The sequence below is a fragment of the Cryptomeria japonica genome, chromosome 10 (genome assembly GCF_030272615.1).
Source record: "Cryptomeria japonica chromosome 10, Sugi_1.0, whole genome shotgun sequence".
Lineage (NCBI taxonomy): Eukaryota > Viridiplantae > Streptophyta > Pinopsida > Cupressales > Cupressaceae > Cryptomeria > Cryptomeria japonica.
Window position 1 is genome coordinate 501,049,828 of NC_081414.1, and position 72,089 is coordinate 501,121,916.

The window sequence follows — 72,089 nt, forward strand, 5'->3', positions numbered from 1 at the left end:
TTTTTAAAGATAAGATTATAAATGATTTTTTTTGCTTTAGAATATTTTAAATATTATCTTAAATATATTTAATTTCAATATAGATAATGATTTTTTTTTGCTCAGTAATAATTGTGATTTTATTGCTCAAAATAAAGTAAGTACATAAGTCTAAATCTCAAGAACCACCAACCACCAAATTAAAATTGCCTGTACGACATACACCCAAACCACCCCGACCACAAAACAAGTTCATCTATAGTAACAGTCATGTTCATCTACAAAAGTAACCATACCCCAAAAAACCCCATCACCCATTCATCTACAAGATTAGCCATACCCAAAACAACCATCACCTCCCATGAACAACAAAAACCAAAGAGATGCGGGTTAAACTGCAGAGTTCAAAAGTAATAAAAACCATATGTAGAACTAGACATTTCACATCTCAAAATGTTTGTTATCAAAAAAGGAAATTGGCAATTGTTTCTTCCCCTACGAGAGGACCTCGCAACACTGTCGGAACTGAAGCCAACCTTTGCCTTCTATGGACGAAGAACATGCCTTCCAGCTTTCGCCTCCTTTGCCTTCGCTTGTTCAATCACCACTTGCAGCTCTTTGATCTCAATCAACAGCTTCAGAGCTTCCCAGCCTCGTTGAGCCTCCAACCTATGGTGGTATTTACATCACCCTCATGCCCATTTTAGAAACGGTATGATGACCTCCTTTATACCTTCGCCTTCATGCTTTACTCCTTCCCCAATGTCGAAGCCAACTCTCAGGACTGCCCATTCGAGCAATGAGTCCAATTCACCCAGAAAATCAGTAGGAACCAGGGCCTCCATCACACATTTCACCATCCCAGTATTGTCACCACTCTCCAAACCCCAAGCCATCACTAACAAATAAACATCCATTTTGGTCTTATAATAGTGCTTTATTCCCTCAAAAGTGCTACCCATAATCAAATAAATATAGGGTACCAAATATTCATCCCAGAAGTTAAAAAAAACTCTTCACCCTATGGGCAATCAGCGCCCCATGAAACAGACATAGTTGTTTCTGTGTCATGAGAGTGAAATTTGCTTCCATCTCTCACCCCAACATTAAAAAACACCACCGCCACCTCTCTGAAACTCCACAACCACACTCGAAATACTCTTCAAACCTTTCACTCTTGTTTCCTGCTTTGTTTGCACATTAATTGGAATGAAGCAAGTGGATGTAACTCCCTTTAGCCTCGTCTCAAACTCCCTCTTAAAGACAGTGAGCATCATTAAAACAGTGTTGCCTTCCATACCATCCATCAACCACTTTCGTACTCTTCAAATACTCGGGGATCTCAAAGTTGCTTTCAACTGACATCACCACCTTTTCAGTTATTCTTCGAAATTTAAATGTCTCGCCTTCAATTCTTACTTCACCAATTTCATTAAAACTCAACGCCCATTTTGATAAGACGTTCGCTTCTCTATTGCCCATCCTTTTAATATGGCTAATTCTAAAATCTTCGAATTTATTTAAATATTCCACAATATTGAGTATAGAGTTTTGTAGATGCCACAAATCAATTGATCCCTTCATAATTGCCCGTATGATCACCAACGAATCTCCTTCAAGATGTAATTTCTTCACCCCCATCTGCCGACAAAATCTTATTGCCATCAACGCTGCAATTACTTCTGCTACATTATTTGTCCCTGATTCAAGTTTTTTCGCCCCTAGAAATAAAACCTCTCCATTCTAATCCCTTACAATGAATCCTGCCTCTGACGGTCCTGGATTACCCTTTGAGGCACCATCAAAATTTGCTTTCACCCAACCTTCCAAAGGTTTTTCCCACACCACCTTAGGATGCAAAAAGGAACTGGATTGAACCCAACCAAGCCCATTAACGAGGAATATAGATAATGATTCTTAATTTAATACCAAATTTAATATTTTTTGTGTTGTGTACAAGTATTATATGTTTCATTTTATCATATATATTTAAAGAAGATTATAATTTTATTTTTTTATTATGTTTGCAATAGGTGGAGAGGGAGATAGATATATAAAAATAGGTAGAGAGGAAGGGATAGGAAAGGAGAGAGGAGAGAGAAGTAGAGAGATATAAAAGAAGGGAGTGATAGAGAGAGAGGGAGAAAGGGAGAAATAGGGATAAAGAGAGGGAGAGATACAGATAGAAAGGAGAGATAGAGAAATAAATTATTGGAAAATATGAAAGGTGATAGAGAGAGAGGGGGGGATGGAGACATAAAAAGATAAAGATACGAGAAGTGATATATAGAAAGAGGTAGAAGGATATATAGAGAGTGTGGGAGTGAATAAAAGTGATATAGAGATAATGCAAGAGAGAGAGATGGGAAAATAGATCTAGAGGGAGCAAGAGAGAGATAAAGGAGGTAATAGAGAAAAAAAAGAGAGAGGGGGTAGAGATAGAGATAGAGATAGGGGGGGAGAAACAAGGAGCATTTGTGAAAGAGAGTGTGTGAGTTAGAAATAGAGATAAGACATTGAGATATCTATTAAAGTTATAGAAATACAACATCACAAAGCCCAATGAACACCTGTATGCAAATAACTTGTCACAACAATGGAAGATTCACAAAACACAAAGATTGCTTTGAAAACCCAGAGCAAAAGAATGCAATAATAATAATTAGATGATTTTGGATTACAAAGGGATCAATCCTTATAAAAGAAGATCAAAACTTAAAAAAAGAAACCCTAAAAGCAATTAATAATTAATAATAATTAATTATTAATATTCCTAAGTTTAGATTCCTAAATTTAGCTTAAGTGAAATAGAGAAAAGGTGACTTAATAATTAAATCAACATAATTTAATTAATTAAGTAAACTAATACCTTCTACTCTAACACCCCCCCTTAAGATGAAGTTAGGGAGAAACTAAAAAAACTAAGGACTAGATGCTAGAAAGCTAAAAATGAGTCTCGATGTACCCAAGTACAATGAAATCTCTGTAAAGTGGAGAAAAGGAGAAAACCCTTTGGGAACAAAACTCCTCTCCAAGAAGAGATGAAAGCTCAAGTGAAGGACTAAGAAGCCTCCAAACAATAATGTTCCAAAAGATAGGAACAAAAGATGAGCATGAAGAATTACTAAAGCATGAAGAAGCTGCAAACTCTATTGTATAAAGACTGCTAAGATGCTATAATAAGAACCTCCTCTGAAACAAAAGATGATCAGGATCAAGAAGACATGAATCTGCACGAGTGCCCTCAATGACACTACTCGAATCCGAATTAGATGGCAAACACAGGCAAAACATCTGGAATTCGAAGATACAAATGGCACAAGTACCAATAGCCTAAAGAACTGATCAAATGAAAAAATGGAAGGTCTCCTCCAAAAATAGGAATGCAAGAGTGTCCATATGGTAAGTATTCCATCTCATTGAAATGCATGGGTAACTAGTCGCTGCATCCGCTTAGTACATAGGAACAAATACTGAATACATAGCTCACTCCAATGTAAAACCAAGGAAGCATTAGCACCAATAGTAGAAACCCCTCCATAATGCTGACAAGGGAGAAATATGACAGGTACACTAAATCTGAAAGCCATAATGTAGTGCATGAAGAAGAACCAAGAACATCTGACCATGTAGACATGAAAGCACAAGCAAATACAAAGGGTGTGAAAACCAATGCACACACACATGAGAAAGGTATGAAGGAAAACAAAGGCAAACATCAAACCCCCATGACACTTTATATAATAGTGCGAGTACAATAAGACACAAAACTGATGTGCAAGATCCCATAATACATGTGCAATACAGAGGCACTTTATCTCAGTGCGATTATAAAACCATAAGTGCTTACAATGAAAGCTCAAAATATCAATAAAAGACATAAGACTAGAAATACATGAAGAACATCAAAAAATGAGTCATCCCACGCAAACTAGAATTTTCCACGAGCTCAAAAGTCCAAGTAATCCATCAGAGTGTGAAAACACAAAAAACTGAATAAAATGTACATGGAGTAAATCTGGAAAAAGTGCATGGATGGTTGTGAAGAGCTCTGAAACACCATTCCAACGCCGCTAGAATCGCGAAAAACAGAGAAATTGGTGAAAAGTTATGAGCGCGAGACTGAAAAAAACACCATTGATTTCAAATGGATGTAAAATGCACAATAATAAAAACAAGTGATGAAACCCACAAATCTGGAAAGTAGACGAAACCAGCTTTCCAACGATATCTCGTTTGCCAAAAAACGATATCGTATGCCCAAGTTATGGCCAAATGAAAAAAACACCTCTTTTAGGGCACAAAGAGGGTCATAGGGGGCCATGCAATGCTGTCGTATCGCTGACATCAACAGAATATGTCAAAAAGATTCCCCCACTAGCCAAAAAAGATCTCCCTGCTAGAAAAAAGTTCGCCGGAAAAAACTCGCTTGACCGGAAAAAATTCCCCTAGAAAATAGTTGCTTGAAATTTGGCGACGATCGGCAAGGGCAGAAAAATCCATGGGCATCGGAAATAGGGAAGGTTGTCGGAATGGAAAACTGATGACGGAAATGGCCATGGCGGCGACAAGAGAGGAAGGTTGGAGGAGTGGAGGCGACAGACTGTTGCAATAGCTTGGGCATCTAGGTGGGGAAAAACTGTCGGCAGGTAAAAAACGAAAGGTGGGGGCCGTGGAGGCCATCGGGGGTGGGACCACCGACGGTACTGCCCATGGTACCCGATGACTTGCGCAGGGTCTGTCAACCCTGTGCGGACCCCAAAAAATTTGCCCCTCTTTTTAAAAAAAACAAAAACTTTTAACATAGTTTTTGTTGTTTTAACAATTTCTTTTTTTTGAAAAAAAATTAAAAAAATCGAATTTATTTTTTTCTCGAAATGTGTGCACAGTTGGCGGTACGATCATACGACCAAGGAGAAGAATGAACCCTAGATGCCTCTGTCACCGAAAAATAGTTGAATTATATATCAAAATTCATGGAATCGACCTCCTGAACCTAACCATGAGGTCCTTTTGGACCCAAAATGCTCCAAAAAATAGGTGCCCCCTGGTTCACAGAAGAAAAAAAAAGCTGAATTTTCAAACCCCCACAGATCTGGCCTCGTGAATAAAAAATTGACAAACAAAAGATCAGTATTGACTATTTGACACGTGCTAGATTCAATGGTGAGGTCCAAATCAACCCAAATTGCACATAAGACCTGATTTAGGTAAAATCTCCCAATCTGAAGAACAAGAAAGCCTCAGGTCTGAAGCTTTGATACCATGTTAAAGTTGTAGAAATACAACCTCACAGAACCCAGTGAACACCTGTACGCAAATAACCTGCCAAAACAATGAAAGATTCACAAAACACAAAGATTGCTTTGAAAACTCAGAGCAAAAGAATGCAATAACAATAATTAGATGATTTTGGAGTACAAAGGGATCAATCCTTGTAAAAGGAGATCAAAACCTAAAAACATAAACCCTAAAAGCAATTATTAATGAATTAATTATAAATATTCCTAAGTTTAGCTTCCTAAATTTAGCTTAAGTGAAATAGAGAAAAGGTGACTTAATTATTAAAACAATATGATTTAATTAATAAAGTAAACTAATACCTTTTACTCTAACAATATCTATATGGGTAGGAGTAACAAGGAGTGTGTGAGTGAGAAAGAGAGATAGATAAATAGGGGATAGAGAAATAAAGATACATAGAAAGAGAGAGTGACACACATAGAGAGGGAGATATAAGGATATATAGGGATAGAAAGAGGTAGTAATAAAGATAGGCATAGAGAGACAGATATAGAGAGATGTATGGAGAGGTAAGGAGATAGAGATAGGGGAGAGAGATAGATAGGAATATGGAGATGGAGATGGAGACATAGGAAGAGGGAGAGGGGAAGATAGAGAGAGATGATGAGGTAAATTAAATGTATTAAATAAATCAAAATCAAAATTCAAAATATAAAGATTATACAATAAATTAAAATTTTAAAAAGTTAAATAATTATAAATTAAATCATTCTATTAATTTTTAATTTTCATTTGTATTTTCATAAAAAGACATAAATAATTTAAAAACAAAGTTCAAACTTGAATCTTAATAAAAAATTAAAATTGAATAAACCAAATGCAAAGTCAAAATATATGAAAATCCAAATATTAATAAAAATAATATTTAAAAAAATAAAAAATATTTTAAATTGAAAAATAATTAAATAAAAATAAAACTAATTTTATAAATTATTAGAATTGAAATATTAATTAAATATGTACCTAAAAAATATAATTAATAGATTACAAACAACATTAACATTAATTGAATCACAATCCAAATGCTTACCCTAAGATTTATCATATCTTGAATGATGTATTATGGAGTTAATTAGGGTATGTTCTAACATTATTTAAATCAAATATTTGGATATTGTATTGTGTCTAATAACTTAACTATAAATTTGTCATTAATAATACATATTTTTTAAAAAGATAAGTGTTTTTATGTACAACTCTATTTCTATGTGCGATTAAGTATTATTAGATTTAAAATTATTAATAAAATCACCAAAATTTTTCTAAAATCATAATAAATTGTAAAATTATTAATCAAATCACCAAAAATTCTAAAATTCTAATACATTGTAAGTTTTAAAATTCATAAAATAGATATATTTTTTTGATCGATAACAGGTTTAATATTTGTATTGATTGAAAGGAGAAAATTACATGCCTTCAGCTGCTCTGCAACTTTTCCACTATCATAAGACTATATGGGGTCTCGCCCCTACAAAACTCAAAATGAAACTCGAGACAGAAAAACAACACCAGTTATGCCAACCACTAAGGTTACATTCCTTACATTAGTGAAAAACCACCAAAAAAACCAACGACCTACTAACAGAAAATTCCTCACGAAACCATCCTACCGGAGCCAGCCAAGGGCCTCCTTCTTGGAGAAATTGGGGATGGCATGACTGGATCCTACATTAGACTGCACCATCCCATCACTGGTCATGGTTCTCGGCCATCCTCCTTGCAACTTGCTGCATTTCACGATCTTCGCAATCTTCCGTGGGATTTGATGTCGCACCATCGGCCACCCATCCTCACCAATCGGAGCTTGCAACTTCATTAGGGTTTGCTTGCCGCATAGTTTCGCCCGCTCCATCGGACCCATCTTCTGCAAAAAGTCCAACAAATCCCGCCACCCTTTCCTTGCATCCTCCAACTGGGTTTCAACTGAGCGAGAGGCCGACCACACCAACAGAGGCTGCATTGCATCATTTTGCCCACCTAAGTGCCTCCACGACCCTTGCTCCATTCGCAAACCCACACCAATCTCCGCATGTTCCACCAACTCCGCCAGACCAACTAACCATTTTGGTCTTAGAATGAGAGACACCACCCGCGTCACCTCCTCCCTTGAACTTCCCACCATCAACGCCAGTGCCACAAATAGGGACGATACGACCAAATTAGTTTTTGGGCGATAGTCAGTGTTCAGGAATTCATCTCCAAACATCAAACGAACAACCTTCCAAAATTTTTCCTCGTCCACCCTAAATACATGCTTCAGACGATGGATTGAAATAGGGCCTCAAAAGGCAAGCATTTGGCCCAGAGTGAACAACAAGAAATTCGCTTCCATCGTTCCCCTGCCACACAGCCTAGAAACAACACTCGCAAAGAAAATTGCAATCCCTCTTCGAAATGCCAAAAACTGAGGACCATAATGTCACAAAACGCTGCCACCCCTTCCATTTATTACTCCGCACGCACCACCTCACAACGTACATCACTAGCAAAACCAAAGTACCATTCACTGTCATAATTGCACCTACACCGCCATTTTATCTACTTGTTGCCATTATAGTGTACTCAATCCACATAAGCCTTCCCCACCACTCAAGATGCATATCTAAAATGGATTCACACATAGCTTTTCACAACTTTTTGGGTTCACCTTTCATACTCAACGCTTCTTCATACAAATTCTAAGGGATCCAAATCCCTTAAGTCTTCAAAGAAATTAAAATGTTCAGCCAAGGAACCATTTGCACCTACGTTCGAGAGCACATCAACTTTTGCATTCACTTCCCTTAGAACATGCAATACTTTAAAGTCCTTGAACCTAATAAGAAGGTCATGCATTTTTTTGATATGTTTATCCAGGTGCCAAGCATCCATCCTACCCCTAGTGATGTTATTCACCACTATCTAGGAGTCCCCTTCAAGGTGTAGTTTTTTCACCTCTAATTTTTTCGCCATAAGAATTGCTTCAATTGTCGCCTGACACTTAGCTTCATTGTTAGTGCCATCCACTAATCTCTTTGCTCCAAATGCTAAAATACTACCTTTCTCATCTCGAGCAATGACCCCTGCACCAGAGGTCTCGAGATTCCCCTTGGATGCCCCGTCAAAGTTGATTTTGATCCATCCCCTGTCTGGCAACATCCACACATGACTTTTTTCAACAACCCTAGGAGGATAAGCCCTCAAAATCCCATTAGTAGGGTTGAACTTGATCAAAGGCCAGCCCACAAGGATACCAGCATCAAACTGAGTGAATGGGGTCTTCGCTAGATTTACTTGGGAAGCAACATTAGAGACTAATTCTGAAATTGCCCTCTCCAATCTGATCAGAAATCACTCCATGGGTTATGTTTTATCCTCAAAGAGTCCTCGATTTCGTTCTTTCCAAACTTCCCACATTACTGTTGATGGCATGACCTTCCAAATTGCAGCGAAGGTTAATGAATTGTTCAAAACCTGCCACGATTCCAGCCAATCTCTCGGGTTCCCTGCCAATGACCCCTTCCAACTTAGCCTCTGCAACTCGAATCGCCATGCTTCTTGGGCAAACTCGCATCCCAGAAGAAGATGGTCCACATCTTCCTCCTCCTTCTTACATAGGACAAAACAAAAGGGACCCGCAAACCCCATTCTTTTAAGTCTGTCCACTATCAAAATATGACTGTTACCCACCAGCCATGAGAACGCACTTGCTTTAGGCAGACAAGCATTGTTCCAACATATCTTTGCTTCCCAATCGACCTTCCTAACATCTTCCTCCAACAAGGCATACCCCATCTTAACATAATAAATTCCACTCCTTGCACCACACCAAATGATTTCATCTTGCTCCCTAGAACCCGTCACCTCTCTACTTGCTAGGATATTCCTCAACGTCCTTTGATCATCCTCCCCCAAATCTAGATCTCTAGGATCCTTCCAAGTCATTCTCTGTCCTAGATCGAATGATTCTGGGATCAGAAAATCGCTTACTTTGTCTCCCCATTGTTAGATGGTCTTTTGAACAATCCACGGAGGAACCCCGACATCCAAGGCTGGGCGACCATCCCAAGAATCCTACCAAAAACTAGCCTTATGGCCATCTCCTATTCGCCATGTCAGGTGATTGGTAACCAGGCTTCTACAATTCATTAGAAAGTTCCAAAGGCCAGATCCTCTAGTGGGATTTTCAACCGTGAGTATTCTCTCCCTATCCTCATTGTCCAGGTACTTGTCCTGAAGAATTTGTACCCATCTATGCTCTAACTTACTATACATCTGCCACACCAACTTCGCCCCCTAGCTTCATTGATTAATTTCCAGTCACGGAGCCCTACACCACCACCCTCTTTCGATTTGCAAACTCTATCCCAAGCCATTAAAGGAATTCAGTCCTGATCTTGGTTACCATTCCACAAGAATTTCCTCATTTTTTGTTGAACGTTCTTGATGATCATACCTGGAGGTTTGAAGAAAGCCATGGAAAAATTTGGCATTGCCGAGATTACCGATTTCAACATTAAAATGCGACCGACCAACGTGAGCCATTTGCTTTTCCAACCCTCCATTTTTGCTTTACAACCATCAATTGTCCCTTTCCAAATCTCCATCTTACCAGCTCCCTCAAAGAGTGGTGTACCAAAAAACTTCCCTGGGAGATGTCCAATTCTGATGCCAAAGAGTCTGGCAATGACCCTTTGAGTGCCTACCTCAGTGTGAAAAAACAATATCTCCGACTTTTGCCAATTGACCTCCTGTCCAGTGGACTAGCTAACTCTGTCAAGAACTTGTTTCATCGCCATTGCTTCTTGCATGGAAGCCACTCCGAAAAGGCAAGTATCATCACCAAACTGAGAATGTGTAGTCGGTTCCACCCCTCTAGCAATCTCAATGCCTTTCCACATCCCTTGAGATCGCTTTCTTACAATTGATCGGCCTAATACTTCCGCCAACAAGATGAATAGAAAGGGGGAGATGGGATCCCCCTGGCAAATACCTCGCGAGGTAGGAAAAAAACCTTGGGGGCTGCCATTGACTAATACCGAAACATTGAACTGCATAATCATACTAGAAATCCACTTAATCCAACCATTACTGAAACCAAACTTAGCAAGCACAACCAATAGAAAAGACCTGTCAACTCTATCATAGGCTTCTAGATGTTGAGCTTCAGTATCATTCTTCTCTGTCTGCTCTTCATGACCGTGTGTATCACCTCATGAGCCACAATAATCCCATCAACAATGTTCCTCCCAGGGGTGAAGCCACTCTGTTAGCAGGATATAAGTTTTTCCAGGATCAATTTGAGTCTATTGGCAGCAACTTTTGAAATGATTTTGTAAATACTATTGCACAACGAGATCAGTCAAAATTCCTCAAAGCACACCGGTTTATCTTTCTTTGGGATAAGCACCACCATAGTACTATTGAATTCTTTCAGGATAAATCCCATAGTCCTGGACTCTTCAACCACCGCCAACAACTCACCTCCTAACAAATCCCAAAAATGCTGGTAAAAGAAAGCTTGAAAGTCGTCCGGGCCTGACACTTTCTCCCCACCAAGACCAAAAACAACTACTTTCAATTCCTTCAGAGAAACTGGCTCCTCAAGCATCTGATTCTCCTCCCCAGTAACTAATTGTGGGATCACAGCCAAAAACTCCTCTTTCAATCTGACCTGGTCAATCCCGCTCTTGTTCCATAATTTTCCAAAAAAATCAACAGCCTCCTGGTTAATCCGATCAGAATCATCCGTCAAAGTCCATCCTTCAGACGCAGAGATAAAATTCTATTAAGGCTTCTCTTCACCTTCACAAAACTGTGGAAGAATTTTGTATTTCCGTCTCGTGCTCTAAGCCAATTCTCAAGCGATTTTTGCCTCCAAAAACTCTCTTCCCTCTGCAATACTTCCCCATATCTACTGAGCAGGTCTTTCTCTGTGAGGTATTCCACCTTGTCCATTCCCTCTACTAAGACTTTCGAATTTAGAGCCCCCATCTCTCCTTCAATCTTTCGTTTCTCTTCGAAGATATTTCCAAATACAGTCATGTTCCAGCTTTTTAGTTTCTATTTGACATAGCCTAACTTCTCAAAGAGCTGAAAGGACAAGAATTTATCAACCACAGGGGCCTCCTTCCACCATTGAACAACCCGATCGCTGAAGCCCTGCTCCCTTAACCACATCTTTTCCACCTTAAAAGGGCATGTGAGCGGAACTCCATCGTTCTGCAAAACTAGTGAGACCGGGAAATGATCCGAGCCAGAGATTGCCAAAACTTCTGCTTCAAAAACAAGGGGATCCAAGTTCCATTCCCCTGCCAAAAAGAACCTATCTAGTTTCTCTGCTATGTTAGAGAAACCCAGACGCCTATTAGTCCATGTGAAGTTCCCACCTTTAGTAGCCACTTCAAACACAACATTAAAATCCACAAAGGTCTGAAAATCTGCTTGGATCCTGCACATCCTTCTCACCCCTCCTCGCTTGTCCGAGTGGGAAAGGGTGGCATTGAAATCCCTGCTACAATTGTTACGACCGACTTAATTTCCTCTAGAGTCTTGGTAATTTCCTCCTAGAGCTGGCACTTATCTGCTGTTTTAATAGGGTCATAAACATTGATTAAGAAACCTGAGAAATTAATAGTCTGTGAGCTTACCTTTGCCATCTGCAGGTATCTAGAGCTTAAGATTGCTTCCACTTTCACTAATTGGGGGTTCCACAAGATTCCCAGGCCACTTCTCCATCAACAAAAAAACCAGACCACCTTTGTCTAACACCAAGTATCCTAGCCACCTCTTCACTACCTAACTTTGTTTCCTGAATGCAAATTACCTCTGGTTTGGCCTGATCAAATCCTCTTTTGATCATGCGAAGCTTGTCAGGGGCATTGCAGCCCCTGACATTCCACGTTAGGAACTTCATTTCTTCCCAGGAGAGAACAAGTCTCTCCCGGATCTAAGAAGTTTGGTCTGTCCCTTCATGTTGCCTGCTTCCTCCAACAACTTCTGTCTGTTTTTCCTTCCCCTCATACTCCCTTTAGTCGCCTTATTGGGCTTTGATTTGGTTTGTTTGATGGTCCTTGTGTCCGTCTCCCCTAACTCCACAAATATCCCCAACGAATCATCACTCAAGTCATCTTCATCTCCAGATTCCATATCTATGGATTTCTCATTGTTCTCCTTGGTCGGGGAGAGATGAATATCTTTGAACCTGTCCGCCTTTAACTCTTTAAACTCTACAACAGTGTTAGAATTTAGGGTTGCCGGTAGCCTCCCCATGATTCCAGCTAAAGGTACCTCCCTTCCAGTCCTAAGGGGAGGAGGCAACGGGGGAGGAAAAGGAAATCCCACACCGCCTACCCCAGCTCGAGGTTTAAAATCTAGGTCCGACATCGAGATTGATCCAATCGTTGGAGTGAGACAACCCCTAAGCACTTCACCACTTGCTGAAACCGCGTGGTTCTCCCCGTCATATCCTGCTAGGAGAGATCCACGTGCTGATGCAACCTCCCCTTCAATGCCTTTCAGATTTGCAACATCTAAACCTACTGCAGAAACAATGATCGAAGATTGGTTAATCAACTTAGTCTCCATTGCATCTTTGGTGACTTCTGTGGACACTACCAGCTGATCCTTTCTAGCATCACATTGTAGGCTTGCTGCGCCCGGACAAACAACAAAATCGGTGGCAGGAGCTAATTCTGTGAGCGTGACATCCAACACGTCCTTTGTAGATTTCATTGATGCTACCAACTAGTCTTCCAGTGCTATGTCAACCCTGCCTTTGCCTTTCCTGACCTGCCATACATTCAGATTCCTCATGCCCCCACTCTTTACAGGACTTACATTTCACCACGATCTCTTCAACTTCTAACTCTTGCCACCAAAAGCCCTCAGGGGAGCAGATTTCAATGGCCTTGGGGAGCAAGGGATGAGGTTTCCTTATTATGCAGATTCGAGCATACATGCATGAGTCCAGTTTATCAATGGCTTCATTCGGTTTGATGAATCTCCCTAGCTTGTCACCGATTGTCTTGAAAACTTCCTCCTTCCAATACTCATGCGGTAAGTTGTACAACCTAATCCATACTGGGATTTCCTTAATGGAGGCTTGCCGGGGATCAAAGTTGGGGATCCAATCTTTAATGTAGAACCCTACTCCCTTCATCATAAAAGGCCCATTATACATGATTCTGGTTTTTTCCACTTCTAACCCAGAAATGATTAAGAAAAAGCCGTTAGTTAGGGTTTTGATCTCGAAATGGCTCCCCCATTCCTCATCAACCCATTTTCTTATCTTTGAAAAAGCAGGCCAATCTCTTCCCCACTTCATGAAGAAGGCTCTAGTGCGCAAAACTTGAACCGATTCCTTCCAAGCCGGTGAATCAATACAGATGCTAATGGTTCTCTTCTCCGTCGTCGCTGATGCCTTCACAGTGATGGGTTTCTTGGTAGCTGCTGGTTTTTTCTTCTTAAACTGCTCCTCAGTCTGCTTTTTACTCCACTCATGGAAGTTCAGGATCCTAGAATGGCCCCATTTATTCTTGTCCGACTCAAAGGAAATGCAGGCATCGCCAAAACTACCCCTATCCCCCCTTCTTTGATCTGAAACATAACGCTGGAACTGGTTAGCACGAGGTGGAAACCAACGCCGATGGTTGTCAAGACGCCGTGAGCCATTCTCCAGCTCTCGCGTTCGAAATCCGCCGCCACCTGCAAATCCTAACCTCCTCCTGCTCTCCATAGTATAATATTAATTTGAAATATTAATAATCAAATTCATAAAATAGATATTATCTAACATAATTAAATTAAATTAAATCTAAAAATAAATCAACAATGACTAATTATAATTATAGAATAAGTTAAAACTAAAATCTAGATTTAAAAGCAACTTTCTATTTTATTTTATTCCTTTTTGAATGCAAATAATTTTATATTATAATTTTTAAATGATTAATAAATTAAATAAAATTAAATATTTATTAGAGAAATACATACTAATTTAAAACTATGTTTTTTGTCCTTTTACGATATTTTAAATATTAGATCATGAATATGTTTTAATATCAATTTAGAAACTTACTTTTAAAATGATCCAACTTTAAATGAATATATAATTTTTATTTAATTTAATAGTAAATTAAGATTTTTATTTTGTGTGCAAGTTTTTTATATCATTTTATAATATTTATTAGAAAAATACATACTAAATTACAATATATTAAAAATAAGATTACAATATTTTTTAATATTTTAAAGATGAGATCTTGGATATTTTTTAATATCAATTTAGAAACTTATTGAAATGATCCAATGGCTCTAAACATTGCAATCGTCTTGCAAGTCTCTCCATAGATATGGACCATTGATCATAGAAGTTAAAAGATTTAATTCATATAAAAAATACCTTCGACATAATGAACAAAAAACATTAATCTCCACCTATAAATAAAGAAAAAAAAAAGGAGCAACCTCTCAAGAGTGCCACATCTCCTATTAATATTTCCACAATTAAAACAATTGAGAAATTGAGAAATTGGTGGTGCCACAAACCGTTTAATCTTTGTGAACATAATAATAATTAAATACATTTTATTTCATTTTAATTGTCTCTATACCTTTTTGGGCCAAAACGATAACCCTGTTTGTAGGGTTTTGGCTTTAGAGATTTACGTAGTGTATTTGTTCTGCTTGTTCTTGCCATTGAACTGCACAGTTTACTGTATTTATTCTGTACTCCTCGTAATCTAAGCTGTAAGTAATGCAAACCAGAATATTATTTTTAAAGAAAAAATGTTCTTGTGTATACAGCGTTAGGTTTATGTCTTCTGCCGAGACATCATATCTCATTTGATGCAGATTTTGATTTGAGCTATCCAGGTTGAGTGCAGTGTAAAATGACGGCGGTAGTAGAGACTTCGGAGGATGATGCCACTCTTGCCGTGGCTCGTTTCACTGCAGAAATGGCGTGGGCTGATGCAGGACCTGAAGTAAGCATTCAACCTTTGCACCGAAAATCTAGTAGATGAAATTGTTAAGGTCTTCCCATATTTTAAAGCTGGTTATTGTATGCCTAAAGATTTATGCCAACATTTAGACGGAATGTGACATGTGTAGTTCTGATGCCATGTTTACTTCGCTTGGATCTAATGGTACTCGAACCTAGGACCTCTAACTTACATGCTTGAGTGTGTAACTATGTATTTCAATATTCTTACATGAGTTGTGCTTGGGGCTTCTAGCCGTTATCCATCGAGGACCTCCCATTTTGCATTCCAGCGTGCTATTGGCCCTCTGTGATTAGAATTTTTTTTTCTCGGTAATAATGTTATATTTATTAAGTATCAAAAAGAGATATACAATGTCTGAGGACCAATGTCATCTTTCCAAAAAAACCAACCACAGAGGCCAAAAATAGGTATCCCCATCAGATCTAACTGAAACGTAATCGAAATGTTCGAAAACACAAACTACATCATGCATACGAAAACCTACCCCCCCCACCGAACAGTATAACGACCATAACAGAATTACAGAAAAAACGGACGACACCACCATATACAAAACTTACCATATATCAAAAACTGCAATAGACCCAAAGCTGCATCAATGCTTCCTTGAGGAACTTGCTTCACTACCCGGCCCTGTACTCGCTCTCGGCTTCTTTGGATGCAGAACTCTCCTCCCCGCACCTCTGCCTCGGCCTTGGCTCTTTCTATGATTGCATCCAGCTCTTTAATCTGTACCAAGAGCTTCAGGGCTTCCCATCCATGTCTCGCCTCTGCCCTGCGATGGAACTTGCACTGTCCTCATGACCATCTCTCAAAGGGGATTATTACTGCCTATATCCCCTGCCCATCATTCTCCACACCTTCTCCAATATCAAACCCCTCCCCAGGTACCGCCCACTCCAGAAAAGACTCCATTTCGCCCTGAAAATCTTTTGGAACCAGAGCCTCCATTACCACCTCACTGTTCTAGTTTCTTTGCCAACTTCCAGGCCTCACGCCATAATCAAGGAGTAAACATCCATCCTTGTCTTATATCTATGCTTTACCCCATCAAATGCCTTGCCCACAATGAGAAAGATGCACGACGCTAAATGTTCATCCCAAAAATTGAATAAACCCTGCAACCTCCTCACTGTTAAATCCCCATAGAAGGGGCATAATAGTTTTCGTGTTCGCAAGGTGAAATTTGTTGGTGTTGAAAATAAGCCACACTCGGAACGACGATGGACTTGTCCAAGAGGGGCCAGTAGCTCAGTGGTAGAGCACTCCAGTAGCGTATGGAAGGTCCTAGGTTCGAGTCCTAGCTGGTCCATGTCTCAACATGGTATCAGAGCTAGGTCCAGGCGAGGAGCCCCAAGCACACTAGAGGTTCGGCTTAAGGGGGGGTGTTGGTGTTGGAAATAAGCCACACCTGGACCGATGATGGACTGTTCCAAGAGGGGCTAGTAGCTCAGTGGTAGAGCACTCCAGTAGTGTATGGAAGGTCCTAGGTTCGAGTCCCAGCTGGTCCATGTCTCAACAAAATTTGCTTCCATTTCACCACCTTGCAAATCATGACCACCTTCAACCCTCCTCAAAATCACCACTTCTGCAAAAAGCTTCCACCACGTTTCTACACCTCCGCTTCACACTTACCATCGAACAATGAAAAATGAACATGACCAGCAAATAAATTTGACTCCTCTCGGCTCAAGCTCTTTCATTAATGAGCCTGCACTTCATAATTACCGGCCGTCAAAAAACACTACACTTCTTCACTATTTGTACTTGAAGTGTACAAGACAGATATTGCACAATCTTCGGTTGTTTCCAAAACAATTAAATCTCCTCATTGCTTATACTGAAAATTGAATTTTGTAGATGCCATGCCTCAATACTACCGTTCATTAGTGCCTGAATGATGATCAACGAATCCCCTTCCAAGTGCAGCCTTCTAACACCTATCCTCCTACAAAATCTGACTGCAATCCATGCAGCTGAAGCTTCAGCAATATTATTAGTTCCTGGGTCAAGTTTTTGTGCTCCTAAAGACACCACATCCCCCTTCCAATCCCGAACAAAGAATCTCGCACCAGATGGCCCAGGATTACCTTTAGAAGCACCATCAAAGTTAATCTTCCACCATCCTTCCAAAGGTCGCTTCCAAATCTCCTTAGGTTGAGAAGAAGAGCTAGATTGAACCCAGCCAAGCCCCTTAACGGGCTCTGTGATTAGTATTTATTCCTAGGCTTTTTGTTACAATTATGGGGCTGACTAATTTTTTTCTAACATCTGTGATGTGGAATATTGTCATACTGGCAATCTTTGGGTTTTTTGGGGCCAACTGGCTAATACTTTTTTGGTTATTTGGACGTACCTAAAACTGTTATATCACAATAATCTCACCATTTTTTTATTGGAGTTATTCATTGCTTTGCTGTGGTGGAAGGGATTTGGAATGACTACAGGTCATGACTCACATATCTTTGAGTTTGCGCATTACCGTTACACCATAACAACTTAGACTACTGACTAATATCTTTAACATTTCTTAAAGTTTATAAGCAGTAAAAGGGAGTTCTAATTTATTGCCTCAAAGCTGACTTGAAATCAATACTACAATTATTTCAAATGAGGTACCCCTCGAGGATAAAGTAACTATTAAAAGAGATACCAGATGGAGTAGGTACTGAAGGTTTTTCTTGCAATATGCAAGAAACTAGTTCTTTACAATGCTGTGCGTTTAGTGTATGAACTATGAAGTAATCGATAGTTATATTTCTTGTTTGCAAAGTGGAAAGATTTGTTAATTATGCTAGATTTATGATTATTATTTCTGTTTCATATGTTTTTTTTTCTTTGCCTAAGGCCTGTGGAAATGCTCTTCATGAGAAAAAATCAGATTCCTTATATTCTCAGCAACAGTCCTTTTACTTTTGTTGGTTAGGACATCACTTCCATTTTTTAGTGATCTATGATTAGGAGTTATTATTCTGCTTTTAATGTGAAAATACTATATTGGATGGTGTTTAGTGAATAACAGTTGCCAACCAATTGTAGTTTTGTTTTAGATCAGGCAATGGAGATTTATTACTTGTACAGATATTTGCACGTTATTGGGGATATTGATTCCTTCAATGCCTCTTCCTTTCATAATTTGTTTGAGCAGGTTGCAGAACCTCAAGTGATGCGTTGTTGTGATGAGGCCCAAACCTTCATGGTGGAAGGCAGATGGTCGGATTTGGCATCACTTTTGCTCACTTCAGCTGACCTGATATTTTCCAGCTCCTCAGAGAAAGGTTTGTGAATCAAACTTTTTAATCCAAGTTTTTGTGACAGTTCTCAAAGCCCCGTTAACAGAACCTCTTGGCTTGGAATACATAATTAGTAAGTGCTTTGTGTGGGAAACTACTGCATGCTAGGGATGTATGTTTGCACAACTATTACATGTTAGGAATATGATATACTCAGCAGCTATTTGAGTTCCTGAACCATTGCTCGAATTTTTACTACAATTCTAATTTTGGCATTTTATTTTCTTTAATGGGGGAGAAAGCACAGGGGTTAGGCTATTAGAAGTGCAGACTAATCTTTTTCTATTATTTTGTTCGTGTAACAATTTTTTGTTTTCCAAATCTTAGTAACTGTAGATGGTATTTACTGCTTCGATTTAATTTGATAAAAATGATGAAAGTGGTTAAAAAATGCACAGGTGGTTAAAGAGTGAATGTGTTCCTTAGACTTGTTAAATATGGTTAATGTTAGGCTAGAGGAAGGTAAAGTAAATGCTGTCAACATAATTGCATGGATTGTCAATGCTTGAAGAATAACCATAAAAGCAAAAGATTCAAAGCTAATCTGTTCCTTCTTTCATATTATTTTGTTTCTTTTTGAGGAATCTAGAACTCCTTTGGGTCTTGGCCTTTGTTGAGGTCTAGTTTGTTCGTGTTCTCCGATGAGCTTGTTTTTGGCAGAGTTGCCCTTTCCAGTGCAATTAATGTCACAGTGCATGGGACATGCATTTGGTTGGGTAAAGTTAGTTTCTGTTGGAGAACAGTATTTCTAACTTCAATGTCAGAATTCTAGATGAGATTATTTCAATGGTGCCATTGAGGCACACACCTGTCCAGTTGAGAAGGTATTAATAAGAAATGCTCTAAATGACATAAACTGTCATGGTGCTCGACTTGCTTTTCAAATGATTCGTAAGGGTATAAAAGAGCTGGGGAAATGTTACACATTTAGGTAATCATAGATATGAATTTACTCCAGAAAGAATTCTTTGCATTAAGAAACCCTGAGAGCTAAGTTTGTACAGAAAATTCATTGGCGTTTCTATAGTACATTTTGTGTTCAGGGATCTAAAAAATGCATCAAAGATAAGATTTTATCTGGTCAATCTGGGTGGGTAGCATAAAAACATTTCAAAAGCTTCCATTTGTTGAAAAAAAAATTGTATGACTGCTACAATAGCTGTGGCTTCTCCTTAGCATTTTATCTTGTAGAAACTCCTAGTAAAGCTGTAACTTGGGTGATATAAATTTAATTTCTAAGTGTTACTGTTGTGGCAGAATGAAGTTGGGATAAGCTTAAGCATTATTGTAAGATCCAAAGATATGTTAATTGACCAAAAAATGGTCAAAAGTTAGTTTGATTGATTGATTGCAAATCACAAAATTGTCATCAAGGCCAAGCTATAGTTAATTGGAATACATGGTGGTTTTTAAAAGATTTATGCAACTATGGTTTCCCTGATCTATAGAGCAGCCCCTTCTTGAGATAGAACTCCTATTGACTTTGGCAACTCCTTGAGTTTGCAAGTCCACGAACCTCACCCAAATTCTGCATCTTGGGCATATTCCTCCTCATAAATCTCTTTTGTGAAATGGTTTAATTGGGTTACCATATCCATTACAGAATTTGTTTTTGGGATTGGTGGCCTAGATAACCAATCCACCACCATACGAGTGCTCTTTTTCTTGTGTTTGATCACCAAATGAAATTGTCATAAAAATCCCATCTATCCATAATGTTTTGCTACTTGCAACTTGCTTTGAGCTTGCAAATATTGTAGAGGTTGGTGGTTAGTATGCAATAATGCTTCCATTTGATTATAGCTTGAGCTAGTGCATATAATTCCCTATCGTATACTAGATATCCCTTAACATCTGTAAGTAAAAACTTTCATATGATAACAAATGGGCTAACCTTTTACCTCAAAAGTATTAAATTGCATAGAGGTTGGTCCTTAGTATGCAATAATGCCTCCATTTCATTATAGCTTGAATAGTGCATATAATTCCCTATCGTATACGAGACATCCTTTAACATCTGAAGTAAAAACTTATAAATGATATCAAATGGGCTTACTTGTACACAATAATAAAGCAAGATGGCACACATAGCATATTCACTCACACTTGTTTCTACCTCGCACATAGCATGACTAATCTTATAGTTCGACAATTCAAATGCTTCATTATGTCCTCTTCCCCAATGAAATCTTCTCTTCCATGGCTACAACTTTGTGTAGAGGTGAGGTTATAGAATAGAAGGCTGGAGCAAATTTCAGCGTGTATTGGACAAACGAACAAAAGTCCTAATTTCTGTGGCAATCTTTGGTTTAAGCCAATTTGTGATAACCTCCTCCTTTGCAGGATCTGCCCTCAACTTTCCCACTAGATCCATTTCTTATTTATAACAGTAATTCTTTTTCAAACGCATGCAAAGTTGTTCATCTTTCAAGATTCACAAGAGTTGTTTGATAAGGATGAGATGTTCTTCCCATGTTGCATTTAAAATCAAGATATCATTGAGATATGCTATAAGACATGAATCTGTGAAATTTCTATTATCCATTCTTCCCTATGTGTGCACAACCTAAGGCTAAACACTTAAAGACTTAATGCATACTGATTTCCCTTACAGTCTCAGTGGAGTCACATGGAGTCCTTTGCCCATTGTTCTGAACAGCACACTACATGGTGCAAAGAACTACTATTCCTTATGCACGCATGATCTAAGGCTAAACACTTTAAGGGAATGCAAATTGACATCTCTTAGTCTCACCCGAAATGTTAGTTTTAGGATCAGAAATGTAAGCAATCAGAAAATACAACACATAAGACAATGAACACGATGTTTACCCTGGGAATACCCTCCTACTTGAGGGAGAAAAACCCAGCAAATAATCTCTTTTATATCAGATAAAGAAGTGCAGAATTCTGAATACAACAATCAGGCCTTATACAGGGCCAAGTCTCATACAACAATATATATGTCTCCTCTTGAATGAATGATTATACTTCTTGAAGAATTCGATCTGCTACGAGAGGATGTGAACTTCTGCTTCTGCTTAGGAGAGGTGAACTTGAGAGGATGAATTGTGATACACAAATGAGAGGACTCGATCTTCCTTAAATACATAACTAGGCAACCTCTTCTCTAGGTCGCCCCCCTAGAGAAAATACAAGATATAAAATATTAATTGCCCATCAAGGCCGACCTGTCTTGGAAAACATTTCATTTAATTTTATTTAGAACATGAAGGTCGACCTGCCTTTAATTAAGGGAAAATAGCTCCCGAAGCTATAAAACACTAACACTCCCTCTTAGCTACGGAGGTATTTTCCTGATATCCTCGTCATGGAGTCTCTCAACATGACGCCCATAATGGCTACACCCATTTGTAAAAAAACACATCTCAATCTCAAATATGTATAAGAGTTCATCGCGGAGTCTCTCAACGTGATGTTGCCATGGAGTCTCTCAACATGACGTCCACAATGGCTACTCCCATGTGTGGAAGGAAACACATGTACAAGTGTCCATCACGGAGTCTCTCAATGTGATGTCGTCATGGTGTCTCTCAACATGACGTCCACCATGGCTATTCCCATGTGTGGAAAGAAACACAAGTACAATGGTTCATCACGGAGTCTCTCAATGTGATGTCGTCATGGAGTCTCTCAACATGACGTCTTATCTAAGTCTCAGAGATGAACAAGGGCTTGCACCTCATATTTCTCCGTCTCAAAGAAATATACACTTCAAGGGCTTTCACCTCATATTTCTCTTTCTCAAAGAAATATACACTACAAGGAATCTTCATGATGATGTGACTCCCTTTGAAGCTCCAAGGACTTGCATCGACTCTTTGACCTCCTTGTTCAAGATTGCCTGCAATGCTTGCCTTAGAGGAACATTTTCCAATGCACACCTCTGGCATTACTGTCTTGCGAGAGTTCAGGACTGTCCTTCATCCCAGATCATCCTATTCTGAACAGGTTTGCAGAGCTGCCAATGTTAAATCCCAATTGACTGTCTTGTGCAATTCTGTTCTCTGCAGCTGAAAAATAAAATAAAAAAATCAACCCACTTAGCTGACACCTTCTCTTTTTCTTAGTAAGTCACATAACTCCCTCTTGATCCCTGCCTCAGAGATTGCAAAGAAATCCTTTGGAAGTGAACTCCCCTCCTTTGACTGATCTCAGAACCTTAATCCTTTTCCTGGACATGCTCTCAACTTGTCTTGAATTCTCGGAATTTAACTCCCTCTGAATGACATTTCCTCCTCTTCAAAGAAACTGATCGCAATGACAATTTGTTGAGGTTCTTCCTCTTCAAGAGATGTCTCCAATGAAGTTATGTGCCACCAACTCAGTCCCATGCCTGCAAGCAGTGTCTCCATGTTTGTTCATTTCTTCAGCCTGCGTGACTTCCTTATAAGATGCATCAAGGGCTTTCTCCCTTGAATTCCTTATGTAATCTCTCATCATCCTTTTGCTCCTCAAACCGTCTTACCTCTTTGTTGTTGATACACCAATGAGCTAGACCTGTAACTGTGTGTTGCCATCCCATGCAACCGACCTCATATTTTCCAGATCAAACACAATTCAGCTGCTTTAGCTCTTCTTTCCAACTCTTCATCTGAATCTTGCATCTTGTCATAGTAGTCAAGCCACATTTGAAGTCGGCATCTGTTTTAAGGTCTGCTGTCCAATGTTGCAGGGCTGAATGACAAAGAAAATCTCTTTCCAACACCTTCAGACTCACCAAGAATAGCTCCCAAGATTGTTCAATAACATTGAACTCACCCAGCAGCATTCCAACACTCCCAAAAGTTAAGGATATAACAGCTATAAGTCTGATAATGACTCCCAATGACACGGATCATCACCAGACTAACCCAGCAATCTTCAAATATCCTCTATCTACCAAGGATGGACAAGGAACAGGTCTGTCATAAGTTTTCAGTCAAACACAGGTCTGTATGGCACCCCTTAAGGCATCCAAATCCTCCAAGAAACAACTCCAATCAGCTATCAAAGATTTCCCATGCCCCGCTCCACTTAGAAAACCATGCCAGCTACAAACAATGCAGCAAACCCTTTACAGCTGAGTCACTCAGCCACAAAGATCATGATGAAAAACGAGTTCAAATGATTTCAAACCCCTCATCACAGTGTATGACACACTCCTTGATCCATCGTTTGCATTGCATCTTCAAAATGCTAATGCACTTTATGATTAGCAAAATTGACATAGGAAGCATTGCCAATCGAATGACAACAGTTGAAGCAACTATTGACAGCCACCTGGTAATAACTTTGTTTAAGCCTGAAAATACATGAACTTCCACCAGAACCGCCCAGAATGTTGAAATAACAGCAAACTCCAGGTCTGATGCAATCTCTTTTCCTGTAGAATGAAACGCCTGGAATCTCAGAGCCTATGAAGCTTTCACCAGAGACTGAGAAGTGTCAGGATATTCATGCTCAGCCACCACTTATTATCTTTTGCCAATCACAGTAGTGATGCACAGATCCCTGCGACCTCTTCAACAGCAAATAATGGCAGGTCTATGCATGGCGTAGGTTTTATATGGTCCTGCAACCTTCTGAGTGCCCACGACCTCCAGCAAAGGTTTATGGGGGAATGTCTAACTGAAATGCTGCCTTAATATCAACCAGTTCTCTGCACCAAAGTAAACCAGGTTGCCACATGCACCATTACAACTTTGTCTCATGAGTGGCGATAGCAAACAACAAACCCACAACCCTTCTGAAAGCTGCTGAGGATTATATATAATCTGTAAACTAGTTGCACCAGTTTGTATGCAGAATTTATCCTCTCTAGACTCTTACGCCAGTCCGAGGATTGGGGTATGCAATAGCTCCAGCACTATTGTCGTCTTCTTATGAACAATATTCACATTCAAACATAACTATGGCACCCATACATTGTGATAGATAACAATATGCTAATAATAATTACTAACCTGAATGCCTTCCTTAAATTGGTACGCCAAACTCAGCTTCAAACTAGTTGTGGAGGACATAAATTGCATTATATGGCCGTAACTTGCATCGCCTAGCCAATCATTATTTAATTCCAGAGTCAGGCGGCTAACAGAAAGAGAGTTTACTCGCCGTGCTTATGGCATTCGCATTGCCCAATCAAACTAGCATTTAATTGGAGTCTTAACCTGTAATATGCTCACGCCTAGCAAGGTAAAATTTCACACCCAGCTCAGATAAGACTGCGCCAGCAGATAGAAACAATAACGCCCAGCATATAATTTAGTTGCGCCAGCCATACTTATGCACTTCGCTGGAAAACTACATTTTTGTATTAGGACAAAATTCGAACCCCACATGGCGCCCAATCTTCCCTGAAAATTCTTTCAACTCCAAAATTCATTAATTTGTTTTGTTCACAACAGAATTTGTTCCTGCAAACCCTTCTGAGCAATTCTGTAAACCACCAACATTGATACACCAGCATAGTCTCTGTTGAAACTATCAGCAATCAACCAGACAAGATCTACACCACCGTGGTTGATATTTTCGGTGAGGTTTTTCATCCCGAGGAAGTTCTTCCTGATCTTAAGTTCCTGATTTTTCTTTCACCTTTGATCCTTTTGTTCTTAGCCTCCTTCAGCAATTGATCTCCCACAATATTCACATAGGATTAAATTTGCAAACCCTTGCAAACCCTAACCCTAGATCTCACCCGCTCTGATACCATGTTAGTTTTAGGATCAGAAATGTAAGCAATCAGAAAATGCAACACATAAGACAATGAACACGATGTTTACACTGGGAAAACCCTCCTACTCGAGGGAGAAAAACTCAGCAAATAATCTCTTATATATCAGATAAAGAAGTGCAGAATTCTGCATGCAACAATCAGGCCTTATACAGGGCCAAGTCTCATACAACAATATACATGTCTCTTCTCTTGAATGAATGATTATTATTCTTGAAGAATTCGATCTGCTGCTAGAAGGATGCAAACTTCTTCTGCTGCTTAGGAGAGGTGAACTTGAGAGGATGAATTGTGATACACAAATGAGAGGACTTGATCTTCCTTAAATACATAACTAGGCAACCTCTTGCCTAGGTCGGCCCCCTAGAGAAAATACAAGATATAAAATATTAATTGCCCATCAAGGCCGACCTGCCTTGGAAAACATTTCATTTAATTTTATTTAGAACATGAAGGCTTCCCTGCCTTTAATTAAGAGAAAATAGCTCCTGAAGCTATAAAACATATACGAAACACATTGAACCCATTGCCCTCTGCTATGACTTTCTTACTACAACCTGCAAACATATACTAGAACTAACCTGTACACAGATTGATAATGAGCAAAGCATGAGCACTTCTATATTCATTTGAATTTGAATTGTCTTTCAAAACGTTATTGTCATGGGTATATATAGGTGTGCTGCCTTAGTTATTCATGCATATTACAAGAAACCATGGACATATTGACAATTAACTACAAGTACACATATATGCACATACGTCATGAATACCTAAATATTGACAATTAACTTGCATGTGGAGGGAACAGAGAAGAGCCTTTGATCAGGTTAAAAATGCAACTACTCCAGGAATTTGAATTTGAGCCTTTGGCTGGCATAATTTGCATGTAGAGGGGCAACATAAAACAGAGTGAAATGTCTCAGACTATGTTTGCATGTATAAATATGATCTGAATGGCTAACAAGTAAATATGAACCCTAAAATCCACAGTTATAGCATGCTAATCGAATGGGATACTCTTAATTTTATCTGATTTCCCAATGAATCTGAATTTTTTCAAACAACCATATGCTCAAAATTATTCAGGCAAATCACTGAATAGAGCAGTAAACTGAATCTTGAAATAATGCTTCTTTATTATAATGCAGATGAGAATTTATAAACAAACATATGCATTTTGAAGTCACCACAAGGGACTCTAGTCTGAAATTCTGAATATATTGTCTAATAAAAAAGGAGATTTTCAGAACTTCGATTACAATTTACTCACTGTATCACAAAGTCCTTCCGTCCTTAAGTCACGGATAGGTAGTGGCTGGAATGACCAAATTATGTCTTGAAATGAATGATGAAGACTTGGGCGCAGCAGCAATTATTGGGGAGTTTCTTCAATGGTGGCTTACTCCAGATCTGCAATCAAAGCCCTGTTATTTCTGCTGTAAACCTCTGCTATGAATGTCAGATAACAAGATTTATGCTGGGTGGTTGATCTCTCAATATGATCTATTAATGGGAAGTATCTATGCATTCACACTCCAAGAATGATGAGACTTGAAAGTTAATAGTAATACCCAAAGAACAGCAATTTTGTCTGATATATCAGCAGCCAAACTTAAGTCAAACGATGGTGGAATTATGTGATGAAATATGCAGGTCTCAGCTCCCAGCATACCCTAAGAATAGCTCTTGAACTCAATATAACTCAGCTTCCACTCAGAAAACAATGATGCCTGAGGATTTACTTGGAATATCCAAATCGTCCAATCTGCAATTTTCACAAAATCTCAAATTCAGTTCAACTGGCAACCTGGAAATGGTGCACAAGACAAGAGGTAAAGGTATTTGTCCTAACCTCAAGGTAGGTGAACAAGGGGTTTCATCCTGGATGCATCGACACTCCAAACTTGGAAATGAACTAAATGAATATGAAAATCAGATGATCATAAATGTCCAAATGTTCTGTCTTTTATACCTGTTGGCTCTTTGATAAACCAAAACTTTAGTTGGCCTCAAACTTGAAATAATTTGGCACACCCTAAAAACAAAATGAGTTGCCTCCAAGGAGATTTATTATTATTAATATTATTTTAATATAATTATTTATAATAGTATATTATTTCTTCTTATAATACAGTATTCTAAAGGTAACACTTTAAGTTAATTAAATTAATATTTTATTCTCCCAGAGGAGGGGACATGACACAGAGAAGAGCTTTGATCAGGCCAAAAATGCAACTGCTTGAGAACTTTGAACTAGGGTGTTCTCTTTCGACCACATACAGATATTCTTTCTGGATGGGTTGTACCAAGGAGAAAGGTCATCAATGTGTTGTCTGCACTTGCAGTGTTAAATACTTAATAATCATCATAAAGCTTTTTTTCATAATGTAGACTTTTGAAGAAGGGGTTGATGTTATGGAAACCTTTAGAGTAAACTTTCCTTCTTTCCTACAATTTCCACCATTTATGCTTGCACAGCATAAATGAATGGGCAGGAAATCAATAGCCTCTATATTAAGGGTCAATAAAGTCTCAGATTCGTCCTAAATTGTAACAAGAAAAGTCATCTTTGCGCATGACCAATTGCTTTGTGCAAGGAAAATGATAAATCGTCTTATTGGTTCACTCAATTTTAGCTTATCTGCTCAATGGCAATTAACCTTGACAGGATTCAAAGAGACTTCATTTTTGTGCTCTTAATGAAACTATTATTACAAACTTGGTTTAAAGTTGGTATATGTTTTAGGCAGGAACGTAACAGCTGAAATAGCAATATATGTTGTGCATGTATTATTAATTAAGGAAATGATAAATCTGGTTTGTGTTCGTGCAGATCTGGACTGTATTTTTACAGTCATATGCAACCTTGTAACAAAAGCGCAAACTCCAGATGAAGCACTGGCTATGGCAGAACAGATAGCAACAAAAGTCACCCAACAACCCAATGATAAACCTGCCTTGCGCTTGAGAATGTAAAGGCTTCAACTTGTGTTTGTCTGAAGAAACTATTCTGCGATGCATTAATTTTTTGAGAATATTAATCATAGATTGCTTTTTGTTGATCTCTCAGATTATTCAACCTGTACAACATGCTTGACAATCGATATAGCAAATTCCTGGTTTATAAAAGAGCACTTAAACTGGCGGCTAATGGGAAAATTGCAGATCTCATTATTCCTTCTTTCAAAAAGATGGATATTTTCTTGAAAGAGTGGAATATAGCAAAAAGTGATCAGCGAGAGCTTTTTATAACAATTTCTAATATCCTCAAGGACAATAAAGGGTAATTTTCCCCTGCTATTTGTAGATTTTAAATTTCATTTGCGAGTCTACTTTAGAATAACAATTTTCATGATATGTAGTGCAGTTCAGCAAAAGATTCTTACTCCTTCCTTATAAAGTACTTAGCAACTTTTGATGGTGAGGATGCTTACTCCATGGGCGAAGCAAAAGAAGAAGCTGTGAGGGCCATAATAGAATTTGTTAAAGCACCTGATATGTTCCAGGTTCGTTTTGCTTAATTTGAATTCTCATTTTATCATGAACTGCATATACAAACTTCATTTTTTTAAATGCTTGATTGAATATTAGAGGTATATTGGTTCGAAAGGGCTGTGCTAGAATCTTTAGTTTCCATTTATTAATTTTGCTTATATCTTTTGGACTTATTTTTGGATCTTATCCAATCAGTACCAGGATTCCATATGTTGCGTACATCATTATTATTTTTGCATTGCCAAGTTCTTGATATTTGGAGACACAAATAACCAAAGGGATTGTGCCTGATTCAGTGTGACTTACTAGATATGGCTGCTGTGGCACAACTCGAGAAAGATGGAAAATATGCTTTGGTTTACCGCTTGCTGCAAATTTTTCTTACTCAACGATTAGATGCCTATTTGGAGTTTGAAGCTACAAATTCTGCTTTGTTGAAAAGCTATGGTATGCTTCTGAATTTTAAAGAGTGTAATGTGTATATCATTCCTTGTATTTTCTTGGTGGTTAGTAAGATACAATACAACTTACACATTTGTCTTCAACTATAGGTATTGTTCGAGATGATTGCATAACTAAAATGCGATTGATGTCTTTTGCCGATCTTGCTTCAAAAGGGTCTGGGGAAATTTCTTACAGTTCTGTGAGGGACACATTACGGGTAATACCAGGTTTTAATCCATCTACTAGGTGCTCAGTATGGCTATGTTTCTAGAGTTTTGTAAATTGACTAGGGCTTTGTTACAGGTTGACACCTGCTTTCAATTTCTCTTTTAACTTAAACAGGTCACAGATGATGAGGTAGAGTTTTGGATAGTTCGGGCAACTAGTGCAAAGCTGGTAGACTGTAAGATGGATCAAATGCGCCAAGTAGCAGTTGTCAGGTATGTATGATGCACGCGTATTTGCATTTGGCCGGTACATGATAAGTCTGATTTGTTGGTTCTTTTTTTATTTGATATCTGGTGGTGACTGGCAGCCGATCCACTGAGCGAGTATTTGGACCAGCACAATGGAATGAACTGCACTCAAGACTGTCACTTTGGAAGGTGGTGACTTTTTTATCATCTGATGAATTTGCATAATTCAGTCATAATAGTAAAAAATTATAATAGTTTCTCATTCAATTCAGTCTTAATATTTCATAACTTGTTTTTGATGCTTTGTTATGATGTGGAAGGGTGATGGAGGAAACTGGTTAGAATAAGATCAAGAGTTTGTTTTAATGCATTTTTCTATTGCGCGTATAATTTACTCCGCTTGATCTGACAGGACAATATTACAAATATTATTAGAAACATTCAGAAGGTGAATGCTGCTCCTGAACAGGTGCCTGAAGCAATGCAAGGAGTGGCAGTCCAATAAGCATGTATTTTTCATTTTTTGGTACAATTTTTGCCAACTAAAATCTCTCTTGGGTTTTTCTCGGATCAGTAAAAAGAGCAGTTAAATTCAGGATCAGTAACATTAGGCCATAAAAAAATAGGTTTTCGATTGAGAATCTCTGTTTTACAGGCTTAAACAGAAAAGCTAAATATGGTTAGTTTTATATTGGGATATGAAGAAATCAATTTTTGTTCTGGACATGTTCTTTGTGATTAGGCTCTTGGCCTCGGTTAGAATATTGGGGTTCTGCCCTTATTAATCGTGTATTCTTAGAAATGGAATGCTAAGGTATTTAGCTTCTGCATAGCATACCTTTTTAATAATTTCAAACACAATTTTAATTTAATTACGTTGAACCACTTTTTACCAGTTCTTGTTTCAGTATAATTTTTCGATTTTTATTGTGGAATTTTCCTTTAGTTGCATTTACAGAAGTGGGATGCTAAACAATGGGGTTCTGTATATCGTGCCTTCTTAGGTTTGGGTCCCATTGGGTGACTCCAGGATCTATTTTTTAGGCGGTCCCATGAAGCAAAAAAATAATAAATTGATACAGGATTAATTGGAATCATTTCCTGAAAAGTAGCAGCCACTGCTTTCTAGGATTGCAGATTTGAGCCGGTGGAGGGGCTAGAAATTGTCCCACCAGCTTAGGCTTTTTTTCTGCCACTTGTCAATCATCTCAGATTCTCAAGTTATTCAATTTTTTACCAATTTATTCTGTTTTTGATATTAAAAGCAGCAAAATAAGGGTGGTGACCCTGTAGAACAAGCCCCAAGGATATAGAAATTAGGCCAACAGGCCGCTAACAAACAGACTACTTACAGCATACAGGCCAAACAAGCCACCAACATCACATAGCCAGACAGGCCACTAACAGCACAAAACTACCAACATCCCACATCAAATGTGGGACGAACTAACAAGCAAATCCAAACTTTCGTAACAAAAGCTTGGACAAGATCTGAGAGAGGGCCAACACCCTCGTCTCCAAGAGACCTCAAAACCCCAAAACGTCTCCACCTCCATAGAAGACAAAGGTGGGATCTTGGCAGACAGACAGCCTCTAATATTGAATGAACAACTGGGGGCAGACAAACATTCTCCATTTCCATAGGAGACTATGAAGGAACCACCGATGAGATCACAATTGTGACCTCAAACAGGAACTCTGCAACCACTGAAACAGGACCATCACTAAACCTGCAGAAGCAACGTTCACCTCAATAAGTCAGGAGCGCAGGAAGAGGCAAGGTAACTCCACCTCAAAAGGAGCCCAATAAAACAAAATAGAAAGTGAAAACACCAACTCAAGATAAGACAGAGTCAAAAGCCAATATATTCGCATAAGATAAAAGATAGCTCTTCAACTTAGAATAGACAAATGAGACCAAGAAAAAAGCAAAAATGATCAATGACAAATTGAAAGATGGGAGATCCAACTTGAACTTAGTGAGTTCGAGAAAAGATATGGCTAGTTACCTAGATCTTGATCTTGTTTGCCAAAGCTTATTAAGATGCAATTTTTTATCCAATTTTGCAATTTTTGTTTGTTTAAGTAGTTGTTTTAGGTTTGATAATAAAAATAATTCCTTGTTTTTGATAATGTAAAGATCTAATGTTTTTGAAAGACTCATACTAATCCAATGTGTTGGGTAATATGCCAGATGCACAAGTTTATGTTCCAAATTCTCTATAAGTCATTTTTCAAATGTTCAAGGATGTTTGCTAGATGTATGGGAAAATGTTCCAAATGAATTTTTTAGCAATATTTTCAGTGCTAGCAATGGTTTTAAATTTTGGCAAGAAATTTTGGCTTAAAAAAGTGCCCGAATCCAACAAGTTTCAATGCATGAACAAAAGTGCAAAATGTATACACTCCTAGATCCACAAATGCAAAGGATGTTTGTTTGAACTTTGATTGTTTTAGTTTTTTCTTGAACTTTGATCACATATGTAAGTATACATTCAAGAAATGAAAAATTTAACACATTCTCTATGGCTCAATTTGGATATTTGTCTGTTTTTGGTTTCAATCGAGGAAGGAGATCTAAACACATAAGACACACCAACTAGCCTACTTAATTGGGATTATCAATCCATGTATTCATAAAGCACAAGAAGAAAACATGGCCAAAAAGTTGAACTAAAAGCTTTACAAGCTCAACTAAAGGTATCCTCAATATACCTCAAGGATATATTGATCCCTAAATCCATAGATGAAAAGGTAATACTAACAAACAATCAAGAGGAAAGGGTAGCCCACCCTTCACTTTCACTTCTCTAAGGCACAATATTCTTAGAGGCTTAGCCTAAATTGATGATATTCCACTTTCAAGAGGTGCCTCTTTTAATTAACTCTTTGCTCTTTATACTATCAAAATATGGGAGTTTAGCTCATCCCTAGATTGACCACTTCTTTAAACGCCCCCCTAAAAAGAAAAAGCAAGATCATTTATTTTTGATCCTCAAGTTTGTCGCTAGGATGCAAGAGGAGAGCACACACGAGTATACCTTAGAGATTAAAATATAAAGGGGTTTATTTCATCCAAATGCGAATGTGAAAAGTTGATTTAAGCCCAATTTTAATATGAGGAAGATACACCACACAGAATAGTAAGTAATGATCTTCCAATGATAACAAAGACTACAATCACTTTACAATGTAAAAGAGAGGGTTTAGAAATAGTACAACTAGATTTAATGCTTTCTAATCTTTCTTTATCCAATCCAATGAATTCCAAGGTAGATTTATCAACTTTGAATCTTGAAATTCTTTCCACAAACAAAAATGACCAAAGAAACAAACCTTAAAAAACAACACTTTGAAATGAAAGGTTGACTTTGAATGAATTTACCCATTTTTTTATGAAAGATCTAAAAAATCCATTTGATCCACAATGTATAGCTCTAAACCATCTTTGCAACACCTTTTGAATTTCAAAAATCTAATATGTATATCAAAATTTATGCTTGTTTTTTTGTAGGTGTTGCATAGGTGACCAGATGTGCCTCTATACTAATAGAATGTGGCCCTATACTAAGCAAATGCATTGAGAAATAGAACAAATGTGTTAAGAAACTAAGTACTTGACTTTATTGACTAAATGTTTGAATTTACTAGCCAAATGCGTTGCAGTACTGACAAAATGCTAACCAAATGCATTGCAGTATTGACAAAATGCACTACAATATTGATCAAATGTGTCGCAATGTTGACCAAAGTGTGGCCTTGCAAACAATTTGATAAAATAGAAAAGAAGGATACCATATGTATCCCACTGGACCAAAAAAATCTTAGGATGACAAATGCATGGCAAAATTGACCAAATGTGCCCTAAAGGATAACCAAATATGCCTAAATACTAACCAAATATGTGGATCTGACATAAAAATGAAATAAACCCCTTTGCAAAGAAAAACAATTGATACATATAGACCAAATATAGTGTAAGTTGGCCTCGATGCATGTTTTTTTAGCCCAAATGCACAAATATGAAATGCAACTTCAAAATAACACTTGGATTTATTTTTTTGTTAAATTAAGGACATGGGTCACATTGGGCGCGTCAAAATGTGCATGTATGAAAAAGTGAATCCAATAAGATGGAAACAATGCAACACAAGATCCAAATTCACAATCACAAAACCACTAAATGAAGCCTAAGCTCTATGCATACATCAAATGATTAACAATAATATCATAGAAAAGACCTTAGATTGCTCCATTATTTCTTGATAATCTTGAATTCTTGATATAGATTGTTCTCTTAGATTTTGTAGCATAACTTTGATATCATCATGATAGTATGAAGGCTTGATGCTTGATAATGACATTGACGTTGGTTAGCTCATGGATATGATCATAATGCATGCCTAAAGATTATGCTCTTGTAAGAATTCTAGCTTTAGGATAGATTGATCATGGTATGCTCTAGGGAATTTAATAACGAAAGTGCTACCTAGCATAGATTAGTCATGACATGCTCTAAAGATTTTGATAATGAAAGTGCTAGCTAGAGAAAATTGATGAGCGAAGGTCTTATTTATATGTCTCACTTAACATTCAATTAATGGTGGGGATCAATTAGAAAGATTAATGGATGAGACAATTTAAGAGAGGGTAGGACCTATAACACACATGGATTGCTGATGCAGAAGGATGGAGGGTATAAAGGCATGGAGGAAATAAATAAAACATTTAATTTTATTTATGTAAGGTGGGAAATTAAATAAACTATTGAAATTTATTTATTTTTTGGATGGAAGCTGTTAGTTAATTAAATAACTTTTAAAAAATATTTAATTATAGTCGACAAAAAACATGAATTAATTAAATAAAATTATTTAATCAACAATGAAGGGAAAATGATGAATTAATTAAATAATTTAAAAATATTTAAGTAATAATAGAAAGAAAAATATAATGAATCAATTAAATAATAAAAAATATATAATTAATAGAGGAAATTCTAGCTTAATTAAATAAATAAAATTTATCTAATTAATATCGATAAAAGATCTAATGGGAAGGTAATGACATGACAAGATGAAAATGCATTAATCATTTTTAGATGTTTACAAATAGAAATACTAAACGAACAATTGAATTGACAAATCTAGAGAGAAGAATCATGAATGACCTATCTATAGGATAAAGGGAAGAACATGGCTAGTTAGGAGCTTGCCAAAGTGGTCAAGCCTCAAATTTGATCTTTCTCCCTCTATGAAAATTCAATAAGAAATATTAGTGTTTGCTCTTAGTCTAATTGTGTCTAGGACTAAGAGTTACATGTCTTGTGAATAACAATAATTTGGTCTACATATTATTACTCTAATACATACAATATAAATGATAGTAAACAAAATATTGAGGTTCTAATTATTGTGTAGGTGTACAAAAGGTAGAGCCAAGTGATGACAACTCTAAAGATATCAATAATGAGACACAATCATATATTAACAAGAAAACATAAAACAAGACAATATATAAACCTATCTAAACACCACTTCCATATAGAAAGAATGAGAATTAATGATTCAATGGAGCTCCAATTTTATGTAAGAATCTACATGCATTAGTACTAAAAAGTAATAACCATCAAGCATGCAAATAAACCAATGAAAATGAACTAAATAAGGTAAATCTTAATAAATTTTATTAGAGAATCATTATGAAGAAAAAAGCTCCAAAGCTTACAAACTAATGCTTGTGAAAATAAAGTGCTTCATTCAAAGTTGTTCGGAACTGTTATGAATACTCATCTTATGGTAATGCATTACAAATCTATAGAGAGAAGCAATGATAGTCAACAATATATGGAAGACATAATGTTGGCTATAGGCATTTTTCTCTATGTTTCTAGAATGTAGAGTAACCAAATAGGAAATAAAACCTCAGTTTTAAATAGTCAAATATCCGAGGAATGATTATTGTCAAAAAATCACTATATACATGTACAAGTCTCCAATAATAGAATGTTGAGAGAGACATGGTAGATGAAGAAAACCAACAATGTTTTAGAACTACCAACATGTAAAGGATAGACTTACCTTTTTGGTTTGAGAAAGTTGTGAATATTATGGAACATACGAAATGCAAAGAGCATTGAATGTTGTTTCTTAATCGCTATAAAAAGATATAAACATATTAATAAAAATATAATGGAATGCCTTCCTTTATTGGATTGTTGTAAGGGAGAATGAAGCGTTAGAACATTTAAAAATGATGACTTGTTGAGATACCATTTGATAGAGAGAAGTATGTATGTGCCCTAATTTCACTCCAAAATTGTGTTGAATTCACTTTAAAATGCACAATATAAAAGAGTATATTATTGTTTTAAATGCATACATAGAATAATATAAGTTCAATCACATATTGTTATATACACAAGTAAAAGTGCACAAATACAAATTCTATATTTCACATATTAGTAAAATGAGATTTTTTATAAACATATACATATAGAATTTTTTTTTTACATATTAATAAAATAATTTTAATTCACATGATACAAAGTTAATGTTTGTTTTTTCTCCTTCTTCATTCATATAATATATGCAATGTGCATAACTTACACTCCAAGTTTATAATCTTGATTTGTATTCCGAATATTTTAATTGACACTTAGCTTGTACTTCAAGCTTTAAATTGACTTGACATGACTTGTGCGACTTGCACATCAAGATTTAAATTGACTTAATATGATTTCTATGACTCGCACTCCAAGCTTTTAAATTGATTTGACATGACTTATACAATTTGTATTCCAAATTTTTAATTTCAATTATATTCCAAAATTTTAACTTGAATTATATTCCAAAATTTTAACTTAGACTTGATTCATTCTACTATTATAAATAATAATAACAAGTACCAAGGTGAAACTTGATAAATAAGGTTATATTTTTAACATATTAAAATTTTATTTTTACATATAAAAAAATCATTAAATAAAATCAATCAGATTAGAAAAGGATATTGAATTTAAAAAATAATGAGTAAAAAAGATATTTTACATCTCCAAAGGCGGAAAATAGAAAAAGAAATAACTATTTTTTTTGGGTAGGTATTGATTTATTTATTTATTTATTTATTTCAATAATGTGAATAATAATAATAACGATGGAAAGAATAAGCGTTATCAATTTTCATTTATAATAATTTTTAATTGATGTTCGGAGGGAAGGCGTTCGAATTTGTTCTTGCTTTTTAAAAAACATTAGTTAAAAAGTTCATAAAGTTTTATTTAAAGAGTGGACTATTCGGTGAGGAATTAAAAATATAGAATAAGCATATAATTTATATAGAATAGAATAGTTTAACAAAATGGTGAGTGGAGAATAAAATATGGTGATTTAAAATAGAATTATTCTATTAAATCATTTCAAGAATACATTTACTTAGTGATTGAATAATAGGAATATAGTTTGTGAATTCAAGAATAGATAAACATGTATGATGTTAGAAGTAGAAGCTAAGAATAAAATATAATAGAATATTTAGTCAATAAAAAATAGATTAAAATTAAAATTAGTTTAAAGTATTATTATTAGATTTAGATTAAGTTTATAAGAAGAAAATAAGAATTTAATATTTTAAATTTTGATCGTAATATGATTAAATAGATATATTTGTAAGTGTATAAATGTTTGAATGATATAAAACTAATTAAATATTGAAAATATTTGAGTAAACATCAAATAAAATTTACACAAATATCAAAACATAATATAGATATTAAATTAGGAGAATATGTTAGGAAAATGAGTTAAGTGAGCTCTAGAATATGTTAGAGGGATGTAACATATAATGTTGAAATTGTAGGGTATGTAAGTTTTGACATTAAATGATCAAGCTAAAAAAAATTATTTGTACCTTTCATGCTTTCACAATCAACCTTAACTCCTTCCTTAAACACAATGTATCATACTTTGCTTCATCTTCCCCAAATATGCATTTTTTATGGTTAAGTGAAATACCATAATCTAGACATCTCATGGAAATGATTTCTAAGTGCTTACAATGGTCATTTATATCCTTAAAAGGGCTATAAGATTGTCAAATATACTGTCATGATTTTATTGATTATAACTACAAAGACTACATATTTGGCTTGTTGGTAAGATGCTCCAAGATTCTTCAACCCAAATAGCATCCTTAGATATACATATGTTCCCCATGTAAAGATGAAGGTAGTTTTGCTCTCTTCTAACTTTTTTCATAACTACCGAGTTATAAACCGAAAAGCTTCCATCATTGAAATTATCTCAAATGTGGCTACTTTTTGTAGCATATGCTCCACGTTGGGCAAAAAATAATTATCCTTTAGTGAGGTCACATTTGAACTTTTGAAATCCAAACATAATCTTATATATTCATTCTTCTTTCTCATGAGAATTAAATTGGACACCCATGAAGAATATCTAATAGGGTTGATGATACCACCATCTATCAATTTTGTAAGTTCTCCATTTGAGGGGAGAACATGACATTAATAGGTCATCACTTCCGCCGAGAACATTGTTATTTAGGTTGTGATGGAAACTAAGAAAAACACTTTTGAAACATTTACAATAAAGTAATAAGGAATTCTTTCTTAGTAGGTTTGAGCTTCTTCCCAATGTTAATTATCCAGAGAGATAATTTGGTACCCAAGTTGACTTCTACATCAACAACATTAACTGGTTTGTTTTTAACATTGAGGTGATCAAATTCATCAAATGCTTTCTCTAGTACAATCGATATTTTTAGTATAGAATTGGTCTTTATCTAAATGATATTAACTCTAAAAGTTTCTCTTTTGTTGGCACCTCAACCTTTATATGTATCATATTTGTTTTTCTATGCTTTATAAGTTTTGTATTTAACCTTATTAACCCCTTTTTAATAACTAATCTAAAAAATATTTATTTATCCACTACATTGATTAACCTTCTAAGAGTATTCATTAAAATTGTGTTTATTGAATATTCTTAGTAGAGTTTGTTAAAGGGCACTTTTGTGGCCAATGCATTGTAAATTGGCCTTTCATTGGGTGGCTTTACAAATTCTAGGTTTTTAGGGTTTCTCATATTGTCATTCTTATCAAACTTTTCATCCATGGCATGCCTTCTCCTCTAAGTTCAATTTCCCCTTCTAAGCTCCTTTTCCTTTAATTTCAATCTTTTATGCTTGGTCATCCATGCATCCTTTCCTCAATTTCCAACTTTTCATCCCTAAATTATACTTTGAAAATGTTTGGATTTTAGATTTTCTTATATTGTCATGCTGATTGATCCTATCATCCTTGGCATGCCTTTCCCTCCAAGTTTAATTTTTTCCTTTAAGCCCCTTTTCCTTGAAATTCAAGATTTTGAGTTTGGTCATCCATGAATCCTTTCCTCAAATGAAAATTTTTCTTCCTAAAATTGCACTTTATATTAAATTTTAGGGTTTTGGAGCTTCTTCTATCAACATGTTTCTCAAACTTTTGAGGTATTTTTCCACTCTTCCCCCTTTGGCATGCAATGCCTTGAAACTCTACAATTCAAACAAAAAGCCCTACCTACCTTCTCGCACGACTCAAGATTCCATTAATAGACTCAAAATGAATATGATTTCAAAAAATGAGGACTCTTTGAAGCTTCTTGGTACCTTTGGACCCCTCTAAACATGAATAGTGTACAAAATCATATGATTGTTGATGTAAAGGGGACGACTTCAAGTGTATGGCCTTGTGAAGGTGATCCAAGCACACATGGGAGGTATGTAAAATTAGAGACTATGGTTCTTTCCTGGATATCTCTATATAATGTTGACATATATATTTTTGAGAGGTTTTGAAAAGGAAAAAAAGTGGAGAAAAAAGGAGCAATTATAGAACTAGCAAAATAGTGATATTCACAAGAATACCCAAGGTTTCGATTTCTAGTTTCAGGTAAAGATATTTTTATATTGTAATGATTTCGGTTCATCATAAATTTGTAATGATAATTTGTATCCTTTAGAAATAAAATGATTAAAGGAATAATTGACCTCATTTTAGTGTCTCATTATGTATTGTATATATTTTTGGATGCATGTTGTTTAGTTGGTCAACTAGATGACTATAAAATCCTTGCAAAGTCTTTGTAAGGTATCTTTTCAACATAAAAAAACAAATGTATGGGTATGCTCATGGATTAATAAGTAGACTCAATAATTTGTTGCCAATTATTATTTCTTTGAATGTATATGTATAACTCATCTTGCTACTACATTTTGGAAGGCATAGTCTTTTGTGGTATCTTGATTAAGATATCACCTTTAGTTTTAGGTATTACATATTTTGTATGAATTTAGAGAATTTGCTTCCCAATTATATAAAGTAACTAATATACTATTAGTTTCATCTCCCTACCATCCCAACACACTCAAAATAAATCATTATAAACACCTTTTTAAGTTTTATCTACCTTTAGTGTTCTTGTTGTCATGATTGAATGTATATAATAGCGTAAGGAATTATCATAAAATACATTCTTAGTCATTCATAGGTAAATCATATGTTTTATTAATAAGTTTATTAACCTTGATTTCCCCAAACCAACATATAGACATGAAGTGACAACTAGAATAGGGATGCAATATGAAATGAGTATGGTTTTTTCAAGCTAAGTGTTGTGCTTCTATGGTGATATCTATTACAATGTCTTAGGGAAACACCCCTTGGTTTAGTAGAGCCATAATTGAAAGAGGTCTTACCCACATCAATAATTTATCCTTAGTTGCCTAATCTAAATATAGGTTTTGTGGATATTCTTCTCAAGTTTGACACCCTTGGCACCTAGAAGACTATCCAACCTTAAGGATTTAGGACCTACAACTTAGATCCCAAATATTTTTCATCTTCTTTTTCAATCAGGGGTTCCCGATCTATGAGTTGTCCTTCATATTTCCCTAATATTGAGTAAGAAAATTGTAGATATTGTCATCATTTTGAAACACCTCCTAATAATAAATATTATCAAGTATGTTAGGTTTGACTAACACCTCAACTTCGTAAGTGCACGGGGGGAACCCCATCCAAAATTCAAATGTGAGACTGAAACTAAAAGCTCATTTGTAATAATGTTTCTACATTTATTAATCCATTTGATGTTAAAGACATCAAATAATTCAATTGGATCCTATGAAACATTCATGTATAATTTCAACATTTAATTCTTTATGGAATATACACATGACCAAAATGACTACCAACTTTAAGTTTGAATAAAATCTAAGGTCTTTAATTTATTTCATTCTTGAGAGAAATATTCAAGCCTAATAATAATTTTGCATATTATACAATACTATTTATGCATTAAAATCTTAAATTAAAGGATAACTTGTAGCTCCTAGCATACAAGGGAATTAACACAACCCCTACACGTATTCCTTATTTTAAACAAGCGCCATTAATAGATAATTTTTTATTAGATTAGCAAAGAAAGGGAATTGATCCCAACATTCTATTACATAGAGAGCTTAAAGCATAATAGAAAAATCTAAGAAATAGAAATCAGACACTCAAAATCTCACATTAACCCTACTAGAAACAACACAATCAAAACATAGAGGACCACCTACAACCAATTAATAGTTGGACATATGAAGTTCCAATCCTTCTTGTTGTCTCTCGCATCCTATGTTTCTTTGCCTTTTCCTAGCTTCTTTTCTTTTTTAATTTTAATTTTTAGAATGGCTATAAATATTAGCCATTATAACCTTCCTCATTATCCCATATGTAATAAAAACAAGTTTTACCAAAGAATTGTCCATCCTCTTCATTTTTTCTAGGTAGTTTTTAATGAGGCCATAGATCCCTTTCCAAAATTCTTTACACTCCTTGCTCTATTTCTTACCTTTAATCTTTTTCTCATTCTCCCCCACTTTGAATTGTATATGAGCCAAGTTAACTTTAAAAGTGCCTAGGATGTCCTTTAATTTGTCATTTCCATCATCCCCATTAGAGAAATTACCCCTCTTAATGTCATCCTTTTCATCAACTCTCTCTCCATCATCTTCTTTGTTAGAAGTTTGTGCCTAAGTGGAACCAATTCATTAGTCTCCCCCTGAGAACTGCAACTGCCATGCTGGATGATCTTGCAAATGTGCATGGATGCAAGAGAGTGATAGGTATGTCTTGTAGCTCCCCCCGAACCACATACCTCCAAATCCTTACCAATGCATACATATAACACTTAAACTTCCTCATCAAAAAAATTTGTACTATCATTGCATGGATATAAAAACACAAAAGAATCCACCTCCTCTCTTAACTTTTTCCCCTCACCTTCCTCTTCCTCACCTTCCTTATTATCATATTTTATTTGCTCACTTTGTTCATCTTCCATAATTTTTCCTATTTCCTCCTAATCAAAATCCTCTACATCTTTCTCCTATTCTCCATCAAATGCCTCCTACTCTGCCTCCTTAAAATATTCCCAAGATAAATCCTCCGTAAAAACATCCTCTTTAGTTTCAGGAAGAAACTCCTCATCCTTTGTTTCCTCCTCAACATTATAAACCACAATATTATTACTTCATTTCTTTCAAATTTGTAATGAAAGCTTTAGCAAGCCTTTTGGATCTTCTACAACCTGATACCTGTAATTTTTTTAACTCAAGCTTGTTAGTACAAGAGTCTTCAACTTCTACATTATAAATATCAATTTTCATTCTACCATCAAAATTTGGGTTTTGAAAGCAATCCTTCCTCTCTTGTTGAATCATAGACCTACTCTCCTCAAAGAAGGTGTTAGAAGCTTTTATTTTGTGAGAAGGGGAAATAAGTAGTAACCGTCAAGTTGGAGAAGGCTTCTTCTAATCCGATTACTAAAAGTGCACATAGCCCTTCTTGTTAGAAACCTTGCTTACTATTGGTATGGTTTTTTATAAAAAACTTAGACAAGGTACTAAAGCTAACTTTTATTAATTTAGTAGAGCTTCTACTAGTTTTAAATTTTATCTTCACATTGTGTTTCTTATCAGAAGGGTTAGCCTTCTAGGAAATAGTGACAATACACTTATAAAGATCCATAATTAATCCTTGGTATAGAGGTGGGTAAGCCTCATCAACAATACATTTCTAAAGAAAGGAGAATAGATAAAATGATAGACTAATCTTTTTACAATGTCATATATGGTTCAAAGTAGGAAAATGGTACCCATACACCATTTTTGTAATGCCCACAAAATTTTGTATGAAGATGATGTAAAACTCGAAAGAAAAAAAATGAAATTAACTTGCATCTACTTTTAACATCATGGGTTTGACTTGATGATTAAATGAGGTAGTATATAGATCCATTATATATTCCCTAATAATTGTAAACAACTCCAATCTTGTGCAGAGTTTCTTGGGAATACCCTTAAGGTTTGAAAAATGGTCTTAGGGAGGATTTTTTATGGGAGTTTTAAAATTGGATTACCCCCCACAACCCTAAATATACTACCTAGGTAATTATTATTTTATTCCTTTGATGTATGTCATGTTCTATCTATCTCTGCATTACAACTATAGTTCATTGGGCATCCTAGATTATGATGATTTGTTCCATTCTATACTTGAAATTGGTTTGTAGGATAGTCCTTTGTGAGGTGGCTATCTTATTCTTTGTAGGTTCCATAACATAATGATTTTTTTTTCAACCGATACAATTTTGAGCTCTACATGTAGTGTTGTTGGAGTCTATTTTCCATGCGCCTTAAGGCAATCATTCCAAACATGTCACTCCCTTGAACAATATGTGCATCATATCTCCTTAACCTTCTTTGGCTCTCCTTTTCCTAAAAATTCATTTTGTATTGTCACTTTTTCTATTGCCACTTGTAATTTTTAAGGAGATTCCTTTGTTCATCCTTCTATAGTATGTTCATTGTTTAGGCTTCTATGTGGTATGCCATAGTGATCATATCTGTATATAAGAATAAAATATGGAGTTCTGTTCAATGTTACTATTATGTATCTCTATAATTAAAAGATAAACCATTCATAATTTTATTGTTCAAATAGTGTTTCCTCTAATTTGTGGCAAATGTCCTTGAATATTTGTCATATTGGTGCAGGAGCACCTGGGCTACAATGATGCTTCACAAAGGCTTTTATCATGTTTTTTTTTTTTTGTGTTGATTCAAGTTGTAATAAGGTACTATGGACTATTTTATGTCATTTCAATCCATTTGTAGTCTTTGACAATCATTTCAAATCAATTGTAAGGCATTGATGCCAATTGTTTTCATATAGACCTATAAGGTCCTAGTTGGGTCAACAATGGTCAAATCACTCAAAGTGTGTTCCAAATGAGTGTAAATGATGTAATTGGTCTTATATTTTCTATTTTATCATGTATTAGGAGTAGGCATCAAGTTTTGGGTCATTTGGTCAAGTATGGCAAAAGTTGCTACAAGTTGCTTGACAATTTTTATAGCTTTCTTATGTAATTAAGTTCATTTTGAATCCCAACGACCCAAATCAGTTGGAGGCCACTGGGAGAGGTTGGGAGGATTTTAAATATCCTCATTTTGGTTTGAGGTAGGTTTTTGATTCTTTTTGTACAGAAACAAGGTGAACTCAATAAGATTTGAAGCTTTTCTCTGCAATTTTTCTGAAACAGTGCTGCAAAAACATTCATATGTTTCTTGTACAGATGAATTAGGATGTGAGACAAGTTCCATTTGAAATATATGTGAATCCTCTTTCCATAGATACCAAGTTTGTTGTTTTTCATCAAGATTTGAGCATTAGGTGAGCAATTTTCTAAAATCTGCCTAGAAACCTTGGTTTCAAGGGTTTTGACAGAGATATGCTCATATCTATTCATTCCACAGTAGGAAAACTATAAGAATTTGTGGAATGATAGATAAGAGAGTCCTAAAGATGGGTTTTTGTCCATTTTTTCAGGGTTCAAGTTTTGAGGCACTTTTGAGGTGTTGAATGCCTAACATCCTCATGTGTTAGGCCGAGTGAGAATGTGAGTGAGGGTTGGAGTAGGTCTGAGACAAATATGAATGCTTGGGAATCTAAAATTGGTATAATTTGTGGTTTGGAGATAGAATAAAAGTTTTGGATCCATTGGTTTGTTGTTTGTCTAAGTTTTTGGGGTATATCCTTTGTAAAAGTGGCCTGATTGGAGGCCTAAAACTAGGACAGTCATAGAATAGACCCTAAATGTTTGAAGAAAACCCAAGTATGAGTCTTATATGTCATCAAATTACTCATTATATGTGTGATAAAGGTCTCATATTGTGTCTCAGACCAAGGTTTTGCAGGTTAGAGTCCATTTTGTGTCTAGGCAGGCTAGGAGGCCTAGTTGGCATTGAAAGAAGGAAGTGACTTTGGGAGTGAAAATCAATCATTGTCACATGCTGGAATGGTTTGTTTGGGACCTCCTAAGTTCTTAAAATGTTCTAAGAGAATTTTCCTCAATAAATGTAAGCCTTAACCCTCCGTTGTCCTCAAAAGTTCATTTGGCATGCTTGTGAAGCACCCAAGTAAAGTAGTCTTTGAAGGATTTGGAAGCCCAAAGGCCTTGTAACCTTGTAATGCCTTCTACTTGATGTGAAACCATACTATTTTCCTTTGTATCACATATCCCTTCATAGATTCATCCTCTCTTTGCACCAAGTCTCTCATTTTACTAATACTCTTCATTGTGATATCTAGGTTGTCAAAATTTATTAAGAAATATTGTTTCACTTCATCCCAACTTTTCCCATTTTGGATAAGTATACTTATACCGATGCAACACATCCTTTCATGATGAAGATACAAAATATAATAGCTTCAAATTATCCTCTTCAATATCCTACTTTTCCTATAGTGGTTCTAGTAAGAATATGTGTTTTGCAACCTCTATAATAGCTTTACCAAATACCAAGATTTTAATTGATAGATTCATTTTCTTTGATTTCCTTTCTAATTTAGGTTTTCAGGTGTGTGGGATCTTCTTTTCTTTTTTCACATTGTATACTATACAATTCTTCTGCTCCCTACCCTTATTTCTTTCCAGCTTTATATAAAGGTTTTATTTTCCAAGTACCTCTCCCCAATCAACTTGTTTCTCTTGTTTCTCTCTACTATCTTTACTTTGTGGTATTTCCTCTAGAAAAATCCTTCTAGTATTATACGACCTAGGGTATGGGTCCTAGTGTGGGGGTTGCGACTCTTCAAAACAACTCTTCACCTTCTTATTTTTTAGTGACATTTCATTTTTAATGACCATAATTCTTTGCCCTAACTAATCTTAATCTTTTTTTCTTTTCTTCTTTTTTTTTATTTTAATAATTTCTTCTTTGCTCTCTCTCTCTCTCTCTCTCTCTCTCTCTCTCTCTCTTTAAATTTCTTCTTTTCTTAATTTTCTTATACTCTTTTAGACTAAATCTTTTTTTTTAATAATTTCTTCTTTTCTTAATTTTCTTATACTCTTTTAGACTAAATCTTCTAAATATTCTTCTTGAATAGATAGGGCATTCTCTGAAGTCTTCAAGAATCCTAGAAATCTATCATCCAAATTTATTAATACGTTTGATAGATCCAATTTGATTTTCAAACTTTTGGAAAGTTGCGGTAAGGGTGGAGCCCTTGTGCTACTATAATCTCCTAACAACAACCTTCTAGATTTTTCATAGTCATTAATTTTCTTTTTAAAACTAATTATTTGTCCTACCTTTTCCTCATATGGATCTAATTTCTCTGGGGTCTTCCTATCATTTACTATATTTTCTTTTCTCTTTTCTTTGGCAGGACCCACCTTGGCCTGCTTAACAATACCCTCATTGGCTCACTTAATCCTTATTTTCTCTAAAATTTTCATCCTTCTATGGTTTATTTCCTCTCTTTCAACAATCTATCTTTGTCTCCCTTCTTCACCATTTGGACTAATTTAATTTTCTCCTTAATGACCTATATTTTTATTATCTCCTCTTGTCATATGTGCGTTTGGTTTGGGAATTACATTACTCCTTTATTGTTTCCCATGGAAGTTATCTGATAACTTTTCTATTGGCCACATCTCTTCAATGATCCTTTTAAGAATTCCTCCCTCTTTCCATTCTCCACCCCCTTAGTGCCTAGCCCCCTCTCATAGGGTAAACACCAAGAGGATAGTGTCACAAATTTTCATATCCTCTTCATTATATCTGATTTAAAATTGGAGTATTTCTCTATTCTCCTTTATATAACCTAAAAAAGGTCCCAAAAACAAAGTTAGCATTAGAAAGAAATCTAGGGAACATAGACCAAAGTTCTGAGCCCAAATTGCTTCTTAGTGTTGTAATTTATACTCTAGACTTAGTCATACAAAGGGAGCAAGTATTAGATCCACATGGAAGACTAACCAGTTAACTAAACATAAAGAATATCATATAAGACCTTATAGGTAAAACTCCAATATATTTGTATTATTTATATTAATTTTGTACATTCATATATCCTTATATCTCCTTATACATCATATATCTTCATCTATACTCTTCTACATTCATCTATCTTTACATCATATATTCTTATACATTTTTATTATATCTACTCATCTACATTCATCATATATGTATTGTCTATCATTTATGTCTTTCACTATACAATAATTTAGAGGATGGTATGTGATCCATCTATCCTATCCTTATCCTAGATCATGTCTCTTAAATACTATGCTTCATAGGTTCTTTGTGGCAAGATGTGGTAAGATTTTCTAGACTATGTCTGAACTACTGTACTCTCCTACCAACATTGGTCTTGTCTCCACCTATACAACTCTACATCAATATGAAATGGTTAGTTTTCTCAAACTTGGTGACAATAATTTGAATTCCATTCAAACATTGACGGCTACAGAGAGGTCCCCTATGCTTTAGTTGCAAGATCAGGATACAATATTGTATGCGAGAAAAGCGGGCCGATATAACTCAATATGTGAAAAACTGAGCTCTATGGAGCCTTGCTCACACACCCACAGGACTTCTTGGTGCAAGCTACGAAGTCATGAAGCATGGCTCGGCTTCCCAAGGATGGTTCCATGGTTCTCTATCTTGCACGGTCCCTCAAACCAATGTTTTTGCTCTCAGATCACTGAGCAAAATGGTTTAGGGATGGCAAATGCAAGAATGAGGGAAGCTTTTGTTGATTTTAATATGAGATGCGTCCTAAGCTATGCATGAAGCTACAAATGCAATAAAATAGCTATAAGATGACAAGATTAGTAAACAATACTATCCTAGCATACTATATTAGTTCATGATTTAAGCTAAATGATAAGGAACATACTCTAAATTAGCATATTTAGATTAATTCTTGTTTAAAAGAGAAGCTAAATGATGAGCATATAAAATATGAAAGCTTGAATGGATTTGAGTATAAGTGTGATGCTAAAGACTTGGATATTGAAAAATGGAGGAATGAGAGCTCTATTTATAGCAAAAACAGGGCAATGGATGGTCAGGATTGAAAGAGGCAATCAAGGGCCAAGTTTGAAAGTTGGGAATCCATGTTTGCAATTGGCACCAATGAAATGGTGACAATTGTCAACATAAGGTTGGTTGAGAGGAGGTGTAAGAAGCATTAAATGCTTGAGAAGACCTCATGGTTACCCTAGGGGTTAAGGGTTAAGTTTGAGTTAGGGTTATCCATTGGATAAAGCTTTTACCCAAAGGATAAACTCTTGTGCAAGGGTTTAAGGATAACCATGGTCAAAACAATAAATGCTTGATGAGACCCTTGGGTTAGATGGAGGTCGAGTTTATGGAAATTCTTTAACCATGTAAGAGGGTTGAGTTAACCATTAATGGTTATGAAGACTTTGGGGATAACTTTGTAAGAGTCCTTCCAAATTTGGGGGCATTCAACAAGTTAGCTTGTTGAATGGATAAAGGCTTTAATGCATTTTAAAGACTTTACTCCTAATTTGAGAAGTGAGCTCCTCAAATTTAGGGGAAAGGGATAATGGATGGGTTTGGGCTAATTAATTAGGATTAGAAGAATCTAGAAGAGGTTAGAAAGAGGGTTAGGATGCAAGTGGGAGGTGTAGGATTTTGCAAGTGGGTGAGGGAAAATAGGTTTTAATTGAATTTAATTCAATTTGGTTGCAATTAAATAAATTAGATTTATTTAATTTAGGATAACTATTTTAATTAAATTTGAATTTAATTAAAAAGTGGATAGGGGCTTTAATTGAATAAAATTGATTTATCCTATTAAATGGGTATAGTGAATTTAATTGAGTAATTTACTTAATTGAATAGAGGAATGCGGATAATTTAATTAGATTGGATTTAATTAAATAGAGAAATGAACATAAAATATTCAGTTAGGAATATGGTCATTTTTATACGTCTACATTTTGCCCCTCTTTGAAGTGTGTGCACATGTTATTTCAAAGAAAATGATGTGTCGTTGCGATTTTATGATCGATGTCGTTTATGATTTTTATGTTATGCCCTAGATTTGATGTGTGATGCCCCAGATTCGATAAATGATGGTGATAATGCCCCCTCGGGAGATGAATCAATATTTTGAAAAATTTGATTTGATTTGATGATTTGCGTTTGCAGCACAAGATTTTGGCTAGGTGAAACGTTGAAATTGATTCATCTCCTGATAATTGACGTGTTTTAGGGTAGGAGGGAGACTGCAAGTAAATTACATGCTCATTTCACTAACCCTAATTTCATTTTTCTCCTATGAAAGGGGAAAAGTGCTTTGATTTGTTTCATTTGTGCTTGTTGACTTTGGAGAAAGAGACTTTTGGAGAGAAGACAAAATTCCCATTCCTTATTCTAGGCATTGTTTCGAGCACGTTCGGAGGCATCGGAGACCTGCCGCATACGGACCACCAGTAAGTCAACGCTTTTGACCCTTTTTTGATTTTGAATTTGATCATTTTTGGTCCATTTTTGATTTTTGAAATTCGGTTTTAATGGTTTAGTGCATACGATAAATTACGTAGCGCATAGGGTATAAATTTTAGGGTAGCGTCCGGAAATAAATAGAGTAGTGCATGAAAGTTGTAGGTTAGTGCATGGTCGTAGGTTAGCGCATGATGAACATAGGGTAGCGCGTTAGGTTAAAAGGGTAGCGCATAGGTTAGACCTAGCGCATAGGGTACGCAGGAGGTCGCATGGGTAGGGGGATTTAGCGCGTAGGTTGGACCTAGCACATAGGGTCAAATAGGTAGCGCCAACATGGGATTGGTTAGCGCATAAGTCGATTTTAGTGCATAGGGTAAGCTGGGTGGCACATGGAGGAAAAAGAATAGCGCATAGAGTGAGTCTAGCGCATAGGGTAGACATAATAGCGCGTGGAGAAAACAGGGTAGCGCATGGGTGTATTTTAGCGCACAACCAAGTTTTTGTAGCGCATGGAGCAGGTTTTTGCAAGAGTTAGTAATTTTTGAATGTGAAAAATTACATAGGAAAATGTCAGTTTTGCCTGGGGGATGGATTTGTGTCACTTGCTCGGTCTTTTGATCATGTTTTTGAAAATGTGTCCAATATGAGTGTTGATATAACTTGATTTAAGTTGCAATTTGTTTCAAGTTATTGATGTAGATATGAATGTGTTGTTTTGATCGAAGCATGATTTGTTTTTGCACGGTGTTTCAAGTTCAATGTGTGAAGCCTGATTTGTGTTACAAGCTGATATGGGTTGGAAACTTGAGTTGTTTTACAAGCTGATATGAGTGGGAAACTTGATTTGTTTTACAAGTTTATGTGATGTGGAGACTTGAGTTGTTTTACAAGTTTTGATATGGTTTTTGAAAACTTAAGTTGTGTTACAAGTTGATATGATATGATGTGGAACTTGAGTAGATGAGCAAATTGTTTCATGCTTTTGATATGATTTTGATTTTGATATCTTTGTTTGGATGCGAAAACTGATACTGGACTTGTTTTGCGTTTTGACAGGAGTGATTGGGAGTGTTGCAGTCGCAGGAGCGGTTTCCTAGACCTTGGGCACTAATACCACGGTTGGCACAGGCTGACCTAGATGTGATCAAGAGATGTGGTTTATCATCTTTGCTAGACATGCCTCGGTTCACTATGAACCAGGGTCTACTGATAGCGCTTGCTGAGAGGTGGCATATTGATATGAACACCTTTCACTTTGCTACGGGCGAGATGACAGTCACTCCAGAGGACTGTTATAGGATTTTGAGGATCCCAGTAGCAGGTGCTTTATTGCCTTATGAGCAGATAGAGGAGGGTGGTACTGAGGCGCTGCGGCACATTTTTCATGATGAGACGGTATGTGGGTATGAGATCCCATGGCAGGAGTTCCTGGATTTAGATTATGCCCCCCTCCCGTCAGTACGAGCAGGGTTCATCGGTGGATTCCTTTGTCCTAATCGCAGGTCAAAGGGATTCTCTGTGGGTTGGGGATTGGTTCTTGAGGAAATGGTGACCCAGGGTTGCAGGTTTGCTTGGGGATCAGCCATGTTGGCCCACCTGTATAGGGACCTGCATGAGGTTGTGTATCTGGGTTACGATAGTTTGTCGGCTGGCGTGACACTTTTATAGGTATGGTGCTGGGAGCACATTCCAGCAGGGAGACCACTAGTAGACAGAGATAGGCCTGTGGGGCGGGCATATGCTTATGGTTACAGGGGTCTAGTTGTCCAGCGTAAGCTGGGCAAACTGGAGCATTGGAGGAGGGTCTTGGATGATATAGATATGGTTGTCTGGCGATCGTATACAGATTGCGAGGTCTGGACAGAGGATGGGCTAGAGATGCCATTTGTGTTCATGAGCCAGTTTTTGATAGGGTGAACACCCTTTGTGATAAAGAGATTTCAGGTGGGTAGAGTGCTGAGGCAATATGGGTGGCAACAGGGTATATCACAGGGGACCTGCTTGTATGCGCGGCGGAGACAGGATATACCTGATTGGGGTCCCACTATTGACAGCGGGGCAGCCGTAGAGGAGTTCTCTAGCTTAGCAACTTAGATATGGGACTATGCTCCCGAGGAACTTGACGCAGGGATGACCCATGAGTTTGCGGGTTTGTTTGCAGCTCGTGCTGTTGCTAGGATATCAGATCTTGAGGAGATGTGGCCGACCTTTGACGATGATGAGGAGGATGTTGGGGGAGATGGCGATGTTGGAGATGATGGAGGTGGAGGTGGACGACGGGGGAGAGGATATCGGGGGAGGAGAGGGGACAGGGGTAGGGATGAGGGAGGTCAAGTGGAGAGAGCAGTTCGACGAGCTGTGATGGACAGGGGGAGAGGAGGGCTAGCTATTGGAGCAGGGGAGGAGGGGAGAGTGGGAGAGGTGATGGCAGCGGTGGGAGGGACAGATGAGTGGAGGCGGCCGACACAGAGGAGGAGGACTGATGAGTTACCTCCACCAGCACCTAGGACAGGAAAAGGGATAAGGGGTACCCCTTCATAGGTGCCCCTCTGGGTCCGAGTCCCAACTCATGTGGAGGATGCACAGATTAGGACCCTGCAGTTGATAGTTAAACAACTACAGGCACAGGTATTGGCGCAACAACGTCAGATCACTCAGCTGATGCTAGAGCGATACACAGAGATATAGCGACGTGGTCGGGCAGAGGAGCTAGCAACTAGAATTCAGAGAGCGGCAGCAGGGGGCCTGATGAGAGATATTATGAGGGAGCTGTCCTCGAGAGTGAGGGAGGCAGAGTATTATAGATGCCATTATGAGGATGCTGTGCCCAGGGAGCGCAAAGTACAGAGCTTCACGCAGGCGAGATCGAGTCGATCTCGAGAGACTGAGACACAGTCAGAGAGAAGAGGCGTGATGGGGCCTTCGAGACAGGATCCTCCTGGAGATCCAGGAGTTGGGACATCAGCTGCGAGACCATCCCCCTCAGGAGATAGTCATACCCCAGAGACGATGTCTCTATTGTATTTTTAGATCATTGTTTTGCTTGTACTGGGCACAGACATGACAAATTTTGTACATTTGGATCATTTTCTTTGATCATGTGATGTGTTATATGGATGCATGTTCTATGTGCTCTTTCTTTACTTAATGATGATGCAATGCTTAGATAGATGATATGATACATAATGTAAATGTATGATGTATGCTTTGATATGCTGTGAGATGTATCTTGAAAATGAGATGTATGATTTGATAATGATGTGAGATGTATCTTTGAAAATGAGATGTATGATAATGATAATGATAATGATGTGAGATGTATCTTGAAAATGAGATGTATGATAATGATAATGATGTGAGATGTATCTTGAAAATGAGATGTATGATTTGATATGATAAGAAACTATTTTTTAAAATGACAATGCAACTATTTTAAAATGATATGCAACTATGTTAAAATGATATGCAACTATTTTTAAAATGATAATGCAACTTTTTGTTTTTGGAGCATCCTCATTCTGCCTTTGTCATCCTGATATAACCATATGTTATTTGCTTTCGAGATAAGTATCATCATTGAGCATTGATTTGTTTGGGATATGTTGAAAATTTATACAAGCATAATGGTATAATTGAACCATAATGACTTGATAAAAATTTACATGATGTTTGATTTTGCAAGATAGCACAAGCATCAAGGTATAATTGAACCAGGACGACCAGAGTGCGGATTGCGTATAAATAGACAAGATTAAACCATTTGTATGTGGAAAGTGGAATCATGTCTTCAGTGATATTCGATGTATCACGTCTCGAGACAAGTATTTACACAGTACAAATGATCGCCCAACAGATAGAAGACTAAGAAAATATTGGAGTTTCCCCATGATCTCTAGCTTTGAAGCATCTAGTGAGAAAATGTAGAGAATCCAATAATTTAAAAAGTTTAAATGCAAAAATAGTCAAGACTTTATGTGATAATGCAACATTTAGTACTTCAGAAAATCATCCATCTTTGGTATGTCTGTGATTCTTATTTTAGTGATCCAATGTTTTGCTCTGCGATGGAGTGAAGTTTTTGGTTGTTGGATGTGATGTTTATGAGTTTTGCAAATAGTTTTGATGTCTTGAATATGTTGCAAGTTTTGACGATTTATTGCCCCTAGTTGAGTGTGCCTCTTGATGTGAATATGTACAGTGATTTCCAAGCCATGGTGGAATGTGGTAAGAGGATATATATGGATAGACCAGGATAGTGACTATGCTAAGTATGTCCTGAATGGATATTTGCTAAGTGTCGGGTGATGGCCGATAGTACTTTACTGCAAGTTTATAGATATAGATGGAGGAGTTGTCCTTTCACAATAGCGCCTGTTGCCAGGTTTTCACCGGTTGCTTTTATTGTACCTTTTTATTTGCTTTTTCTTGATTTTTTTTGATTTTTTTTTGCTTGTTTTTGCTTTTTCCGTGCATTAGACTACTCAAGTGTAGTATTTCTTCAGATGAATGCTGTTAGTTGGTTCTTTGAGCACATCTCCTTATGAGGTTGTGAGCTGATAGGCACCTGATCCATAGACTGATATGATGACATAGGGACCCAACCAGTTAGGTTCAAACTTCCCTTTCTTTTCTCGATCTTGTTGATTTCTTGGATTTTGTTTGAGGACTAGGTCACCAACCTTGAAATTGCGAGGGATGACCTTGTGATTGTAGCTTCTGCACATGCGTTGCTGATATGCTTTGAGATGAGTGTAAGCATGTTGACGTCTTTCATCTAATAGTTCTAATTCTTGCAGTCGATTGACCCGATACTCTTCATCTGGGATTAAGCCTTATAGAGAGACTCTGAGAGACGAAATTTCCACCTCTAGCGGTAAAATAGCTTCGGATCCATAGACCAATGAGAAAGGTGTTGCTCCTGTAGGTGTACGGATGCTGGTTCTGTATGCCCAAAGTGCTGGATTGAGTTGTATATGCCAGTCATTGCCTGCATCATTTACTATTTTCTTGAGAATTTTCAGTATTGTTTTGTTGGATGCTTCAACTTGACCATTCCCCTGGGGGTAGTATGGTGTAGAGAACCGATGTTGTATTTTGAATTGTTCACACAGTTCTCGGACATCTTGGTTTTTGAATGGTCATCCATTATCTGTGATGATGGAACTTGGAATACCATATCTGTAGATTAGATAGTTTAGGATAAAAGACGCAATTTGCTTTCTAGTTACTATGGTCATTGGGACTGCTTCTATCCACTTGGTAAAGTATTCTATTGTGGTTATAATGAACTTGTGTCCATTTGAAGACGAAGGATGAATTTTGCCGACCAAGTCTAGTCCCCACTGACAAAAGGGCCAGGATGTTGTAAATGGCTGTAGTTCCTGTGCTGGTGCATGTATTAGATTGCCATGGATCTGGCATTTAGGACACTTCTTGGCGAAGTGGTAAGAATCTTTCTCCATTGTAGGCCAGTAGTATCCCATCCTTAGAAGCTTTTTAGCAAGAGTAGTCCCACTTGAATGTGTTCCACAAATACCTTCGTGAAGCTCATGTAAAGCAAAATCAGAATCATTACGATCAAGGCAATGAAGAAGAGTACCATCTAGACCTCGACGGTACAAAGTATCAACAGTAAGGGTATAACGGGTGGCTTGTCAGATAAAATTACGTTTTTGGTTCCGGGATAAGTCAATGGGTAGGATGTTATTCTTTAAATAATCATATATTGGTCCATATAAAGGTGAATCCAAACCGGTTAAGGCATAGACAACATGGGATTCAGAGTGGTCATAGGCTGGGGAGAATAGTTGCTCTATTAGGAACTCGTAACGACTCTGTTGCTCTAGAATTTGTTGTAATGAAGCGATAGTAGCCATGGCATCAGCTGCTTGGTTGTTCAACCTTGGTATTTGCTCGAAGGTGATGTGTATAAAATACTGTTTGAAATCATCCACCATTCGTTTTTAGGGTAGTAGCTTGTCATCCTTTGTCTGACAGTCATTGTTGATTTGATTGACAACTAGTTGCGAATCTCCATAGACCATTAACTCTGTGATTTTCCATTCTACAGCCATTTTGATGCCTATAACCAATGCCTCATATTCAGCCACATTATTTGTGCATGGGAACATAAGCCTACATGATCTTGGTATAGTGTATCCTTCAGGAGTGATGAATAGAATGCCAGCACCTGAACCATGTTGAGTGTAGGATCCATCAAAGTATAGAGTCCATTGTGTGGTAGAAATAGCAAGAACATCCCTATCCGGAAATTCAATCTCCATAGTTTGTTTTCCTGGTAGTGGTGCTTCAGCTAGTTGATCTGCAATTGCTTGTCCTTTGATGGCCCTTCGCTCTGTGTATTGGATGTCAAATTCACTGAGAATCATGACCCATTTAGCCAATCGGCCAGTAAGAGTTGCCTTGCTGAGTAGATATTTGAGAGGATCAATTTTTGCTACTAGCTTAATTGTGTGTGCTAGCATATAATGTCAGAACTTTTGAGATGCGAAGACTACTGTTAAACAAGCCTTCTCATTGAATGTGTAGTTGAGTTCGTAGCCATTCTATGTCCTGCTGATGTAGTAGATGGCTCGTTCTTTTCCTTGTTGATCTTCTTGTGCTAATAGTGCCCCCAGTGATATATCTGTTGTTGAAATGTATAGAATAAGGGGCTTTCCTGCGGCTAGTGGTACTAGAACTGGTGGGTTCATCAGATACTGTTTGATTTGATAAAAAGATTCTGCACACTTGGTCTCCCATCTGAAAGATACATTCTTATGGAGCAAATGATTGAATGGTAGACTTTTATCAGCTAGTTGAGCGATGAATCACCTGATTGATTGAAGTCGTCCTTGTAGAAATCTAAGTTGACTGATATTCTTTGGTGGTGGCATCTCCATAATGGCTTGTACCTTTGTTGGGTCCACTTCAATACCTTTAGCTGAGACAATGTAGCCCAGTAACTTTCCTGATGTAACCCCAAAGACACACTTCTTAGGGTTGAGCCGAACTTGGAATTTCTCCAATCGATCAAAGATTTTTGTTAGGATGCCAAGATGTTCTGCTCTGATGAATGATTTAGCTAATAGACCTTCCACGTAGTCTTCCATGAATGTGTGCATCATATCATGAAAGATTGTTGTCATTTCTCTTTGATAAGTAGCCCCTGCATTCTTTAAGCCAAAAGGCATAACATTCCAACAGTACGTTCCCCAAGGACAGGTGAATGTTGTTTTATCTTGATCTTCTAGGGTTATTTTGATCTGAATATAGCCTGAGAAACCATCCATTAGTGAGAGCATTGCATGGCCTACTGTGAGGTCTACAATTATGTCGATGCTGGGTAACGGAAAGTCATCTTTTGGATAGACTTTGTTGACATCTCTGAAATCAGTGCAGATTTTGATGCTTCCGTCTAGTTTTGATACTGGCACTATGTTGGAGATCCATTCTACATAGTCGATGGGTCGGATGAATCTGACATCTAATAGTTTTTTTAGTTCAGCCTTGACCATGAGTGCCACCTGTGGATTCATCTTTCGTAGCTTTTGTTTGATTGGCTTAACTCCTGGAGAGATGGACAACTGATGCATGATTAAGTTTGGATCAACTCCGGGCATATCGGCATATGACCAGGCAAAGTTAATTTGCTTTTCTTTAAAAAAGATGATAAATGCCGATCTTTCCTCCTCTGTTAGAGATTCTGCAAGGTGTATATTCTTGACTGCTTTTGTGGTACCGATGTTGATTGATTGAGTGGGCTCAATCAATATGGGTGATCGGTCATGAAAGTGTTTTGGAAGAGTGTCAAGTCTCCCATCTTTAGGTGCCTTAAAAAGGTTTTCACCCTCAGATGCGTCCTTTATTTTTACTTTTTTGTGATCTAGAGCTGCCATTGACTGGTTTTCAGCATCAGATCTTTTATTTGGTTCATTTTTGCAACTGAGAGACTTGGCACTCCCTAGTTTGTAGACATCGTTACTTTGTTCGCTGGTAGAGTCTATTTTCGGGTTAACAGTACATAGGTAATGGATAATAGATTCATCGTCTGGGAAAATTGGTATATCATGGATTTTGGGTTCGTCCCAGTCAATGAGGTCAGGAAAGACAAGCAACAAGGAATAATTCGATGGATCAAGTTTTGCCACTGTAAGTGTCAAGACAGAGGTTTCATCGTGATTGGTTTTGGTAAAGAAGCCAAGGATTTCATCAAGGTCTTCGATGGTATTATCTTCCGTATAGACTTGTTCATAATGTTTTTGTTCATTTTCCTTGGTGTCATAGATATTCTGCGATCCAAATTCAAGAGGTCTATCTTTTGTGTTATGTTCTTCTTGAGAAAGGGATATGGTACCAGTATTATCAGTGATATCTGCAGTAGCATTTGAGCAGGTACCCCATTCATATTCATTGGAATCAGTTTCTGAGGCATCATCCCAGATTCTATCAGTGCTGTAAACAGGTATGTTGTAGGGTGAAAATAGATCCTTGATGATGGATACCAGTTTGATAGTTTTTGTTGATTCGGTGTCAGATCTTGCTTCTACTTTATGTATTTGTTCATAGACTGTGCCTCCTTGGGGATTAATAATGCTATCGGGAGATGATACTATCAGTTCTTGATATATTGGCGTTTGAATATGAGCTACTACTGCAGATATGGCCTTCTTGTGGCTTAGAAGCTTTTCCTGATGTAGCCTCTGTTCTTGACGTTCACGTGCCTTGCGGATTGTTTCTGCTGACTCAAATAGTGCTTCCTGCCAGGATTCTTCTTTGTACTTCTTCTTTGCTTTCCATTGAGGTTTTGGAGTTATGCGTGGTGTCTTTCTTAATACGAAAGTGAGTTTACAACCCAATCCCATTTTGTCTCTACTGGGCTGTGAAGGAAGATCTATGGGTTCAGTGACTCCTTCTTTGCATTTTCCAATAGGTCCTCTACCATCATATCCCATTTGCTGCATGATTAAGTAGCCCTTTCCATATAGGTGTGTTGGTAGAACTATATCCAGAGCAGTTGCTCTGTTATCTTCTTCCTCATCTTTGTATAACCAGCTAAGAATGTCTTTCTCTTTTGATTCATGTGCTAGGGTGCCTGATTGGATGAAGGTACCATCAAATTTGGTGATGGGCTGAGTTACCTGATGTGTTGACAGAGTGGGAAATCCATGAGATTTGGGTGATGTCGGTAATTTGGCCAAACACATGGGTTCCAAAGAGTATTCTCCCATACCTTGGTCTTTGATTTGCATTTTCTGCTTGAAATCTCCAGATAATGATTCGGGACTTCCCTTCTGTAGATCTGATGTTGAGGATCTCTGCTTTTCCCTATTATGAGGAACCAAACTATCCTGGGCTACCCCCATTGCATTACAATGTTGAAATGGATTGTGATCAATAGATATAGAGACCTCTTGTCCGTTGTAAGGAAATTTGACACACTGGTGATACGTAGAAGGTACGACTTGCATTTCATGTATCCAGGGTCGACCTAATAAAATATTATAGGTGAGGTCTATATCTAAGACCTGACACATAATATCTTTTTGCACTAGTCCAACTTGAATGGGCAACATCACGGTTCCTTTAGATGACCTTTCCTCATCATCATAGGCCTTTATGGTAATCTTTTTACGGGGATCAATAGACTCCTCCGAGAAGCCTAATACACAGATAAGCTTTAAAGTACATATATTAAGTCCAGTTCCTCCATCTATTAAGACTCTTTTTACTCGGTGTTTATAAACGATGACTTCAATATGGAGAGGAGTGTTATGCGGATGACTCAAGGAAGTATTATCATGCTCTGAGAAGGTGAGATTATGAGGCCCTGTCATATGGGCAACCATGGATTGAAATCTGTCTGCATCCAGATCTTGAGGTACATTTGTTTCCAAGAGCGCTTGTTCCAGTATGTTTTTGTGTTTGGGTGATAGTTTCAACAATTCTAGTATAGATATCTGAGCTGGAGTTTTGTGTAGTTGGCTGACCAAATCATATTGGATCTTTGGTGTAGTGGTTGTAGGCGCGGTATGTCCTTTCAAGACATATTTCTGAGCTCTGGTTGTGACATTGACAGATTCATGATCATGCTGGTCTCGGATGGTGATGACATTTACCTGATGGTCTTCAGCTGATATGTGATTGATGGTGTTATTGTAGATGTGGTTGATACGAGCTCCTCGTGTATCATTTGAGGTTGAAGCTCCATCTTTGTTGTAATTTGGAAGAGGATTTTTAAAGGCTCAGTGGTCACCATTTGTTTTGAGACCATCTACCGTTAAGTCACCTCGATCAATCATGTCTTGAACAATGTTTTTCAATCTCATGCAATCGTTCGTCCGATGACCCTTGTTATGATGAAAATCACAATAGTGTGAATCATTCCACCAAGGTGGTTTGATTTGGGGTTCATAGTTACTGATTGCAGGTAAAGAGAGGATCTTGTTTGCCAGAAGCTCTCTGAATGCTGACTCTAGTGATTGCCCCAGTGGTGTGAAGACACACTTTTGGAAATTGTTAGTGTTGTCGTGTGAATTGTTATTAGGTCCTTGATTCGTGGTTTTGTTTTGAGTATCGTTGGCGTTGTTCGCATTGGGTTGTCCTTGATTGGTGTTTGGTGCATATGTGTTAGCGTTTGGATTAGCACCTTTAGGATTTTTTGTAGCCTGAGGATTTCCGGATAATGAGAGCTTTGGTTGCTTAGATTTTGGATCATGCGATTCATTGTTGCCTTCATTTTTGTTTCGAGTCCAGAATCGAGACTTGTCCAAGTTGCTGTTGTTTTGGTTATTGTAGTTTGATGAATTTGTTCCTTATTTGAAGAATTTGAGCGTTCCCTTTTTGACATATGCTTCCTCTACTTGAATTCCATTTTCAATCAATTTAGCGAAAGACGGTATGCATTAGAGTTTGAGCCTGTAACTCATCTCACCATTCAAGTTGTCGATGAAGATTTCCATTTTCTCCTTTTCAGGAATATCTCGAGGATATCGTGATACCATACGTCGCTAGCGTTGAAGGAATATCATGAATGTTTCGTTGTTCTTTTGTTTGGTGTTGCAGATGTCTAGCATGGTTATAGCATGTTGAATGTTATAGGAGTATTGTGTTATGAACTTGTTAACCAATTCATCAAACGATCTGACAGGCGGCGTAATTTTGGATAACCATTCCATTGTTTGTCCTCCCAAGCTTCTTGGGAATAACCTCATCAGATAGGTGTCATCATGAGCAAATTCAAGACTTAAGGTACAGAACTCTCTGACATGATCACGAGGATTGCTTTTCCCATCGCACTTGTCAAATTTAGGTACGTCTGATTTTGGAGGAAAAGGGATCATGTGCAATCTTTTGTCAAAAGGATAAGGACAAATTTCGTTTAATGAGTACTGCACTGTTGTCCCTTGTTGCATGTCTTGCATTTGTCTTTGTAACATTTGCATTTGTTGAGTAAGGGCAACCAAAGGCGCATTGTTTTGCTGAGGGAAAGGTTCTTCCCTTGTATTGATCCTGGGTTGAAACGGTATGTTTTGCTCAGGAATGTATTGTCTTGGTGTATGTTGCTCCGGTATGTTTTGATCTGGGATGTTTTGTCTTGGTGTATGTTGTTCTGGTATGTTTTGATCAGGGATATCTTGTTCAGGGTCGCGTGCTTCCCTTTCCCGTTGTCGTTCTTGATATTCATAATGTTGAGGTCGCGTTCTAAACACATCTACATCAAGGTTTTCAGGGAGTTTTACTCCTTTACTTGTGAGCATGAGCAAATATTTTTCTTTGTCATTTTCCATGAGCCTTTCTACAAGCTTTTGGAATGAAGTGCTTTCCTAACATTCCTGAAGAAGCTCTTCAGAAATTTCAGTATCCTCCAGGTGTGGACCTTCAAAAGGATTTGACAACCTTCGATTCATACTGGACTCTGCTTGTGCCTCGCTTTGTTGGTTTTGTTGAGAGCGAGTAACAGGCATTTTAGTAGAAACTTTCAGTGACGAAGGGGATAAAATCCTCTTCGATACGTTGCTCAGGGGTTGGTGGTTCAGGTCGGGGTGTGTTATAAGTGATACACTCGTCGAGCAAGAATGCCGCATTGATCCTTCCTCCATGGTTTATGAATTGATTAAAAGCGGATTTTTGACAATATGCCCTAGTCTTTAAAGGCTCTTTGTCAAATTCGTTGGATTTGTTTTGAATATAACGTTTGACGTGATGAAGGAATACTCGATGAGATTTGAAGAGTTGACAATTGATGTATAAAAACTTGTTTCTCTTGATGAATTTGGAAAAACTTGGTTGTTGTTTCCTCAATGTGATGTTACGATAAAGATTCTTTCTTCTCCGAATATGGGGATTAGTCATGCATAAGTGATCACTGATTTCCTTTGATTTGTTTTGGATTTTAGTTGATCTTGTTTTGTAAATTCAAGTTTTACTCTATCAAAGTGAAGGTTTAGATGCCCCTTCACGACAAAGCGTGTCAAATGATATGGATAAAGTCTCCCCATATGGAAACTTGATTTGACAACCTGAGGTTTTTAAACAAGTGTTTTTGAGATGAAATCCGTGAGATGATAAAGGATCCTTTTGATACTTGTGATGAGGTTTCCAGATTTTGATAGGATAGATATGTTTTATCGTGTGATCAGTTTCGGATTTTTACAACATTTGTTTTGACACAAACTTTGCTCAAGAAAAGATTTTTACAGCTTTGTTTTCGTTACTCTACTTTGATGAAAAATGATGCTGATGAAAAGAGGCTTCTGAAGATATTTTCCAAATTTTCAAAATTCCTCACTGTTTTGCCCCCTGTCTTTCTGCTTTTGGTCACACGCTAAAATAGAGACAAGATGCGCTAGTAAATTTACTCCATGTGCTAAAAGAACGACCACATGCGCTAGGTTTCCCCTAGCCACGCACTAAATTTTTGACTATTAAAATTTTATGTTCTGTCTATTTTGAAAAGCTATGCGCTAGTATGGGTCTGTGACACGCTAACTGTTAAACCCTACGCGCTAAAGTTTGGCTTCTATGCGCTAAGCTAATGCTTCAATGCGCTAGGCTGTTTTCCCGACATGCTATTTGTTTAACACTGTTTTGAAATTTTGGATAAAACGCTACTATTTTGACCAGACGTGCTAACTTGATGCTTGGATGCGCTAACAGAAGTACCCTACGTGCTAAAAAGTTGTTCCCACGCGCTAGATTGCCCTGATTTTTCTTTTGGTTGGTTTCTTTGTAATTTTTGGATTTGATTGTGAGTTTTTCAGTCTTGATGGATGATTTTCTGAAGTAGTAAATGCAAGCACAACACAAAAAAGACAACCATTTTTGCCTAATATAACAAAAAGTGTATGTTCTACGAGGATGTGTTCAAATTCCCAATGTTTTAACAGGTTTTGATACGAATAATACATTTCAGAAAGACTCTTTATTCAAAGGTCATAAATAACATCATAGCCCACTAGTCTCGATACTCCGTCAGCTCAAACAGCTGTGTCACCCCCTAGAGGGTGCCTGTTTTTTTGCCTTTTGCCAGAAATTAACTCAAAGTGAATTGCTTCACAATTGAGTAGTTATCTTGGGAGATATATGGTGAGTGATCTTGGGGGCGGATTCTTCCCCACCCTTGCACTATGATGTTATAAATGTCTGGTTACTGACTCGGTTCAAGGTTTCTATTTCTATGGTTCGTAATCAGGCTTCCTGTTCGGCCGTCAGTGATAAACTCCCTTAGGAGGCTTCCCAACCTTTAGAACAAAGGCTTTACGTATCTCAAGGATACTGGGGGAAGGCTAATTGTTGCGTGCAACTGTTGAAAAGGACTTTCGTCACTTTCCACTTTTGATTATAGTGGGTTGGAACACTTGGCGTCAAAGCCGTTTCCCACTTAGGTCATTCCCTTCACACCGACCATAAATGGCTTTAAGAGTTGATTCCAACTCCTCGGGAAGGCAGGCCTACTAAAGGATTTTATTTGCTTGAAGTAAAGAAAGCTTTTAAGAGTGTTCTGGATTTTTGATCACCCAGTTAAGGGGAGAGCATATTCCTTCCACTTTCGAGCCAAGGCAAACAATTTTTCTTTTTAGCCTTTCAAGATAAATGATTTGCTAACTTCTATTGGGAGATGTTGCTCCAAAAAGCATGGTGTTAATTCTATTCCCCAAATCAGTGATTATTTAATCTAAGGAAATAATCGAGTCAACAAAACAAAAGGTTCAATTTGGTCAACAAAAGAAAAATCGGTAAACAAAAGGGGAATAACTTCCCTCTTTGATTGCAACAAAATTTTTAGGTGAGGTTCGTTCCTTTGCAAAAAAATTGAAAATGAATCCTTTTATACACCAAAGGATGGTGAGGTTCTTTTTATAATTACTTTTGCAAAAAAGGAAGGTTTGTATGGTTCTTTTTAAAGCCCAAAAATATGTTTTCTCCTATGAAAGCAAGAAATGTTCTGATTTGTGGTTCTTTTTATAGCCCAAAGGAAACAAGTGAATTCAATTTTAAGAATAAAAGAAGTTCAAAAATTTAAACTAACTTAACTAAGTTAGTGAAAATCCTAACTATCTTAATATTTTTAAAATTAAGCTCCCATCTGCAACAAATTTGTTAGAATCGTGCAAGAAAACAAGTGGAAAATGTTAGATGGTTGGTGGACTTCAACAAGTCTACTTTTTTACTCCTGGTTACAGATTTTAAAATTTTGATTTCTATCTATTTTCGATGCGTTACAGAACAAACTGTACGCGCTACAAAATATCTGTGATGCGCTAAAAGAAAATGGTGACGCGCTACACTATTTTCAAGATGCGCTACTCTATGTTCCAGAAGTGCCGCTCTATTTTTCTTCCGCGCTGAGACCTACAGAAAAAGTTTAATATTTTTATGCGCTAATAAATAGACTTGACATGCTAGATGATGGACCCAATGCGCTAAAGAATGAACTAGATGCGCTAGGCTATTGACCAGATGCGCTAGGGAATGATTCCCGCGCGTTGATTCTCATTTTCTGCGGACCTGCAAAAGTGGTTATATTTCAAAACCGATTTGATATATGGGGTAATGCCCTACGGTGGATGCCAGAAATGTATGCGGGAAAAGCGGGCTGATAGAACTCAATATGTGAAAAACTGAGCTCTATAAAGCCTTGCTCACATAGCCACAGGACTTCTTGGTGCAAGCTACGGAGTCATGAAGCATGGGTCAGCTTCCCAAGGATGGTTCCATGGTTCTCTATCTTGCACGGTCCCTCAAACCAATGTTTTTGCTCTCAGATCACTGAGCAAAATGGTTTAGGGATGGCAAATGCAAGAATGAGGGATGCTTTTGTTGATTTTAATATGAGATGCGTCCTAAGCTATGCATGATGCTACAAATGCAATAAACTAGCTATAAGATGACAAGATTAGTAAACAATACTATCCTAGCATACTATATTAGTTCATGATTTAAGCTAAATGATAAGGATTATACTCTAAATTAACATATTTAGATTAATTCTTGTTTAAAAGAGAAGCTAAATGATGAGCATATAAAATATGAAAGCTTGAATGGATTTGAGTATAAGTGTGATGCTAAAGACTTGGTTATTGAAAAATGGAGGAATGAGAGCTCTATTTATGGCAAAAACAGGGCAATGGATGGTCAGGATTGAAAGAGGCAATCAAGGGCCAAGTTTGAAAGTTGGGAATCCATGTTTGCAATTGGCACCAATGAAATGGTGACAATTGTCAACATAAGGTTGGTTGAGAGGAGGTGTAAGAAGCATTAAATGCTTGAGAAGACCTCATGGTTACCCTAGGGGTTAAGGGTTAATGTTGAGTTAGGGTTGTCCATTGGATAAAGCTTTTACCCAAAGGATAAACTCTTGTGCAAGGGTTTAAGGATAACCATGGTCAAAGCAATAAATGCTTCATGAGACCCTTGGGTTAGATGGAGGTCGAGTTTATGGAAATTCTTTAACCATGTAAGAGGGTTGAGTTAACCATTAATGGTTATGAAGACTTTGGGGATAACTTTGTAAGAGTCCTTCCAAATTTGGGGGCATTCAACAAGTTAGAGGCTTTAATGCATTTTAAAGACTTTACTCCTAATTTGAGAAGTGAGCTCCTCAAATTTAGGGGAAAGGGATAATGGATGGGTTTGGACTAATTAATTAGGATTAGAAGAATCTAGAAGAGGTAAGAAAGAGGGTTAGGATGCAAGTGGGAGGTGTAGGATTTTGCAAGTGGGTGAGGGAAAAAATGTTTTAATTGAATTTAATTCAATTTGGTCGCAATTAAATAAATTAGATTTATTTAATTTAGGATAACTATTTTAATTAAATTTGAATTTAATTAAAAAGTGGATAGGGGCTTTAATTGAATAAAATGGATTTATCCTATTAAATGGGTATAGTGAATTTAATTGAGTAATTTACTTAATTGAATAGAGGAATGCATATAATTTAATTAAATAGAGAAATGAACATAAAATATTCATTTAGGAATATGGTCATTTTTATATGTCTACAAATAATTTCTAACATAATTCAAAACAATTACAAGAGGGACTAATAACAAAAATGCTATTTGGATTGTTCATCATGCCCACTTTATACAATACTTCCCACAACATCATCTATCAAACATATTTTTAATACATACATACATAAATACATCACAAGTTTCTTCCTCATAGATATGGCATTAAGGTACCGTTCTTGCATGTTGATTCAATGAGTTCTATCACTAAGCAAGTTGAAAGAATCCCAATAAGATAAGTTAAAATAAATTATTAGTTAAATACAAGGTAGCAAATGGAGTTAGTTTCTATGTTGTAGAACCATAAAGCAACATTTCCTTGAAGGGCGAGGACATTTGTGTCATAGCTCGCATCATTTAATTATTTTAATATCGAACTGGGTGTGTCTCAGAGTTGTATGCGATAAGGATGAGTTTAAGTTGGGGGGATTTCGCATTGAGAATAGTGACTTTTGCTTCGGTCATGCTCCATCAGAAGCTCTCAAAATCTCTTTCTAAGAACTGAATCCTATGCTAATGACACTTTCTTCAAGCCGGAATTGTAGATACAGATCTACTCTAAGGAGGACTTTGGTGCTTCTAATGCAATCTAAACAGAACTTCAATTAGAACTAATTCAGGAAACTATCTAATTAGGAATAAACAACATCTAAACAACAACACAAATTCAAATCCTATTTTACTTACTGAAAAATAAAATCTATTTTACACTTGCAAGAAATAAAAAATCTATTCTACAACATATTTAAACAAAACTAAATTCAAATTTAACTAAGTTTCTTTCTTGATTGCAATTTCAATCACCATTGCCATCTACTTTAGCAAGATTAATACTAAACTAGAGTGCAACTTTTGATCAATCTAAACTATACTATGAAAACAAAAATCTGAACCTATGTGAATGAAATAATCTATCTCAAAAGATATTGAATAAACTTGTGAATGAGAAATTGATTTCCAATTCTTAAAATTGCCATAAACATGCAAAAAAAAATGTAGCTAAATTGAACATGCAATATCTTAAAAAACAAATAACTAGCTTAGGATCGCCTCCCTTCAATTGACGGGCCCTACTCTTCCTCTGGTGGGATCCACGAACATAAATATCTTAGATCAACTTCAAATTTTCATTGCAATTGGCTCCCAAGAGGGAGTAAAACAAGTTTTGGAACTCTGAACTGACGGCTAACTTACGATCTAGCTAACTAGCTTTCTAACGAAAACCATAGGATATATATATATATATATATATATATATATATATATATATATATATATATATATATATATATATATATATATATATATATATATATATATATATATATATATATACAATGTTACTCGCCTAGAGGAGTAACAACAACTAGCCTAAACTACGAAAGACTTTACAATACATTAATTATTCAAACAAAACTTGAAGTTTCATAGAACAACCGATGAAATAGACTTGGAGAAAAATGGAAGTATCATCTAGTTGGAGTGATTAGGGGTTTTCAAGCATTCCAAATTCTTTGAACAAGAATTTCATGATTCCACATCTTACAATAGCTTCCAAGCATATCTGAAACATATCCATGAAAGATAGTATGAGATATAAAAAATAAAAATTCAAAAGATTAGCCGTTTCTTCATTAACTAGTCATAAAGTAATACATTTACAAAAAATACTATTTTTAATATATATAATCTAATTAGAAGAGTATAAAAGCAAAATCAATAAACATGCATGTAGATAGTCTGCTGCTAGACGCATTAATTCACAAAATATTAAGAGTTTTTAAGCATAAATTATCATTAAAAATGTCATATTCAGGCACTCATCATCCTTTCCCTCCTATTGTAAACCATGTCCTCATGGTGGTGGATCTAGCAGACCCTTATTCTATGCTTCAATATAGAGGACTAAATCAAGACGTTGTAAATTGTATTCATGGTAGGCTCTGGGAGGAACATAGCTATTCCATTCTTCCACTCTTTCTGTCCAACCCCTTAAAATTTATCTTGCAAAGCTACCTGGTACATTCAATCTTGGCGATGGCATAAGGATCAATGGTGGTATGAATCTCATCCCTATCCAATCTATTTGCTGCTCTTCTATGATTGCGACCACTAATCTCACTCTAGTCAAGCTCAAGTGGTATTATGAGGAAAAATAGGTTCTTTGCTTCTTAACTGAACTGGAATAGTACTATACCTCACCTTGGATGCTTGCAGAGGTCGATAAGGAAGTTGATTTTGCACATCCCTAAAAGATTGAAAGCTTGCCGCAACATTTTTCTTGTAGACTGGTTATAACTTATTAAGTTAAGAAATAGAAGTAAATTTAGTCCCGAAGGCTATAGATTTGGGTGTTTCATCTCTGATGGTGAGACCTAATTTGTTTTATGACTCTCTATATCGATTTAACCTATTCTCCCATTCAACTTAGTTTTGTAACAAGGAGACAAATGCTGTGATCTGAATTTCTCTAGAAAATATATTTAGGAAAGATTGATAAAAGTGACCTAAAAGAAAACCATACAAATAATATTCACACATTAGATTTTCATAGCTAGGGTCACTTCTATATAAATCCTCAAGAAAATCATCATCATCATCATATTCAATTTTTCTGCCCAACACTAATTGATTGATCTTTCATTGTAAATATCTTTCCCTTAAAAATAGATCATAAATTCCAGAGGGTTTTCTCATTGCCAGCAGTGTTGCAGACAATTCGCCTACATGTTCTAGTCTTTGTGTGGCATCATTTTTCTGGTTCTCCATCTCTTCAAGTTGCTTAGTCAATTTAGAATTTTTTTGTTTGTTCTTTATAATAGTCAAAGAGAGATATCTAAGGGGAACAAAAGAAGTCGAGGCTTCTTGGTCATGAGTCTGAATCATTTGTCTCTTCAACTGATCTTCTTTTTGTTCTAATTATTCTCTCAACTCTCTTAATTCCTCAACATTTTCCAATGCTTGGGCATTAGCTTGGCAGAGCACCTCCTTTGTTTCCATTATTTGGTTTTTCAAATTATTTTCTTTTTATTCTACCTCTCTCTGAATTTGTTCTATTTGCTGAATAGTCTTATAAAGATCTTCATTTTTCTACCTTAAACTCTCTTAAATAAACCATATTTTTCCCTTGGATTTAGTGAGCTCAACTTCCACTCTGGATAATACCATTACTATCACCAATTCTACATTTTCCTCCATTATTCCCTTATCTCTTTTCTTTGGAATTTATTCTTCGACCACAACTTCCTTGAATAACACATTTAGGTCACTGAGAGGGGGGGTGAATCAATGAAAACTTAATTTTTTTTAAATGTAATGTGTTTGTACTAAAGATGCAAGAGATTAAATGTACACACACATAAAAGCAAATCACATAACACAAGGATTTACGAGGAATACCCAATGTGGGAAAAACGTTGGTGAGAATAGCTGCTGGAGTCTACTGCTCCAATCCAACCTCACAATAGAAAGTCTGATTACAATATATTTTAGGGCACCAACCCAAGGAGCACCAACCCTTGACATATATAGAGAACCTACTAAAGGAGCACCTACCCCTTCTCTAAGCACCCAGTCAAAGAAATTATAATGACTAAAAGATAGATTTAAAACAATGTGACACCTTGTTATAGATGAGTTCTGTAACACATACAAACTGATTAATATGCACTCACTCTTTTGTTAGACAACAACCTTTGCTTCTCAAGATGCGTTCACTTTTGTTCTACAACCCACTCTTCTTCTCTGCAACTCTCTCTCTATTCAACACTCTTCATACACTTGGTCGTTCTTCACTCTTCTTTGTTCTTCAACACTTTCTACTACTCTGCAACTCACTCTTATTCTACCACCCACACACACCATTCTCTACCAGCTCATCACCAACCACTTAGTCACATCTCATAAAAAATATCTCCATTCGGTCATACTGTACACACTTGATTTTCCCTCCTTGTCATGAATTTTAATATTAATTCTTTTGGACTTCTTAGAGATCATATCTGAATGCTGATTTGATTCTTAGTACATTCTTTTAGTCATCTAGCCGCCATAATTAAATGCTTCTTCTTGGTCTTCTTTTGTGTGCAGATCAGGCATTGTGATTAGATTACTAAACTTAGTAATCTTTAGTCTGATATTAATTTTGGAGCCTCACATTGAACTAGAATAGGTCTACCATTAAATGCAACATCATCCTTTTTCCACCTGTCCTAATTGGATATTCAAACTACTACTTTTGGAGCATTTAAGAAATCCATTTCTACAAGCAAAACATTCCTTTCATGGATTTGTTCTATACGCACATATCATCATTATCACTTTCCATGTCACCTGGTTTTCTTCGATCAATCCATGTTAAAATACCCACGTGGACCTTTAGTCTATCGACATCCTTCTGTGGCGTCAAAAAATCTCCATCTGGCTAAAAACTGCATGTAGGGTTTTATTGCTGAGAGATTTCGTGGTCACAATGATCATAAATCCTAATCACTATAGCTTCCAAGCACTGCAAGAGGCATTTTAAGTCATGGTGAAGTACCATGTTACACTGACAATCAAGACGGTGTCAACGGGATGCATCCTAAGTCTCACATAAAATAAACAGTTTCAGTGTAATACCAACAATTCGACAGGAGGGATTTTGGGTTACACTAAAACCCAAGGTTATGCTGAAAATGACATTTTCTGTCATATGATCACAACCCCCACATGAATAGATCACAACTGAGGTAGACGAATCAACGACCACCACACGGAAAGCTCCAGACACATGGGAGGAAGTGGGCCCAATAGTGGCCCCACCATAGGAACATCGCTCCCCTTTGTTGATGTGACATCGAAAAGTGGCATATTCATATACCACCAAGAAGGTCACCTCGAAAAATTATATAGGCAAGATATGAGGCTTCTACAAAGACCAAATTTGGTCTTGTCGAAACAAATGGTCACAATGAAAGGAGGAGACCCCACACATACAGACCATACCATCAGAGGATAAATCTACGGTTGCCAAGTGGATGTCAGCGAATGCTTGGAAAAGGTGGGCCTAACATCCCAAAGATACTCATGTCAAAAATAAGACAAAGTCACCAAGACTAAAATTCTGTCACATTGAAGAGACCATATGTCAGCCAAAACCAAACTCCACATCGAAAAGACACATGTTGCCAAGACTTAGAGTCCATCACACCAAAAAGGATACATGTCAGCATAGATATAAAAGGATGATAGGAGATAAAGTGGGTCTTGCCGATAGACCCTCTCACACTGAAATGTAGACTACGTCATTGAGACAGAAGCAGGGTCTAGCTAAAGTCTGTAGAAATAAGAGTTTTTTAAAAGAATTCAATATGCAACTTGCATAAACCTAAAGCGATGGGTGAAACACATTGTGAGGCGAATATAGGACATGATGCCAACTCTGAAAGACATGAATTTCACACATTGTCACCTCTGTGGCTGATCATTTATTCTTCTTATCTCTTCTACAACCTGTAGATGTTTGACCTAGTTGACATCATTGACAATATCATGCCAACAATCTTCCCCTTTGGCATTAATGTCAACACACTCATATCATTTCTCCCCTTTGACAACAATGGAAAAGAGGCTTCACACATGGAATAAGTCATCTGATATGCAAATAGACGACCAAACATTGATACCAATGTGCAAATCCTCTAATATTCTATCAACAAACTCCCCCTTAGACTGTATTCCTCTACTGGTGATGGTTAACTTGCACACATACACTTCTCCCCCTTCAATTCAGGCCACTTTTTAGCTGAAAATGTTGCACTTGTGAATGTCAGATGTATCTACTTGAGACACTCCTTTCTTTCCCTTATACACTATTGTGCTTGTGCATATGCATATGCATATGTTTAACCTGCAATCTGCAACTGTGGCTAAACATACATGTTTCAGTAACCCTGTTTGACAATGATTTTTTACACTAAATGAACCATTATTACAATATAAAAGTGCACATGCTGCTTATTTCCCTCTTAAACTCATTTGCTGTGCCTATGTAAAGA

The 72,089-nt window shown here is 36.8% G+C and overlaps 1 protein-coding gene across 2 annotated transcripts; it reads left to right on the plus strand.

The window, feature by feature from the left end:
• The first annotated feature begins 14,859 nt into the window (after positions 1-14,859).
• LOC131039415 (uncharacterized) lies at positions 14,860-30,554 on the plus strand. 2 transcript variants are annotated; one of them, XM_057972167.2, is made up of 11 exons: positions 14,860-15,015; positions 15,142-15,251; positions 18,421-18,550; positions 28,138-28,276; positions 28,375-28,587; positions 28,672-28,810; positions 29,096-29,246; positions 29,351-29,460; positions 29,586-29,683; positions 29,779-29,848; positions 30,072-30,554. In XM_057972167.2, the coding sequence occupies exons 2-11, from the start codon at positions 15,159-15,161 to the stop codon at positions 30,162-30,164; spliced, it is 1,236 nt and encodes a 411-aa protein (XP_057828150.2). In that variant the 5' UTR covers positions 14,860-15,015; positions 15,142-15,158; the 3' UTR covers positions 30,165-30,554. The 2 variants fall into 2 exon arrangements, with proteins under 2 accessions (XP_057828150.2, XP_057828151.2); XM_057972168.2 differs by having other exon boundaries at positions 14,866-15,015; positions 15,121-15,251.
• Positions 30,555-72,089: the final 41,535 nt, after the last annotated feature.

Bases quoted from the DNA above. Each gene is read 5' to 3' on its own strand.
- LOC131039415 (XM_057972167.2), top strand. From the start codon at position 15,159: ATGACGGCGGTAGTAGAGACTTCGGAGGATGATGCCACTCTTGCCGTG. The intron at 18,551-28,137 runs GTTTGTGAATCA...GTGTTCGTGCAG, and splicing joins TTCCAGCTCCTCAGAGAAAG to ATCTGGACTGTATTTTTACA. The intron at 29,461-29,585 runs GTAATACCAGGT...TAACTTAAACAG, and splicing joins CTGTGAGGGACACATTACGG to GTCACAGATGATGAGGTAGA.